The following is a 71,417-nucleotide window of genomic DNA, read 5'->3' as shown; positions in this document are numbered from 1 at the left end:
ATAACTGACTTTTCTTCGTTAATCTTGATTCTGCAATTTTGCTGAATTTGTTTATTAGCTTTAGTAGTTTTTATGTGGACTCTGGAATTTTCTATATATAGAATCATGTCATATATGTTTACAGAAAGATTTACTTCTTTTTCTCCCAATTTGAATGCCTTTTATTTCTTTTTCTTGCCTATTTACTCTCTATAAAACGTCCAATATAATGGTAAATATCAGTCGTGGTATTAGGCATCTTTATTTCATTTCTGATTTTAGGCAGAAAGATTTTAGTCTTTTCTCATTGAGTATGATGTTATTTGTACTTTTTTAAACAAAATCTTTATTGTTCAGATTATTACATATGTTCCTTTTTTTTCTCCATAGCTCCCCTCCACCCGGTTCCCACCCCACTCCAGGCCTTCCCCCCCCACCCCACTGACCTCCTCCATAGGTGTAAGCTCTTTGTACAATCTCTTCCCATACCCCCCTAAAACCCCTCCCCCCAAAAAATTGTCATCTTCTCCCTTTCCATGCTCCTGATTCTATTACATTCACCAGTCTGTTCTGTTCATCAGGTTTTTTTATTCATTTGCTTTTTAGGTTCACTTGTTGATAGATATGTATTTGTTGTCACTTTGTTGTTCATTATTTTTGATCTTTACCTTTTTCTTCTTCTTCCTCTTCTTAGAGAATACCCTTCAGCATTTCATGTAATACTTGTTTGGTGGTGATGAACTCCTTTAGCTTTTTCTTGTCTGTGAAGCTCTTTATCTGACCTTCAATTCTAAATGATAGCTTTGCTGGGTAGAGTAATCTTGGTTGTAGGTTCTTGCTATTCATCACTTTGTATATTTCTTGCCACCCCCTTCTGGCCTGCATAGTTTCTGTTGAAAAATCAGCTGACAGTCGTATGGGTACCCCCTTATAGGTAACTAACTGTTTTTCTCTTGCTGCTTTTAAGATTCACTCTTTGTCTTTTGCCCTTGGCATTTTAATTATGAGGTGTCTTGGTGTGGTCCTCTTTGGATTCCTCTTGTTTGAGGTTCTCTGTGCTTTCTGGACTTCTAAGTCTATTTCTTTCACCAGGTAGAGGAAGTTTTCTGTCATTATTTCTTCAAATAGGTTTTCAATATCTTGCTCTCTCTCTTTTTCTGGCACCCCTATAATTCGGATGTTGGTACGCTTGAAGTTGTCCCAGAGGCTCCTTACACTATCTTCATATTTGTGGATTCTTTTTTCTCTTTGTTTTTCTAGTTGGGTATTTTTTGCTTCTTCGTATTTAAAATATTTGACTTGATTCTTGGGATCCTCTAGTCTGCTGTTGGATCTCTGTATATTATTCTTTATTTCAGTCAGTGTATGCTTAATTACTAATTGGTCCTTTTTCATATCCTTGAGGGTCTCACTAAATTTCTCAGAGGTTTTTAGAAGATTCTTGAGTAAACTTATAACTGTGGTTTTGAACTCTATATCCAGTAGTTTGCTTTCATCCATTTCTTTCATTTGTGACTTGTTTCTTTGTCTCCGCATTTTGGCTGCTTTCCTGTGTTTGTTTCTATGTATTGGGTGGAGCTGCTACGTCTCCTTGAGTTGAGAGAGTGGCCTTGTATGGTAGGTGTCCTATAGGGGCCCAGTGGCTCAGCCTCCCTAGTCACCTGAGGTGGACACTTTTGGTGCATCCCTTTGTGGGCTGTTTGCACAGTCTTGTTGTAGTTAAACCTTGATTGTTGTTGGTATCACTGGGAGGAATTGACCTCCAGGCCAATTGGCTGTGATGACCAGCTGTGTCTACACTGGAAGATCTGTTGCACAGATCTTATTAGTTGATTTTCTTACGTTGAAACCACCCTTGCATTCCTGGAATAAATCTCACTTAGTCATGCTATAAAATCTTAATGTGCCGTTAAATTCAGTTTGTTAGTATTTTGTTGAGGATTTTTGTATCTGTATACATAAAGGATATCGGTCTGTAGTTTTTTCCCTTGTGGTATTTTTGTCTGTGGCTTATTTATTTATTTATTTATTTATTTATTTTGGTTAATCCTCACCTGAGGATATTTTTTTCCCATTGATTTTAAATAGAGTGGAAGGGAAGGGGGCAAGGGGAGAGAGAGAAACATTGCTAGGAGAGAGTCACATCAATTGGTTGTCTCCCAAGCATGCCTTGAATCTGGGCGGGGAACCTGAAACCTAGATGTGCTTCCTTGACTTAGAATCAAACCTGTGACCCTTCAGTGCACCAGCCAAAGCTCTAACCACTGAGCACACTGGCCAGGGCTGTGGCAAATTTATTTTTGACAAAGGTGCAAAAGCAATTCAGTAGAGAAAGGATAGTCTTTTCAATACATGATGTTGTAACAATTGGACATCCGTATGCCAAAAAATTAATGTCCACCTAAACTTCACACCTTATACAAAAATTAACCCCAATGGGTCATAGTCCTAAATGTAAAATCTAAAACTGTACAACTTCCAGGAAAACATAGGAGAAAATATTTGTGACGTGGAGTTAAGCAAAGTGTTCTTAGGACACCAAAGCATAATCCATAAAAGAAACATCTAATAAAATGACTCTGTTAAATTTTTTTATTTTTATTTTTTTAAATATATTTTTATTGATTTCAGAGAGGAAGGGAGAAGGAGAGTTAGAAACATCAATGATGAGAGAGAATCATTGATTGGCTGCCTCCTGCATGCCCCCCACTGGGGATCGAGCTGCAACCCAGACATGTGCCCTTGGCCGGAACCGAACCTGGGACCCTTCAGTCCGCAGGCTGATGCTCTATCCACTGAGCCAAGCCAGCTAGGGCATAAATTTTTTTTAAATTTCATATGAAAGACACTTAAAATAAGAAGACTGCTTTGGAAAAGAGTCTGATAGTTCCCCAAAAGATTAAGCATCTATATGACACACCAGTTCAATAATTAGGTATGTATATGAAAAAAAAAAGATATGTCCACACAAGAACCTGTTTGCAAATGTTCTTAGCAGCAGCATTCATAATATTATTCATAATAACCCAAAGGGGAAACAACCCAAATATCCATTAGAAATAAAACAAATGAAGTATAGCCCTAGCCGGTGTGGCTCAGTTGTTTGGAGCATCATCCCATGCACCAAAAGATTGTGGGTTTGATTCCTGGTTGGGGCACATACCTAGGTTGTGGGTTGGGTGCCTGGTCAGGGTGCGTATAGGAGGCAATCTCTCTCTGTCTCTCTCTCTCTGTCTCTCTGTCTCTCTGTCTGTCTCTCTCTCCCCTCTCTCTCTAAAAAAAAATAAATAAAAATTTTACAAAGGACCTACAACCAATATTACTCAATCCAGAGAAGCTTTCATTTAGAATTAAAGCAGAAATAAAGAGCTTTCTAGACAATAGAGCTAAAGGAGCTCATCACCACCAAACCAGTATTATAAGAAATGCTAAAGGGACTTCTTCAGGAAAAAGGGGAAAAATATAAAAATGTGAATAATAAAATGGCAGTAACTATATACCTATCAATAAGTACTTTAAATGTAAGTGGATTAAATGCCCAATCGGAAGACACAGGGTGGCTGAATAGAAAAGAAAAAAAGACCCATGCATATACTGCCTACAAGAGAACCACTTCAGATAAAATAAAAAAAATAGACAGACTGAAAGTAAACAGATGGAAGAGATATTTCCTGCAAATGGAAATGAAGAAGAAAAAAACCTGGGGTAGTAATATTTATATCAGGCAAAATAGACTTTAAAACAATGGCTATAACAAGAGATAAAGAAGGACCCAGCAATTCCATTTCTGGGTATTTATGTGAAGAAACCCCAAACACTAATTTGAAAAGACACATGCATCCCTATGTTCATTGTAGCATTATTTAAAATAGCCAAGATTGGAAGCAACCTAAGTGTCCATTGATAATTGACTGGATATAGAATATGTGGTCTATATGTACATTGGAATATTACTCTGCCAAAGAAATAATGAGCCTAACCGGTTTGGCTCAGTGGATAGAGCGTCGGCCTGCGGACTGAGGGGTCCCGGGTTCGATTCCGGTCAAGGGCATGTACCTTGGTTGCGGGCACATCCCCCGTGGGGGGTGTGCAGGAGGCAGCTGGTCAATGTTTCTCTCTCATCGATGTTTCTAGCTCTCTATCCCTCTCCCTTCCTCTCTGTAAAAAATCAATAAAATATATTTTAAAAAAAAGAAATAATGAAATATTGCCATCTTCAGCAAAATAGAAGGTATAATGCTAAGGGAAATAAGAGAAAGGCAAATGCCATATGACTTCACTTATATGTGGAATCTAAAAACAAAATGGGGGGAACAGGGGGCATATGTAATACTTTCAACAATAAAGAATTTTAAAAAAAGGATTCTGCACATTACCTTTAGGTCATCCAGTATACCACCAAAAGGAAGCCAAGTATATAAAATCAAAATATACACAACCTTTTTATAGCAGCAGGTCTGGTTCAAGTGCTGTGACTGGAAAGCAGCTGGTGCTTGCAATGGGTAAATAATTTACACAGGATTGAGAGGCAGTTAGAAAAACTAAAGATTTTTTAAGTGGTGTCAATTTCAGTATTTAAAGATATAAATTTTAAGTTAATAAAAATATGTTTGTGGTTGTAAAAACACACACAAAATAAAAACAATCAAAAGAGAAACAAATTCATAGATACAGAGAACATTTTGATGGTTGCCAGATGGGTTGGGGGCATGGGTAAAAAAGGGGAAGAGATTAAAATGTGCAAATTGGCAGTTAAAAAAACAGTTATGGGGATATACAGTATAGCATAGGGAATATATAGTCAAAAACATTGTAATAAGTTATATAAATGTCTAATCACTATGTTGGACACCTGAAACTAATGTAATATTGTATGTCAACTGTAATTTAAAAATAAATGTTTTGGGTTTTTTAGAGAGAGGAAGAGAAAAGGAGAGAAAGAGAGAAAAACATCAATTGATACGTGCCCCAACTGGGGATCAAACCCAAAACCTGAGTCTGTGCCCCAACTGGAATTGAACCTGTGACTCTTCAGTGCTCAGGAAGAACCACACCAGCCATGGTGGAAGTTGACAACTTTTTATATGAGATGACCAACTTGAAAAAAATCTTACGTGTGGAGAACATTTTTTAAAAATTTAAGGTCTTAGTGACCACAGTCATCTTCCTACTAGTCTTGTGGGCTTCATCCAAAGCTGGACAAGGTTCTCAGCCAAGGACAAAGAGGAGCCAAGTCTTTGGAACCTGAAATTCCCACCTAAGAATGTACAGCCCTCTTTCTATTTCTGCCCAGAATTTCACAATCCTGTCTCACTGTGGATTTTCATTTCGCTTTGAAGGAGAGAAGGCTATAACATCCTTAACTCCTGCCTGGCCAGTGTGGCTCAGTGGGTTAGCATCAACCTATGAACCAGGAGGTTATGGTTCGATTCCTGATCAGGGCACTGCCTGGGTTGCAGGCTCGATCCCCAGTGTGGGGCATGCAGGAGGCAGCCGGTCAATGATTCTTTCTTGTCATAGATGTTTCTCTCTCTCTCTCTCTCTCTCTCTCCCTCTCCCTCTCCCTTTCTCTCTGAAATCAATAAAAATAGATTTTTTAAAAACCGTCATAATTGTCCTGGCTGATTTGGCTTAGTGGAGAGAACATTGGCTGAAGGGTCCTGGGTTCAATTCTGATCAATGGCACATGCCCAGAATTTTAAAAAACATATTTTTTAAAAAACCACCATAATTTCTGCTGGGAAACTAGTGTATCCTTGCTCTGAACAAAGAACGCATGGCTAGTGGCCTGAGAACTTTCTGGGCCATATCAGGAAAGAAATTCTTCCCCTCTCCTGGAATTGGTAGTTGGGGGTTCTCCTTGACATGTGCTGATATTTCTGAGACATCCAGTGAGACTGGTTCTGGAAGATACATTGTCTACTTCATTCACTGATTTATATCTGCTTCCTATCTAGCACATTATAGGCAATAAAATATTTATTGAATGCCGAACCGGTTTGGCTCAGTGGATAGAGCGTCGGCCTTCGGACTCAAGGGTCCCAGGTTCGATTCCGGTCAAGGGCATGTACCTTGGTTGCGGGCACATCCCCACTGAGGAGCGTGCAGGAGGCAGCTGATCGATGTTTCTAACTCTCTATCCCTCTCCCTTCCTCTCTGTAAAAAATCAATAAAATATATTAAAAAGTATATTTATTGAATGAATGAATAAATGTATTCTGCAATTTCTTACCTGTCTACTACAGACCATTCAGAGTAGCTGGCAGGCAAGTCAGTTACTTGTTGGGAGCTCTAGTAGTTGGGAGCTCCAATACTCTGTTTCTTTTTCTGCTCAGCAGGCTAGAGGATAAAGCAATTTGGAGGGTGGGGACAACCTAAAGATGCAAGGTCAACAATTGCATCACTGTTTCCTAGGCCAAAGCAGACCCAGGAGTGGGAGGAGCCTACTAGTTGAGTATCTCCATTTCCTTAGAATTTTGCTTGACTTTCAGTGACTCCTCATTTATCAATTCCAATCTCTTTGAGCTGATATGCAAACCCTTCAGTAATCAATCCACCCAGGCCATCTCCCTCTTCCAGACCATAAATCTCCAATTAAGTCACGTTGTCCCAAAGAGGTCACAATGAAGTCCAACACTTTGCCTTTTTCCAGGATTTTGACAGATGTTCATTTGTACCTCTGTAGAGCAGACGTAAGTATGTGATTCTGGGAACTGGTCTGCATAGCTTGTCATAAGGGCCATGCTTAGTGTCATAAGAACACTGTATGCAAGGAAACCTGGAGTGGCCCCAGGTTTCCCCTCAAACTGGGGAAACTGAAGTATATTCCTTTTTTATCTTTCAAATAAATTTTATTTCTCAACATGTTACTTTTCTAATTCAACAAGTATATCACTGTATGAGTGGTGAATGCATAGGGTCCTTGCTATTTTTAATGTAAATTCCTCATGTTTTAGATTTTACTCTTTTTAACATTTGTAATTGCTATTTGTTCTAAATATGCTACACTAGAAAATGTATGTCATTAACATATCCAATGAAATCTATTAATTCTAATCTTAGATTTTTTTGTAAATTCTCACCCGAGGATATGTTTCTATCAATTTCTAGAGAAAGAAGGAGGGAGAAAGTGGGAGAGAGACAGAGACAGGGGGGAGAGAGGAGAAACATTGTTCAGTTTGCTCCTGTAATGTGTCCAGACCAGCAACTTCTCCCCAGTGTGGGTCCTCTGGTGGACAATGAGGCTGGAGCTATGGTTAAAGCTTTTCCCACATTCCCCACACTGGTATGGTCTCTCCTCTGTGTGAGTCCTCAGGATAGAACCTGCAATTTTTTGGTGTATGGAATTGAGACATCTGGCCAGGGCTAAAGTATATTCTTCTGGCCTACCTTGACTCTCCTTCCCCCAAATTTAGAAAAACAATTTTTTGAGGTAGAATGTACATTATTTTTGCTCATTTAATTCCTCAAAAAGGCAGGGACCATGTCACTTGCTTTTCACCATAGCTTAGCCAAGGTACTAATAGCTCATGTGCATGGGGGCCAAGGACAATGTACCAACTTTCTGTTACTTCATATACATGTATATTTCACAAAAGCTTAAATTTTTATGCCTTGTTCTAGATTGGTAAGTTTTAATTTGGTTCTACTGCTCTTTAAACCTAGCCTTCCTTTTACCTGCAGTCAGAGCCTCCCCCAGTTCCTGCATTTTCCTTATACCTGTGATCTCCATTTTTGGTGATAGCTCAAACCCGTCCCAACCCAATTCTATTCTTCCTTTCCCCATTTCCTGTCCCTTATTTTTTCTCTGTATGTCCTACTGCCCTGAGGCAAGTTCTACACTTAAATCCTTATCAGGACCCTGCAGGCTTCAACATGAGTGTGAGGTTTCTAATTGAGAAAACTACAACCAAAGGCCAAGGAAGTGGAGGGAGAAACTCCTTTATTTTAGTCAGTAATAATAATAATACTTATAAATTTGTAAAAAAACTTTTAAAAATATATATATTTTATTGATTTTTACAGAGAGAGAAACATCGATGAGAGAGAAACATCGATCAGCTGCCTCCTGCACACCTCCTACTGGGGATGTGCCCACAACCAAGGTACATGCCCTTGACCAGAATCGAACCCGGGACCTTTCGGTCCGCAGGCCGATGCGCTATCCACTGAGCCAAACCGGTTAGGGCTGTAAAAAACTTTTTAAGGGAGAAGAAACCAGGAACTGGGTTGGGGATGGTGGTAAAATGCGAAATCTTACAAAATTAGATATTATGATTGCTAAAAGATTAGGTTGCATATATTTAGTATTACTCAATGGCTTAATGTATCCTTCCTTTCTGTTTCTTTTTTGGTGATGGCTGTGTTGCAGAACAGTTATCTTCCCTGAAGGTCACAGTAGTATATAACAGTAGGTGCCTAGAAGTCAATTATTGGTTTAGAATAGATCCAGGTTGTTAAAATTCTAGATGTGCTCCCCAGGAGAGGGGAAGAATTTCTTCCCTGATATGGCCCAGAATGTTCTTAGGCCACTAGCCATGCGTTCTTTGTTCAGAGCTAGGATAGTTTCCCAGCAGGAATTATGGTGGGTTTTTTAAAAACATATTTTTATTGGTTTTAGAGAGGAAGGGAAAGGGAGAAAGAAACATCAATGATGAGAGAGAACCATTGATCAGCTGCCTCCTACACGCCCCCTACTGGGGATCGAGCCCACAATCCAGGCATGTGCCATTGATTAGAATTGAACCCGGGACCCTTCAGTCCTCAGGCCAACGCTCTATCCATTGAGCCAAACCAGCCAGGGCAATTATGGCGGTTTTTAAAAAAATCTATTTTTATTGATTTCAGAGAGAAAGGGAGAGGGAGAGAGAGACAGAAACATCTATGATGAGAGAATCATTGACCGGCTGTCTCCTGCATGCCCCACACTGGGGATCGAGCCTGCAACCCAGTGCCCTGACCAGGAATCGAACCATAACCTCTTGGTTCATAGGTTGATGTATGTTTAATGTATCTTTCCTTTCTGTTCCTTTTTTGGTGGTGGCTGTGTTGCAGAATAGTTATCTTCCCTGAAGGTCACAGTACTATATAACAGTAGGTGCCTAGAAGTCAATTATTGGTTTGAGCCACACTGGCCAGGCAGGAATTACGGATTTTAGAGCCTTCTCTCCTTCAAAGCAAAATGGAAATCCACAGTGAGACAGGATTGTGAAATTCTGGGCAGAAATAGAAAGAGGGCTGTGCATTTTTAGGCTGATTCCTATTCCTGGACATGGTTCTTGAGATTCAGTTGTCAAGTTTACTGTTAAGCCAGGGATTGGCAGGTAAAACTATCCACAGAATAAGGAAGCTCTCAGAAACAAATGTTGACCTAAGGAGTTGATGTCAGGTTTTCTACATATTTGTCACATCTCTTGCTTTCTGAAATGTATCTCTTCTATGTATATCCCAATGGCAGATGAGGGAAGAATTCTTAGTGAAGCTTTTCTCACACTGGAATCACTTATGTGGCTTTTCCCCAGTGTGGGTTTCCTGGTGGGCACTGAAGCAGGAGCTGTTCTTGAAGCTTTTCCCACACTGGGCATGCTGGTACAGGCCCTCCACAATGTGGACTTGGCAATGAGGGCTAAATGGGAATTTGTTGACTCTCTTCCCACAGACAGTGCACTGATAAGGCTTTTCCCCAGTGTGGGTTCTCTGGTGGACAATGAGGCTGGAGCTCTGGTTGAAGCTTTTCCCACATTCCCCACACTGGTATGGTCTCTCCCCTGTGTGAGTCCTCAGGTGGGCAGTTAGGATGGAGTGCTCACTGAAGCCTTTCCCACATTCACTGCACTTTTGAGGCTTCTTTCCTGTGTGGATTCTCTGAAGCCAACAAGATAAGAAACCTGGCTAAAGTGTTTGCCCATTTTGTGACATTTGAAGCCTTTTCCAGTTCAGGGGCTAGCTGGTGATGAGAGGAGGGGGAATTCTAAGAGGATTCTCTCCCACACACAAGATGTATCCAGGGCTTCTCCTAAGTCCAAAGTCTCTGGTGACATATAGTTTCCTGGGATGGAGCTGTCTCCTCATTCTCCCCTGGACACTGTCTATGTTGCTTTCCTGGCATTGGTTCACCCATCTTGCTTGTATTTAGCTCAGAGTGCCAAAACACTTTTCTACTAGAATTTCTCCATAAATCCTTGTTCATTTCTACTTCTTCTGAATCATCCCATTTTAGATTCTCTTTTATAGTCCCATTCTTCATCTCAGAACCTGAAAGAATAAAATTACATTGGACTCTGGAGAAGGAAAACAATGGAATGAGGAAAGAGTTACAAATAAACTACTATAAAGAGGGAATACCTAATTGGAATTCTTCATGTGACTCAGTCACAGTCAGTCTTCTGCTAATGAAAGGCCTAACTTTTATTTTCCAATTGTAATACTTTTTAGCTCCAAACTTGTGGTCACTGATAAATATACTGTACACCTCCCCCCCCATTTTTCTCCTATTCTGTATCTTTTGGGATATTCTGACATGATGACAAAACTGAAGCAAAGAGGTAAGCTGTCATTCTGTCTGTAGGTGTATTCTCAATTCTTTTTTTAAAAATATATTTTATTGATTTTTTACAGAGAGGAAGGGAGAGGGATAGAGAGTCAGAAACATCAATGAGAGAGAAACATTGATCAGCTGCCTCCTGCACACTCTCCACTGGGGATGTGCCCACAACCAAGGTACATGCCCCTGACCGGAATCCAACCCAGGACCCTTGAGTCCGCAGGCCGATGCTCTATCCACTGAGCCAAACCGGTTAGGGCTGTATTCTCAATACTTGAATGGCCTAGCTTCTGCGAGCAGAATCATAAAAGGTCACTCTGAGTTTGGGCAGCTGAAACAAGAATAAAGCAAGTTTCTTTGTGTGTGTGTGTTAAATATGTTTTTCTTGATTTTTAGAGAGAGAGGAAGGGAGAGGGATAGAGCGATAGAAACATGGATGAGATTGGCTGCTTCCTGCATGTTCCCTGACCAGGAATTGAACCAGTGACTTCTTGGTCCATGGGTTGATGTTCAACCACTGAGCCACACCAACCGGGTTAAAGCAAGTTTTTGAATATCTGGTAAGCACAGACTTAAGTTATGAAAAGAGGGAAGAGGAGAGAGTCTGAGCTGGAGACCTAACTGGCAATCTAAGGAAGGAAAGTAAGTGAAACTCCATGAAGAAAAAAAATGATATGGACTCTGTGAAAGAGACCAGCAAATGCAAAATTTGGGCTCTAAAGTGCAAGGAAATAATACTTAAACTCCATGAAAATCGAAACTCTCTGGCAAGTATATGGTCATTCATCAAGAAGATGACAAGGCCAAGAGCAGAAACAACCCTTTCTAAGTATACTTTCCAATCCTTTGACCATCAGAGTAAAGAGTCTTACCAAGTATGTTTGGGCACAGGACTGGCAGGTCAACTCCCCTAACTTCCTTCCCAGCAACCCTGTAGTCCTTTTCATCTCTGGCTATATTATTTTTAGTGGTACCTTGTCCAACCTCTGTGGACTCCCTGTTCTGCTGACTCAGCTCTCCAAACTTCATGTAATTTCCCTCTTGGCTAGAAACAGCATCATTAGCCACAGGAGGTTCAGAGAAGCTTGAAAGGGCATCCATTTCCTCATAAGAGATATAAGGCCAGGCAAACGATCTCTCCTCACTTTGTAGTAACCTGACTATTGGCTTTTGAATTTGGTGTGACACTGCTATGGGGTCCTCAGAAAACCCTGCTCCTGGAGTTGTTCCTGCACAGCCTGTAGATCTGGGTGTTCTGCTGATGGGTCTGGAGTTATGAAACAGAATTGCTGGGAGTGGCCAGGAGTATTTTGGTCTCATTTCCCCAGTGTATACCCGCACCAATGGTCAAAGAACACAGGGATCATATCAGAAAGGACTGGATACCTAAATGCAGAGTTTTAGCAACCCAACATACGAATTTCTCAACCAATGCTACAACTGGCTACCATCATTCCTGGAAGGTATCTCACTGTGGGCATTTTTCCTAAAACAAAAACTTTCAATATCACAGACAAGATATCCTCTCCAACTGAGAAAGATTGTAGTGTATTTACTAAAGCTGCTCTTTGTATTTCTTTTTAATTATCCTGAATCCCACTCACTTTCCCTGAAAGAGGATTCAATAAGGATAGTGCTTGCCTATCTCCACACTGGTAGGAATCCCTGAGGGGATGTGGCCACATAAGAGGATATGGTGAACAGGCAAGACTTGGAGGCAAGCAAAGATTCAGAGGAAAGAAGAGATGATCATAGGGGACTTCTGCCTAATCCCACTTCTGATGCCTGAGTACCACCTGATCTGCCCATCACTATCTGTTACATCTCCTGTCATCTTTGTAGAAGCAAGAAACTACATCAGTTATTATCCCAAGGTTAGAATAAGCAGTTATTCTAAGGAGAGCAGTCTGAGGAGAGCAGTTCAGGCTGGCTGGTGATGTGAGATCCCTCAGCACACACTCCTGCACCCAGCTGAGGCCCAGCATTCCTTTTAAGGGGTGCCCATCTGGGTCAGTTGATGAGGACTCATTTGGCTAGAGCTAGTCCAGCACATGCATTCTGATTATATCTGGTTGTGATTCTCTGAGGGGCACACAGCCTCTATCATCACCCCTTCTAGTCCACTCTGTTCTGAGCCACCATCTCATTTAAGAATTACACCATAGCTGCATCTTTGTGTTTTTTAACTTATTTTCAATTACAGTTGACAACCAATATTATATTCATTTCAGATATACAGCATAGTGGTTAGACATTTATATAACATATAAATTGATTCCCCCCCCCATAAGTATTGTACTCACCTGGCACCATACATGGTCACTATAATATTATTGACTATATTCCCTGTGTTGTACTTTATATCCCTGTTACTATTTTATAACAACCAATCTGTACTTCTTAACCCCTCATCTTTACTCACCACCTCCCAAACCTCCTCCCATTTGGCAACCATCCATTTGATCTCTGTGTTTATAAATGTGTTTGTTTTATTTGTTCATTTATTGTTTTTTAGATTCCACATATAAGTGAAATCATATGGTATTTGTATTTCTCTGTCTGACTTATTTCACTTAGCATAGGACCCTCTAGGTCCATCCAAGTCATTGAAAATGGTAAGATTTTCATTCTTTTTTTTAATGGCCGAGTAATATTCTACTGTATATACAGGAGTGGGCAAAAATAGCTTTACATAATATAAATAAATAATACAGTAATTAAGAAATAATAATACAAGAATAAACTGTGTTTTGTGTACTCACAACTGTAAACCTACTTTTACCTCATCCTGTACATTTTGGATATTATCCTCTTATCAGATGTATTATTGATGAATATCTTCACCCATTCAGTAAGTTGTCTTTTCATTTTATTTATGGTTTCCTTTACTGTGCAAAAACTTTTTAGTTTGATGTAGTCTCATTTGTTTATTTTTTTTGTTTGTTTCTCTTGCCCAAGGAGACATATCCAAAAAAATATTACTTAAGAGCAGCGGTCGCCAACATTTTGGACCTCATGGACCACCAGTGGTCCGCGGACCACCGGTTGGCGACCACTGACTTAGAGCAATGTTAGAAAGTTTACTCCTTATGTTTTCCTCTAGGAGTTTTATGGTTATCTGTCCAGTTTTCCGAGCACCATTTATTGAAGAGATGATCTTTACCCCTTTGTATATTCTTGCCTCCTTTGTCATAGATTAATTGGCCATATAAGTGTGGGTTTATTCCTGTTCTTTCTATTCTGTTCCATTGATCTATGTGTCTTTTTTTATGCCAGTACCATGCTGTTTTGATTATACTATAGTTTGTGGTATAGTTTGGTTTCAGGTAGCATGATACCTCCAACTTTGTCCTTTCTCAAGATTGCTCTGGATATTAAAGGTATTTTGTGGTTCCATATACATTTTAGGATTATTTGTCCTATTTCTGTGAAAATGTCATTGGTATTTTTATAGGGATTGCATTGAATCTATATATTGTTTTGGGTTTCCCTGGTCTTCTTCTTTTTTAAAAAAAATATAATTTTGTTGATTTCAGACAGGAAGGGAGAGGGAGAGAGAGAGAGAGAGAGAGAGAGAGAGAGAGAGAGAGAGAAAGAAACATCAATGATGAGAATCATTGACCGGCTGCCTTCTGCAGGCCCCCTACTGGGGATGTGCCCTCACTGGGGATCCAACCCAGGACCCCCCCAGTCCACAGTACCATGCTTTATCCACTGAGCCAAACTAGCTAGGGCTACTCTGGTCTTCTTGATTCCACTCTTGACCTCCTACCATCTTTTTTCAACCCAGCAGTCAGTATGGCCCCTCTCCTTTTTCATTCAATTCAACTAACATATTGAATGTCCATTATGCTAGTTTCTGAGAAATGCAAATATGAATATGACATGGAATCCACCAGACATGGAGGCCACTGTCTGGTAAAAGTTTCTGTAACATGAGATGTAAACAAATGTTTAAGTAGAGTTAAGTACCAAATAAATTGAAATATTCGAAGTTACTTTAAAACTATTACTCCCCTGCAAGGCTACCTCCTTATAACTCAGAAAGTCCAATTCCTTACAAAATTATTTATGTAGGGATGCAAGGCCCTTTCTTAGTGATTCTTAAATGATCTGTGAAAAAACATTATTAAAAAATACAACAAAAATTCAGTTGGGTAGTACAGCAATGTCAAACTGCTTTAAAATTTTCTCAATACTTACTCTCAATTTCAGTTCACGTCACTTCCAAAGGCACTGCCCTACATGATCTGGCTCATGGATCTCATTTATTACCCTTTTTCTCTCTCAGTCCGCAGTAGGTCACAGTGGCCTCCTTGCTCAGGCTCCCCTCCAGCCTCAGAGCCTTTGCACTGGCTATTCTCGCTGTCAGTTCCACTCCTTCCCCAGAGACCCACATGGCTCATTCCTTCTCCTCCTAGTCTTTGTTCAAATGTCATTTTTTTCAATGAGGAGTACCCTAACTACCCAAACTAAAAATGAAACCCACCCTCTGCTCCCACACTCTTGACCATTCTTACTCTGTTCCATTACCCTGCAGCTGCAATGGGACCTGATTCCTAGACTAATGACAGCCTTTTGAATTCACATGATGATACCTTCTAGGACATTACCCACCTTCCACAGAGAATGCAGTATTCATTCCCCAGGCCAATGTCACCTTCATTCTTTTTTTAAAAAATATATTTTATTGATTTTTTACAGAGAGGAAGGGAGAGGGATAGAGAATTAGAAACATCGATGAGAGAGAAAATTGATCAGCTGCCTCCTGCACACCCCCTACTGGGGATGTGCCCGCAACCAAGGTACATGCCCTTGACTGGAATCGAACCTGGGACCCTTCAGTCTGCAGGCCGACACTCTATCCACTGAGCCAAACCAGTTAGGGCTCACCTTCATTCTTTTATGTTCTGCTGACAAACTCTAGATATAACATCTACTCAGATAATTCATTACTTTGGTGATAGTAACATACCTGACTTTGGCCTTCCAATTTCACAACTTGAAACAAAATCCCCTAGACTACCCAGACAACATACGGGTTTAGGTACTACTTTCTCCTATATGTATAATCTGCACATGGCCAACTGAATGGCTTTATGTTGGGTTCCACTATACGTTTTATCCCAGTGTACCCCCAACAGTGAGGGAACAGGAATCATTCAATTTATAGCTAGAAGACAAGACCTAGCTTGGGGGAGCTGTTTGCTAATAAGTGATTAGTACCAGGATACGTACAGAGAGGTCCTCAAACAAGTGGCTCTGGAGCAGCTATAAGTGCCAGACCTCCCAGTTTCCAGGACTGGCTGCTTGCCGTCCAATTTTTAGCTGTGTCGGTCCTCCACTGTCCTCGCACCCCTCTTCATTCCACTTCCATGGGCGTTGACTTGTCCCTTTTGCCTCAACAGCTGTGTCTGCCAAGCTCCTAGAACAGTGATGGCGAACCTATGACACGCGTGTCAGAGGTGACATGCGAACTCATTTTTTTGGTTGATTTTTCTTTGTTAAATGGCATTTAAATATATAAAATAAAAATCAAAAATATAAGTCTTTGTTTTACTATGGTTGCAAATATCAAAAAATTTCTATATGTGACACAGCACCAGAGTTAAGGTAGGGTTTTTCAAAATGCTGACACGCCGAGCCAAAAGGTTCGCCATCACTGTCCTAGAAGAACTGGAGAAGCCTTATGAGGACAGCAGATCTTCCATCTTCTCTTGAAAGGCACAGGGCTCTTGACAGCCACTGTCCCAGAGGCTTCTGAATTATGTTTGGCACTACTCCTGAGTGCAGTGGAAACTTCATTCACAGAAGAACTAACTCCCTCTATAGCTGGCTGCTGTGTTTGTGTACCCGGGGTTTCTCATAAAACTGAGGCTCATTGACAACAGACAGGAAAGTCCTGGTTTCCTAAGATTCCCATGGTGAACCTGCCACTTTCCCAACTGCCCAATACAGCGCTTTTGTGTGACTCCTGATTTGTTCCCCCCTTTGCTAGTTAGTGTCTCATGGTATCTAAATGAAAGTATCTAAGTGAAAGAGGCCAGATACAACAGGTTACATATTTTAGGATTCTAATTCTATGAAATGTCCAGACTAGGCAAATCCATACAGAACAAGGAGCAACTGCTTAATGGATACAGGATTTCCTTTGGAGGGATTCCAATGCTTTGGAACAGTGTTATTGTACTTAATGCCACGGAATTGTTCACTTGGAAATGGCTAATTTTATGTTACATGAATTTCACCCAAATTAAGAAAAATTTTAAAGATTTTTCCGAAAACATTGAAACAAGTAAAAACATAAAACAGAGCTTCATAAAAAGCAAAAATACTAGAAATGTATTCTGAAAAAGATTAAGCTGGACGGGCTAGAGTCCAGTGATGGCGAACCTATGACACGCGTGTCAGAGGTGACACGTGAACTCATTTGATTTTTGTTAAATGGCGTTTAAATATATAAAATAAATATCAAAAATATACGTCTTTGTTTTACTATGGTTGCAAATATCAAAAAATTTCTATATGTGACACGGCACCAGAGTTAAGTTAGGGTTTTTCAGAATGCTGACACGCCGAGCTCAAAAGGTTCGCCATCACTGGACCGCTAGACCGTCTAAAATACCGGCTCTTCCACAAAATACCAACTTCTGCGCATGGGCCACGAAGTTTCAATCCCACTGTACGTGCACGCCCGCACGTGGTATTTTGTGGAAGAGCCACACTCAAGGGGCCAAAGAGACGCATGTGGCTCGCAAGCCGCAGTTTGCCGACCACGGGAGGGGCTTAATGTCTTCAAGTACATGAAGAACTGCTATGCAGAAGCTCAGGGTAAACATGTTCACATTAATACAACTGATTCTGAAGTAATAGAACAAACAAAGGATCTTCACTCTATTGATGCGCTATTAACTAATTTGAAATCTTGCTCCACCTGCTGGACTCTAATCCATTCTCATCTACACAGAATCCGGTAGATCTTTTTAAAATGTAAGATCATGTCCATCCCAGTTAACACTCCAAAGTGGCTTCCCACTGCGCACCGAATGAAATCCAAACTCCTCGTCCCAGCCTGAAAGGCCCTGCATAACGGGCCCCGCCTTCCTCTCTCTTTCTCCCATCCCACCCTTCCCCTGACCCTGAAGCTCTAGCCACAAACCCTCCGTTCTATTCCAAACATGCAAAGTCCTCTCCCAGCGGAGGCTGTCAGCGTGCGCTGTGCCCGGGGCTGCAGGCACAGCTCTTGGCACAACCAGCTCTAACGTCTCCTGAGATGTCCTGGCCCCACTACCGGTCTCCGAGGTCGTTGTCTATCAGGACCCGTTCCTGACCTCGCAGCACGACGCCCAACGGCTCACCGCGAGAGGGCGACACGCGCTGCCGGGCCGCGCGGAGGCGACTGTGGGCGCGGCGGTTCGGAGACTCGGGGGCATTAATTCGGGGCTGCCACGCTGACTGGGGGGTGAGCCCGATTCTTCAGCGGGTCCTGGTGTCGCGGGGCTGGCGACTCGGGGCAGCGGCACCGGGCCTGGCCGGAAGCGCTCGCTTTCGCTTCCGGTAGCAGCGCGGGGGGGGGGGGGGGGCCGAGGCCAGGAGTCACGGCCTCCTGTGGGCGGAGGGGTTTGTGGGCCTGCGCCCCGACCCTGAGCGGACCCCCCCAGCTCGGCCCTCGCGGCTCCCCGAGCGTCGCGCAACGGGTTTTGCGGTTGAGCCGTAGGAAGAGGGAGGGGCCTCTTAGAGACCGAGCTACCGGTATCCCAGGTAACCAGGAACCGCTTTCCCTTTGGAGTTGGCTGCGGAGTCCCGGAGACCTGCGGCCGCGGCAGGCGGTTGGAGGCGAGACGCCATTTCTCGTGGCCGAGCGGCCAGAGCCAGGCGCCGGCCTCAGGCCCCGGAGGTCCCGCTTGCTGCCCTTTGCGCAGCGACTCCGGGGCCCGCGGGGCGCTCACGGAGCCCGACTGCCCTCCGGAAAAGCCGCGATCCCGCCCTGCTGGGTGTTTGGGTTGGTTTGGTTGTTGTTGTTGGGGTGTGTGTGTGTGTGTGTGTGTGTGTGTGTGTGTGTGTTATGCGGCGTCCCCGGGCCTCCCGAGCCGGGTGCACAGCGAGCAGCCGGCCATTCATTTGTGAACCGTGCATCCTGCACAGAAGCTCGGGCGGGTTCTGCTGCATCACCCAGGGAGAGGGAGGCTTGTGAAGCTCTCCGTAGGCTCCGTAGAAGTCTGAAAGACCCTCGAAACGTAAAGCCAGCGGAAGGGTCAGCCTAATCATCACCAACTGCCCTTCTCCCCCTTTTTACGACTTGGTGTTTGGACATACATTTTGTAAAGAAAGGTCGGCTGTGATTTTTCCTAGTGGAAGTAAACAGACATTTTAAAATACAGGTATAAATCTTCTGCATAGTTCCCCTCATGTGTGTTTTTTTTTTCAATCCTCACCCAAGGATATTTTTCCCCCATTGATTTTTTAGGGAGAGACAGAAAGAGCAACATCGATGTGTGTGTGGGTGGGGATGAGCCTGCAACCAAGGTATGTTGGAATCAAACCCACGACCCTGCTCTAACTACTGAGCCAAACCAGCTAGGTAGGACCCACCCCCTTCATATGAGGAATGTTGAGCATCTCATTACTTAATTGGGGGATGCTTTCTGAGAAGAAAAGCTACTTTTTGCCCAGTTATTTTCCTTCTACTCTGGTCTCACTGTCTCAACTCTCCTGCCAGTGTTCATGAGAATCTCAGATGTTCCATGAAGTGGAGGCTTCCATTATCTCAAGAGGATATAGGGCAGTGATGGCGAACCTTTTGAGCTCGGCGTGTCAGCATTTTGAAAAACCCTAACTTAACTCTGGTGCCGTGTCACATATAGAAATTTTTTGATATTTGCAACCATAGTAAAACAAAGACATATTTTTGATTTTTATTTTATATATTTAAATGCCATTTAACAAAGAAAAATCAACCAAAAAAATGAGTTCGCGTGTCAGAACCTGTGTCATTGGTTCGCCATCACTGATATAGGGTCATAGAAGTTATACCCTTATACTAAAAGCAGACTAGGGTAATATTTAAAATGTAAGAAAAACTCAGTATGTTTAAATCTTTTGACATTGGGAAGATGAGATAGAAGCCATATCAATGAACTCTTCTGATAATCCCCAAACTCTTTGGAGCCAGTGGGTGCCAAATTTAACACCCACCAAACTTTATAAAAAATCCATTGATTTTAGAGGGAAACATTTAATTGTTTGTTGTTCCACTTATTTATGCATTATTTGATTGATGCTTGTTATGTGCCCTGACCAGGGATTGAACCCACAACCTTGGCTACCCGGCCAGGGCTCACCCAACAACCTTTTTTGAAATTTATTTAAAGTACTAGAGGCCCGATGCACGAAAGTTGTGCAAGGGCCTTGGCCCGGGCCCCCGCCTGCCGGTAGCTGGGGGCCTCTGCCGCCTCTGCCTCGCCCCCGCCTGCTGCGGCTTTGTCCAGAAGGAAGGACATCCGGAAGGACCTCTGGTCTAATTAGCATATTATGCTTTTATTATAGATATTTTTATTGATTTGAGAGAGAAAGGGAGAGAGAGATAGATGGAAACATCAGTGATGAGAGATTGGCTGCCTCCTGCACACCCGCTACTGGGGATTGAGCCCAGAACCCAGGCATGTGCCTTGACTGGGAATCGAACCAGGATTTCCTGGTCCATAGGTTGATGCTTAACCACTGAGCCATGCCAGCTGGGCATGAAAATTTTTTTATTTTTTAAAGCAGTCATCACTTCGCATTTGTCTTCAGTGAGCTGTGCTGTAAATAAAAGGAGAGAAAGGGTCTGGCAGTTGATTGATAAAGACAAGGCAGGATGTTTTTTCTTCATTTTCTCATAATAAGTAGCAAGTAGTAAAGTTCACGTGACCTTCTTATTACCTGTACTTTTTTTCTGCCCTCAGTGACTTAGGAAGAAGATCCTTTTTTGTTCCAGACCAGACTGGGCCTCTGTTCTCAAAATTAGTGCTCGTGGTGTGTCCAACACAGGAGCAAACTGTTCCAGAGCATAATGACGGTAAGTCTGAAGGTGGCTGAGCATTAGAATCAGGGCTCTGTGGGAGACTAAGGGACCTGTGACAGGGAGTGAGAAATATACAGCACAAATGGACAGTCTCAGCTGGAGGGCACTTCCAGAGCTTCCACTATCATGAAGCAGGTGGCTGTTGGCCAACTTCAGGAATTACACTGAGGCCAGAGGTCTACTCAGAAGAGCAGATCTTGGAACTGCTAGCAGTTCCTGCCCATCCTGCCCAGGGGTACCGAATCCCAGATAAAGAAGCACCATCTACAGAGCATTGAGGAAGCTGTGGCCTTGGTATACCTCTTGCATAGAGTGAATCTGCTCAAATGGGAAATGGGTGAGAAGAAAAATTCCTGATAAATAACAAAGAAATAGGATGAAGGTAGATATTTGGGGTATAGGGGCATGTAATTGAGAAATAAGATGAGTTAGGTCAGCGATCTATTGTTTCTTTGGACCATTTAAGGCAGGACCAGAGACCACAGACATAGCAATAGTTATTCCACAGATTTCAGAGACCCTGGCAGAGACTTCCATGGCCTTACAAAAAGAATTGGTGTTTTCCCCTCTTTAGAGCAGGGTGTATTGAGGGTAATAAACTTAGTTAGTCTGGCTTAACCTATGGGATGGATCTTAAGTTCTTAGAAACAAAGGGCAACAAGGAGTTGGAGAGTAACAGGGAGAACAAAAAATGGATTATACTTAGAGAACAAAAGAGAGAAGATAACAAAGAGGAAAAAGAAAAAAGGGAAATCAAGGTTTGGAAATCCCAACAGAGTGGCTGAGATAAGAAAGATGTTGTGGGATAGTGTCCTCTATGCCATAGTTAAGACCCTGCACTGCCCTCCCTTAGGGGTTGGTTCTTGGCTCATCTGGTAAGTGGGAATCCAGGGTATGCCCTTGGGCAGGTGGCAGCATATCAGCTGGCTTCGGGTCTACTGTCAGGAATACAGGACAGGCCGGACTGGCATGGCTCAGTGCTTGAGACTCAACCTAGAACCAGGAGGTCACAGTTTGATTCTCACTCAGGGCACATGGTGGATTGTGGGCTTGATTTCCAGTAGGGGTCGTGTAAGAGGCAGCCGATCAATGATTCTCATCATTGATGTTTCTATCCCTGTCTCCCTCTTCCTCTCTCTGAAATCAATTAAAAAAACAACAACACATATGTATATTAAGAAAAAATTTAAAGACCACAGGGCAGGACATATGTTTGGTGTCAAATCATTTGGAAGGATGTTGGAACCAAGCTCATTCCTCCCCCTTCTCCATTTTATCAACATTCTCTGATCATAGAGAAAATCTGGTTGATAGGACAGTTAAAATTTTTAATCTTTTGAGAAAAGTATAAGATAAATCACTGCAGTGGGGATCAAAATGAAGAGAGAGAGGCTGTCAAGACAGCATGAACACAGGTGGCCCTCACAACCCTGCTAGTGGTCTGAGCTAGGCTGTATGTAGAGGCTACTTTGTTGAAGGGCTGGCAGTAGCCACATCTTTTTCCTTTTATCCTAAATTTCCCTGACTTTGTGGAAAATGGGTGGGTGTTTTCACACTTCCCACAATCTGGACTATATGCTTTCTCCTCTTCCACAAGCCCCAAGCCTCAAGTAATTCTGGTAACATGGATGGGAATTATTTCTAGGTTGCAGTCCATGTGCTGGGAAAGGAGGCAGTGCTCTTGGGAGAAACAGCAGAGACCTCAGGCTTCAAACTGAGGCCAGCAGAGTCCCAGCCAGTGGGCAGGTCCCAGGATGAAGAATTTTGGAATGAATATCAGGATCAACAACAGCTGAGCAGGAATACTCATAAAGAAACTGAGCCTATGTGTGAGAGGGGTAAGGAGCTTCATGATAATTTCTTTCTGCTGGGAGCTGTCATAGTAATTTGTCCAGCCAGAACATTGTGAGCACTTTCTGGGTTCCCAGCTTTGTGGATGTGCAAATGTAGTCATGTTAGCAATTATGATTACTCCTACCCCCACCCCTCACAGATGGCCTTAGAATAGACCAGCTGTTGTGAAGGAGGGGATTGGCCTAAGGTACAGAAATATCCCAACCAGAGGACCCTGGTAATAACACCATGAACACTGTTCCTTAGCAAAGTGGAGGATTGGGCCACCCCATCCTCAAATCACAGAAGGAATTGGGATCACAAATGGGCTGTCAGTGGCAGTATGTGAACTATAATTGTGTACCATGAAAATAAGTAAATGATAAATAATACATCTACTGTACACTGGAGTCCCTCAGAATTTCATTTTCAAATCCATTACATTTTTCTTAATTCAGAACTATCTATATATATAAAAGGCCAATATGCTAAGTGTCCCTCTGATCATCCAACTGGTAGCTGTGACACACACTGACCACCATGGGGCAGATGCTCAACACAGGAGCTGCCATGGTGCGTACTGGCTATTTACAAAGAAGTGGCACCACAGATCTGGTGCTGACAAACCAACACTCAGTTTCCCCCAGGTGGGACACAGGCCTCGCCACCGCCCCAGAGCAACACCCCACCAAATCGCAGCCAACACTGCTGAGACCCCATGGCGCAAAATGCAGTCCACAGCCCAGCCCAGAAACGGGTGCTGTGGGTGCAGGGTAATGATGTCACATAGCAACGCCCAGCTTCCTCTCCCTAGTGACTAGCCTCCTTGGAGTTTCTTCAGCCCAGGAACATGACTTGCTTTAGAGCCAGGTGCAAACATTTTACACTTTAACCAAATGTCTGTGAAGCATTTTCCTGTGCCTCATGTCATTTGATCCTCACAGAAATCCTGTAGTAGGTAGATAGGAGACTTGGTGGAATCCTATTTTCTTTTCATTAGCTGGAAAACAGATTTAGAAACTTGACCCGACTAAAAAGAAGTAAGAAATGGTGGACCTTGAAAATGACTTCAGGTTTTCTCACTGTGCAGAATATAGTCAAACACTGCTGCAGTTAAATATTTTACCGTTCTCCTTATGTCATCTACAATAATAATCTGCTTCGTGTTGATATTTACTGCTGTGTTGCTGACAATTATCTGAAAGAGAAGTTGGGGTGCTTCACTGGGCTGGAAAAAGTTTAGCTACATCAGAAAGCAGGTCTAATTAAGCAAGTTTATTCTCTATATATAAAAGGCTAAGTTGACTCACGCATGCGTAATACATATAAACCTCTTTCTGGCGCCAATCGCACACATGTGTTTCAATCTGTCAATGTCGATCGTGAATTTGATTGACACTTCTATTATAGAGAAAGGGCAAATAGCGATATTAAAATATTTCTTCTAATTAATTTCCTTTCAATGTGCACAAATCCGTGCACCAGGCCTCTAGTTTGTCATAAGAGGAAAATAAGAAGGATTTTTGTTTTAGCTTCATGAAAACTAGGCAGCCTGTTCTGGGGTTGATAGATACTTGGTTCTTATTAACAATGATAAGCCCACTTATGGTCACCACAGTGAAAGAATCAAGATCTTTATTTTAGAAATGAGCTCAGGATGTGCATAGAAGTGAGAGAAATTTCTGATGGCTCTTTTCCATCCATAGCTATGCCTACTCACCAGATCCTAGAATTTCCTGAGCAGACAAATACCAAAGACTGGATAGTGGCACCTGAGTTCATCTTGCCTGAGTCCCAGGTGAGCCATGCTTTTGAGCTTTTCTCTGTTGCCCATGAGACCTACACTGCCCAGCAGGTGCTCAGAGGCATGTTAGCCCAGATGTTTTTCTGGGGAACTGGACACCTCATGGACTGTTTGCTGATCCCTTGCCTCCTTCCTTTCTGCCTTCTCACTTAAAAAACACACACAACAAAACATGTACTGGGCCCTGGTGGGATAGCTCAGTTGTTTAGAGTGTCATCCCAGTATGCCAAGGTTGCAGGTTCGATTCTCCGATTAGGGCACATACAAGAAGCAATCAATGAATGCATAAATAACTGGAACAGCAAATCAATGTGTCCCTCCTCTCACTTTCTTTTTTCTCTCTCCAATCAATCAATAAAAGAATTTAATAACAAAACAAAAAAATCATGTGCTGTTAATGCCTTCAGCCTATCATGCAGTTCATGGGCTAGATATTAGAACTACTTCTGGAGTGGCCAGTACTGAGCTGAAGCCCATTCTCTTCTTTAGAGCTTGTTGACGTTTGAAGAAGTGGCCGTGTATTTTTCCCCGGAAGAATGGGAGTTACTGGACTCCAGTCAGAAGGCCCTCTACAATGACGTAATGCAGGAAAACTATGAGACTGTCATCTCTCTAGGTAAAGGTTCTCCCCTTTGTGTAGAAGTTGAGTGATATGTCATGTTTTCAACTTACGGGGAATGCACACTCGTGTGAGAGAGTCTGTTCCAGGAGCTGGTTGGTTCTCCACTCGATGGTGTGGACAGGAAAAGGTGAGTGCAGGTCACTTTGGAGCTCCTTTCAAGTACACATTCCTTATCCTGCATAGAATTTTTGACCTCCTTTCTCTCTTCCCTCACAAACCTGCTCTTCTCATATCTTTCTCTACTCAGTAAAGGGCACCTTCATTCACCCAGTTGCTCAGAGCAAGAAAAATATAGTCGTTTACTCTGATTTTGCCATCATATCCCACTACTAATGCATCACTAGTCCTCTTGAGTCCACATTCACAGTATTGTGTGAGTCCAACCATGTCTCATCTTCTTGTGCTGTTAACATCGGGTCTAAGCCATCTCTGACCAGGTTTACCTCATTCACTTTCTAACTAGCTCTTCCTGCCATCAGCCTTGCCCTCCCATCATCTGTTTTCCATGCAGCAGCCAGAGTCTTTTAAAACCTGATCAGATGATGACATTTTCTTGTTTCAAAATCTTATGATGACTTCTCATCCATTTAGAATAAAATAAAGCCTCCTTACAAAGGCTTCCGGTTCTCTCTCAATCTGGCCTCTATAACCTCCTTGCCCTGGGCTCCTGCTGCTAGTGCCCTTGTTCAGTTCTCTTTAGCCACACTGTTCTTAATGCTGTTCTTTGAACTTGCCATGCTCATTTGTACTTTCGGCTTCCCTCTACCCAGCACACTTTTCTGCCACAGGGCAAAACTCTCACTTTTAGGTCAATTCAAATATCACTTTCTCAAAGAGGCCTTCCACAGAGCCATATCTCAAATAGCTTAATAGAAGCAGAATCTTTTTTTTAATGTGTGTGGTTTTTTTTTAAATAATGTTTTCATTGATTTTAGAGAGAGAGAGGAAGGGAGGGGGATAGAGAGTAACATCAGTGAGAGAGAAACATTGATCATTCCCCACCAGGGATCAATAGATAGGCAAAGATAGATTCCCACAACCTGATCTGGGAATCGAACCGGGGACCTCTTGGTTCATGGGTTGACGTTCAACCACTGAGCCACACTGGCGGGGCGGGAAGTAGAGTCTTAAATGCTCTCTTACCCTGCTTTTGTTTCTCTTAAAACATTTATCATTTCCTGCCGTTTCATTGATTATTCATGTTTGATTGTCTCACTCTCCCACTAGCAGATAAATTCTCTGAGATCAGGGAACTTTGGCTTATGCATCACTATATCTGTTATTCATAGAGAGTGTCTGGCACACCATGGCCATTTGATACACATGTTAAAAGACTGAATGATGACTACGTCTCATATTTGATAATACATAGTTACAAAAAGTCCACTAAGTGATTCTGGTTTGTTTCATCCAATGGGATGTGAACCAATGAGCTATGAGTGGTAGAAATACCAGTTTAGTATCTGGTGTTCGGCTGCTAAATAAAAAGTATAATTATGACAGCAATCACTTATGCATATGATTCCCACCCCACTGGCCTTTACTTTGACTCCGCTAGACCAGATGTTATTCAGGGTGAGTCCTAAAGAGTTGATAGAACTAGCCTGCATTCCCTGCAGCCTCTGGAGTTTATTCCAACTCAGTCAAGTGTGGGGTATTATTGGTGGCAGAAGAGGGGGAATATGCACAAGATTCCCATGAACTGTGTCCTTTTGATCAATCAAGCTAGCTAGGTTTATTTCTTAATCTCCACTTTGCATATCTATTCACAAATGCAGTGTAGTATCAACCTGATATCTGATATGAGAGTCTATTCATTTAACCATTTGGGGTAACAAACTGTAAAAGTATTCTTTGTTGTTCCTGAAATAGTCTATAATTAATGGACATAGTTAAATTAGCGGTCCTTGACCTCAGTTTTTCCATTTCATAGCCATATTTGTGTTCCCCAAACCTACAGTGACCTGTCTAGAGCAAGAGAAAGAGCCATGAGTTCAAGGATCCGTGGAATTCAAGGACAGTCCTGGAGTGCTGCCTATAGATAAATACACCATGAGAAGAAGGGAAATGTGCCCTCAAAAAAAGTCTTTGCAAAGACTTAACAATTTAAGATTCTACTTATCTATATTTTAAAATTGAGTAATCATTGAATTTTTGTCTCTATTCTTGAGGTTTCTTTCTGCTATTTAGTTGGTTGATTTTTATGTTTATTCCAACAGGGTTAAACCTCAAAAATGACATTGAAAATCATCAATCTATATGCCTTTCTGACTTAGAAATGCCAACACCAGGAGACATAGTTTCAAAAATGGACAGAGTGAAAGTTCCTCAGAAAACAACAGTCCAAGAAAATCATGGTGATATACACAGGGTGGGGAAATGGCACCAAGACTTTTCAGTGAAGGAAAGAGAGAAACTTTCAACCTGGAGACAAGAGCTGCTGAAACTTATAGATCGTCACAAGAAAGAACGTGCAGGAGAGAAGTCTTTTAAATGTCAGGAATGTGGGAAAAGCTTTAGAGTTAGCTCTGGCCTTATTAAGCACCAAAGAATTCATACTGAAGAGAAACCGTATAAATGCCCACAGTGTGATAAGAGATTTAGGTGGAGTTCAGATCTTAATAAGCACTTCACATCACACCAAGGGATAAAACCATATAAATGCTCATGGTGTGGGAAGAGCTTTGGTCAAACTTCAAATCTACACACACACCAAAGAACTCACACCGGAGAGAAGCCCTTCACATGCCATGAATGTGGGAAAAAATTCATTCAGAACTCCCACCTTATTAAACACCGGAGAAGCCACCTATAGCATATGCATGAGAAACTTCAGCAGGTGGTCAAGCCTTCTCAGGCACCAGAAACCACCAATGAAGGGAAGCTTGTTCAATGTCCTCAGGCTGAAGAATTTTATCAAGTGGAGCTTGACCATAAAGTTTATGAAAATGAAAATTTATGAAGCATGAAAAATTTTTCATCAGTGGAAAATTTGGGGATATAAACTTTCACAGAAAGGAATCAAGCTGGACTCTGCAGGGGACATAGTAGTAGTTGTATTAGTACTGTTTTTACTTACCCTTCGGGGAGTTTCTTAGCGAAAGGTGTTTGAAAAACCTTCTGAATGAGGGAAAAATCTGTTTGGGATTGTACCTGGCAATATAGCAAATTCAGCTTCAAATAGTACACGAAACTATGAATCAATCATCTGTGGTCACAGACGTAAATATTGTTGGTTTTCCCACCTACTCTTAAACATGTGATAGAAACATTTGTAGCAGGGTCTTTTGTAACAAAAGCAATAACATCCTTGTTTTATTGCATACTATTACTTCAGGGTAATAGGATAATCAATTTCAATAGTCTCATAGGGTAGAAATGAATTCTATTGTAAAGTTTTCCAAGAACCAAATTGTACTTTCTTCCTCTCATCATTGGACATCATGTGAATCCTTGAACTTTTTAGCTACTTTAGCTCTTGAATCCTATTAGCGCAATTTTTCTGTGATGGAATCATATTTACTTCATCACTAGGGTATCTGCCAAATAACTAATATCTTATGCCTCTCATTGATGGTATTTGAGAAAAGAAAACATTCCTAGTAGATCATATGGAAACAGTTGAAATTTTTAGCCATGGAGTATGTGTTAGATGTAACCTAAGGTGGGGTGATCCGGGCAGTTCTTGATGGCTCAGGACATCTACTGGGCTGGCCACTTCATTCTCCTCTTCACCCCTATGGGTTTCTCTCTAAGAGCGTAACTTATTTTCCAAACAGTCAAGGAAGAGAATGAACATGTTTTGTTACCCCAAGTTCAGACAAACCCAGTCTTGCTCTCCTTAAGTACCTTGAATGATTTTTCTCATTAAATTTTTTTTATCACTAACTTAAATAAATAAAGAAAGAAAGAAAGAAAGAAAGAAAGAATTTCCTGCAAAACAAAGTAAATCATTTCCTTCCCTCACAAGGTTAATAGGATAAAACAATCATAAAAATTAGCACTTTCCTGAGGTCTAAAATAAAATTAATTGGAGCTTAGGATCAAATTCTCAGGATTTTGTTTGTTTACTCATTAATTTGACTTTTGTTTTTAAGAACAAGGAGAGAGTTTATGTTTGGGTATAGGACTGTGTGCTGCAGACAGGATTCTGTGGCTCACTGGTCATGGTGGGAATTCAGTCAGCATAAGACCAGGTTTCCAAAAAAATGTTTGAGGACTCATGCTCAGTGGTGGGCAAATTGGGAAGATCTACACCCATGTTGGTTGTCTTACACTGCAATCTATTTAACAGGCACGGTCCACCAGTGTCTGTTTTCTCCAGCGCAGCAATTAGCAGTTGCTTTGGGAGAGTTTGATAGACTGCTGACCATCTCTCTAGACTGTGAGTTTTCTTTTTCTTTTTATTTAAAATATTTTTTTATTGATTTCAGAGAGGAAGGGAGAGGGAAAGAGAAACATTAATGAGAGAAAATCATCAAGTGGCTGCCTCCTGCACGCTCCCCTAGGGATGGAGCTCGCAACCCTGGCATGTGCCCTTGACTGGAATTGAACCTGGGACCCTTCATTCCACAGGCTGACACTCTAAGCCAGACTGGCTAAGGCTCTTTTAATTTGTTTTAGAGAGAAATATCGAGTTGTTGTTCTACTTAGTCATGCATTTATTGGTTTATTCTTGTGTATGCCCTTCCTGGGGATTGAACCCGCAATCTTGGCATATCAGGATAATGTTCTAACCAACTGAGCTACCGGCCATGGCTAGTCTGTAGGTTTTCTAATAATTCACCCTTGCCGAAACCAGTTTGGCTCAGTGGATAGAGCATCGGCCTGCGGACTCAAAGGTCCCAGGTTCGATTCCGGTCAAGGGCATGTACCTGGGTTGCGGGCACATCCCCAGTAGGAGATGTGCAGGAGGCGGCTGATCGATGTTTCTCTCTCATCGATGTTTCTAACTCTCTATCTCTGTTCCTTCCTCTCTGTAAAAAATCAATAAAATATATTTTTTAAAAAAATTCACCCTTTATCTTTGACTCAGATTTGTTCCTTTAAGTGCTTTTAGGTAGTATTAGGAAAAAGGTTCCAAATGTGTTATTTCACAAATGAGGAAGTTAGGGCTCAAATATTCAGGGACTTGATCTGTTCAAGACCCCATAGCTAGTGGGTCTGTTGGCTGTCACTTAGCTTCATCAGTCAGACCTGAAGGCAGGATTATCAGGACTTTGTATGTTATCTCCACGGAGCCAGCCTAAATGACATTGTATCTATTTCTATTTCTAGCTTATAAAACAGTCCTGTTTCTTGATTGGTTACTGAAACCCTCTCAAGTCTCTTTTCTCAATGAAACAGAGAAAACACCTCATGGTTGATGTGGGGATTTCAGGGGTTGACGAAAGAAGAGCACCTATCAGCCTGGCTCCATCAATGTGTGTGTTTTCCCTGCTCCCTAGTAATATGTTGGGTGACTGACTACATTAAGCTCTGACTCAGATGTCTTCCTCCTAAGAATGTGATGAAAGGTGTGTGTGTGTGTGTGTGTGTGTGTGTGTTGTTCCACTTACTCATGAATTCATTGGTTGATTCTTGTATGTGACGCTCTACTGAACTACCCAGCCAGGATGCATTGGTGGCTCTTGCAGCTCCTTTCAGGAGCTGAGCCCTGGTAGTAAGGGATATGCTGTCTTGGTTTGGTCTGTGACTTCAGTGCTTTTCTGTGTAAATCACCTGAACTATCTGGCACTCTCAGTGGGATTTTATTTTGTTCCCAAGATAAACTACACCAAGTATTTCTATATCAAGGCCGGCTCTGAATCTCTAGTCTGCATAGCTCTTACCCAACAGCCTCAGCCTTAGACCCCTGGGACTCTGTCTCTTCTCCCAAGATACATGTGGATTTCTTTCTAGCACTACTCATTCATTTAATTCGATGAGGGCCTGTTATGTGCCCAGGCATGGACTGTTGTAGACCAAGGATATAGCAGTGAACAAAAGAGAAAAAATGCATATCCTCATGTAATTTGTATTTTAGTGAATAGTAAAAAGGAAAATGGTTATGCTTTTCTGCTCCTTGCAGTTAGGCTCATCAGGTTGTTCATTGGGTTGTGAGCAGAAGCCTCATTTCTGGACTGAAGCATTTATTTGATGGTGCGGAACTCTGCAGTGCTCTCCTTTCTCGCCTCAATCATGGAAGCACATTCAGAGAGAGGAGCCATGAGATCAAACCAGTTTGGAATGCTGTCTCCCACATGGCAGGACAGCAGTCTGGAGAGTCCCCAGACCTATAATGGGCTTTGTGGGGATGAGAAATAAACCCTTGTGCTTAACCACTGAGACATTAGTGCTGTGTGTTTCTACTATATGACCTGGCCTGTTTCAAAAAGTTCAAGGTCTTAGTGACACAGTCATCTTCTTGATCTCCATGGGCTTGACCTTGTCACCTGTGGCAGTAATGGCAAAGCTAACCAAGTCTGATTCTTTTCACAATCAGACTCTGCTCTTTCCTGTCAATGCAACCAACGCCAGAGAGAAGCAAAGGCTTTGGATCCCGAATTTTCCAGGTGGTGGTGGTGGACTACTCTTTAGCAGTCACTTGACTAAACCTACCCTAAGAAGAGCTACTTATCTTTATCCTGTTTGTTTTGAATCCTCACTGGGGGATATTTTTAAAATTGATTTTAGAGAAAGAAGAAAAAAAAACCCATGGATGTGAGAAACATGGATCTGTTGCTTCCCGTACTTGCCCCTGCCGGGGATTGAACATAGGTATGTGCACTGGCCAGAAATCGAACCCTCAACCTTTTTTTTTTTATGGGTGGATATATGGGATGATGCTCCAGTCAACTAAGCCACATGGCCAGGGCTCCTTATCCTGTTCTTATAGTTAAACCCATGCTCCACTCTCATCTGCAGCCTAAGAAACACACCTTCAGGGTGCACTGCAGAAGTTTCTAGGTGGCTGAGGAGAAACATGACGAGGGCTGTGGAGAAGTACTGTTCTCCCCCTGCTTCTTTTCACAGTCAGACTCTGCTCCTTCCTGTCAATGCAGCCATCTGGTTACATTGCCCTCTGAACAGGGAGACAACAAGATACCCTAGAAAGTTCATGACACTGGAGCCAAAGGTACTTGAGCATTTTGTTATATTCTGCAATTATGGTAGTCAGTGGATTTCTCTGATACTGTTTCACCACCTGTAAAATAAATAGCTTGCAGATATGTTGCAAGGATCAAAGTAGATAAGTGTGCTTAGAATAAATTGCTCAGTGTTATGCTTAATCAAAGATGGGATATATAACCTCAGGAGGTATATCAGTCTATTTCATATTTCACCTCCTTCCATTTATATTCTGATGAACTACGCACCTTCATTGTGCAGCAAGAGTATTTAGAAATGATTGAGGGATGAAGGGGGACAGAATAAAGGCAGATCATGTAGAAACTGCCACTATTTTTTCCCTTACACTAAACACCCCAATTCATTAGCTCCCTCTTGAATATATCCAGAAAATTGCAATCTAGAATAACACATGAATATTAAGGAACGTGTCATATCAAAAGGGAAATGATTGAAGATTGAATATGTTGCAGTACATACCTAAATGCATTTTTTTTTTAAAGATGAGGTCAATATATTGAAATAAAAACTTGAAAAGGTAGTACATGGGCATAAATACAGATTAAGGTCCAGAAAGATCTATACAGTATTAATCATTTCCTCTGAGGAGTGTAATTTTGAGGTAAGAAAATGACGAGACTTTATTTTTAGGTGAGAATATTTTGCAGTATCTATGCAATATTAATAACAGGATAAAACATTGGGTTAAAAAAAGTTTTAGTCCCACTTTTAGCATTAGGCATTAAAAGAATGCTCAGTCTTTCTCTTATCTCTACCCAGAAGTCAAGCCAGGATGAGCAACTGGACTGCAAGGAGTCTAGAGCTAATAACAATGAAAGCAAGGATTCATCCATGAGCAATGGTTCAGGATACCAGAAGTCCCGGGCTGTTCTTAAACTGACTGGTAAAGAATCCTCTTACAGAAGAAGCATAGAAGAGGTAGCAAGAGCAAAGGAAAGTGGGGTAAGGAGGTTTCAGGGGCCTAGCTCTGCTTTAGCTATGACCACCCGTCCACCACCTTAGGCTGAGGAAAAAGGGTGACAATAGGCCAGTGATGTGGACCTATGACACACGTGTCAGAGGTGACACGTGAACTCATTTTTTTGGTTGATTTTTCTTCGTTAAATGGCATTTAAATATATAAAATATCAAAAATATAAGTCTTTGTTTTACTATGGTTGCAAATATCAAAAAATTTCTATATGTGACACGGCACCAGAGTTAAGTTAGGGTTTTTCAAAATGCTGACACGCCGAGCTCAAAAGGTTCACCATCACTGCAATAGGCTTTGCCCTACATTTCTCTGGATTATAGTGAGAATATCTGATCCAGTCTATGGGAAATGGTTAGGAATTCTTGAGAAAAAAGAAATAGTGTAGCCCTAGCCGGCTTGGCTCAGTAGATAGAGCGTCAGCCTGCGGACTGAAGGGTCCCAGGTTTGATTCTGGCCAAGGGCACATGCCTGGGTTGCGGGCTCGATCCCCAGTAGGGGGTGTGTGTGCAGGAGGCAGCCAATCAATGATTCTCATCATTGATGTTTCTCTCTCTCCTCCCTTCCTCTCCAAAATCAATAAAGAAATATATTTAAAAAAAGAAATAGTGTTGCCTTGCGGGGTATGGCTCAGTGGTTGAACAATGACCTATGAACCAGGAGGTCACGGTTTGATTCCGGGTCAGGGCACATGCCCAGGTTGTGGGCTGTATCCCCAGTAGGGGACATGAAGGAGACAGCCAATCTATGTTTCTCTCTCATCAGTGTTTCTATCCCTCTCCTTTCCTCTCTCGAAAATAAATAAAAATACATATTTTTTAAGTTAAAAAAAAAGGAAGTGTCAATTGAAAAATTTAACCAATTAGTTAAAATGCTTCAGTGATGGAGATACTAAGAAACCATATGAAGAGCCCTAGTAGTTAATTTTCAGGGGGAAAATCTGGCTTTTTAATGAACATATGAAGGGCTGAATCAAACCAAGAGGATATTGTTACACAGCTGAAGAACTCTATAGACTTGGGAGTGTTGCCTTTTGTACAACCTACTTCAAATTCATTCTCAAGTAGGTAGTGCACTGAGGCAATGTTAGGCAATGATACATAAACACTAAGGTAATAGAGATCATAACTATAGGAAGCACCATACAGGGGGTTGGAAGAATACAAGAAAAAGTCTGTGTTTATCAGAAATTGGAAGCTTAGAAGAGAGGCCCTGCAGAGCTGGCATTCAGATCTTGGGGGGTTGTTGGCTAGGTGGTACTGCCAGACTGGCACTGACATTTCTTTTTAATATATTTTTATTGGTTTTAGAAAGGAAGAGAGAGAGAAACATCAATAGTGAGAGAATTATCTATAGGCATGTACCCTGACTGGAAGTCAAACTGTGACCTCTTGGTTCATAGGTCATCGCTCAACCACTGATCCATACCGACCGGGCATGACACTGGTATTTCTGAGGTGTCCAATGAGGATAGTTCTAGAAGATAGTGTCTTTGTTCACTGCTTTGTATGTACCTCCTACTATAAATCCTGGTACCCTATAGACAATCAAATATTTCCTAAATGAATGTATTCTCCAATTCTTACCTGTCTACTCCAGACCATCCAGAATAGCTCACAGGCAAGTGTTACGTGTTCCTTTTTCTGCCCAGCATACTCTAGAATAAAGCACGTTGGAGGGTAGAGGCAAACTAAAACTGCAAGGAGGTCAACACTTGCATCAGTTTTCCCTAGCCACTGCAAACCCATGAGTGGGAGAACCCTGATAGTGAGGCCTCATTAAATATCCCCACTTCCTTAGCTTTTTCATTGACTTTCACTGGCTCTGCTGTCATCAAATCTAACTTCTTCAAGCTCATATCCAAAGCCTTTCATTAATATATCCATTCCATGCCAGGCTGTCCCAAACAGGTCACATTCAAGCCTAACTCATTGCCTTTGTCCAGGATTTTGGAAGATGTTAATTTTTGCCTCTGTGCAGAGTATGTAATTATGTGACTTTGGGAACTAACCTACATAGCTTGTTATAAGGGCCATGCTTAAGGACACTGTATGCAGGGAATCTTAGAGTAGCTCCAGCAAGGCTCAAACTGAGGAAATAATGAAGTATGTTCTTCTGTCCTGCCTTTGCATTCTCTTCTTCCCCAAAATTTAGAAAAATGAAAATTTTGGGGGGCCTGCTTTGCTCATATTGAAATCCTCAAAAAAAACCTCAGAAACCATTTTGCTCGCTTTTCAACATACCTTAGCCAAGGTACTAACATCTTGCCTGTAAGGGCCAAGAACTGTATAACATACCCATCTTTTACCATTTTATCTATGGAGATTTCACAGAAGCTGGAATATCTCCACCTTGTTCGGTATCAGTAAGCTGTACTAGTAATTTTGGTTCCTAGTGCTCCTCACATTCACTCTCCCTTTCACATGCAGGCACAGCCTCCTGCAGTTCCCATATTTTCCTTATGCCTAAGATCTCCCTTCACTGTGACCTCAAATCCTTCCCACCAAATTCTATTTCTTGCCCCTAATTCTCTTTCTGCATAGATCCTCTTCAGAACCCTGCAGGCTTCAACACAAGTGCAGAGTTTCTAATTGAGAAAATTATAACCATAGGCCAAGGAAGGGGAGGGAGAAATACCTTTATTTTCATCAGAGATAATAATGCTTATAAACTTGTATAAATGCTGCGAGAGAAGAAACCAAAAACTGGGTTGGGAGTGATGGTGATGAGAAATCTTACAAAATTAACCTAGATATCACACTTGCTTAAGATTAGGTTGCTTTGATTTCATATTACCCAATGGCTTAACCTAGCCTTTCTTTCCTTTGTTCATGGCTCTGTTGCAGAATATGACCTGAAGGCTGCAATAGTATATAGTAGTAGGTACCTAGTGGTCAATTATTGGTTTAGAACAGATCCAGGCTATTAAAATTCTAGATGTACTCCCCAGGAGGGGACAGTATTTCTTCCCTGATATGGCTCAGAAACAGTTATTTGGCCACTAGCTACATGTTCTTTGTTCAGAACAAGGATACCGTAGTTTCCCAGCAGGAATTATGGATTTTATAGCCTTCTCCCCTTCAAAGCAAAATGGAAATCCACAGTGAGACAAGACTGTGAAGTTCTGGGCAGAAATAGAAAGAGGGCTCTGCATTCTTAGGTTGATTCCTATTCCTGGACATGGTTCTTGAGATCCAGTTGTCAAGTTTACTGCTAAGCCAGGGATTGGCTAGTAGAACTATCCACAGAGGAAAGCTCTCAGAAACATGTTGACCTAAAGAGTTGATGTCAGGTTTTCTACAAACTTGGACATCACTTCCTTCCTTTTATGTATCTCTTATGTATATCCCGATGGCATATGAGTGAAGAGTTCTTAGTGAAGCTTCTCTCACACTGGATGCACTTATGTGGCTTTTCCGCAGTGTGGGTTTCCTGGTGAGCACTGAAGCAGGAGCTATTCTTTTTTTTAGTATATTTTATTGATTTTTTTACAGAGAGGAAAGGAGAGGGATAGAGAGTTAGAAACATCGATGAGAGAGAAACATCGATCAGCCGCCTCAGCAGGAGCTATTCTTAAAGCTTTCCCACACTGGGCACACTGGTACAGGCCCTCCACAAGGTGGACTTGCCAGTGAGCGCTAAATGGGAACTTGTTGACTCTCTTCCCACAGATAGTGCACTGATAAGGCTTCTCCCCAGTGTAGGTCCTCTGGTGGACAATGAGGCTGGAACTCTGGTTGAAGCTTTTCCCACATTCCCCACACTGGTATGGTCTTTCTCCTATGTGAGTCCTTAGGTGGGCAGTGGGGTTGGAGTGTTCATTGAAGCCGTTTCTGTATTCACAGTACTTGTGAGGCTTCTCTGCTCTGTGGATTCTGATGCCGAACAAGGTAAAAAAAAAAAAAACTCAGCTAAAGCTTTTCCCACATTCATGACATTTAGAAGCTTTTTCCAGTTCTCAGTCCAAAATATCTGGTGACTCATCCTCTCCTGGGATGGGGCTGTCTCCTCACTCTCCCCTGGACAATGTCTGTGTTGCTTTCTTGTCATTGGTTCACGCTCCTAGCCTGTTTTGAACTCAAAGTGCCAAAAAACTTTTCTACTAAACTTTCTCTGTACATCCTTGTTCTTTCTACCACTTCTGAATGATCCCATTTTAGATTCTCTTTTGTAACCCCATTCTTCATCTCAGAACCTGAAAGAATAAAATTACATTACACTCTGGAGAAGGAAAACGATGGAATGAGGAAAGAGTTACAATTAAACTACCATAAAGATGTAATACCTAATTGAATTCTTCATGTGACTAAGTCTTCTGCTAAATTTTATTTTCCAATTGTAACACTTTTTAGCTCCAAATTTGTGGTAACCTTACTTTTCTTGGGTGAGGATTAAAAATTAATAAAAATAAATAATAAAATAAAACAAAATAGCACTGCTCTAGCCCTGGGGTGGGGCAGAGTCAGGACAATAGTTATCAGGTCAGAGGCAAAGCAAGGTAAGGGAGGTATGGCCTCTTTGGGAAGGATTGGGGTAGATAAGCAGCCATGTGATGCCTGAGTAGACAGAATAAGAAAACAACCCACAACAAGCTCAATGGACCACATAAAATTCTTTATAACATCTCTGGGAAAGAATGAGTTTTAGAGTGAGTCAGTACAAAGTGAAATGGGAACTTCAAGAGACAAAAAACATCAACCACAGCTCACCTGATCTCCGTGGTACAGAGCCCAGCACCATCTCCTGGTTTTGAAGACCCCTCTTCTAGAGATGGTTCCTGGCAGCCTGTGGAGTAAGCCAGGCTAGGGGAGAAATATCCACTATTAGAGGGCAGCTTCCACTAAAAGAGGTTCCGAGTGGGATCTCTGGGCCAACAGCATCAGCACTACCTGGGAGCTTGTTACACATGCATATTCCCAGGACCCACCTCAGATCTACTGAGAAAGTCTGGAAATGACGCCTGGGAATCTATTTTAACATGTCCCCAGATGAGTATGATGCACAGTCAAGTCTGAGGAAGACTTTCATAGCCAATACCTCACTGTTTGTAGAGAAGTTAATTTTACTAGATGATTATTTGCAAAACAGCTTTTTTTTTTAAAGTTTTTTTTCATTCCAAAGAAATATGTGCACATTATAGAAAAATTTTAAGACAATAATGGTGGTGGTGGGGAGTGTCTCACAGCCCACTAGAGATAACTAAATACTCTTAAAAATACCACAACTCAAACCTCTTATTTTTTTCAGACCAAGATTATGTATTCTTTCCCAGATCCCACCTTCAAGAATTCTACAAAAGAAATGGTTCATTTTGATGACATTCAGAGGTCTGTGGAAGTGGGGAGGTTACAACACTTGGGATCTGAGCAGCCTGTGGGCATGGTGAGTGACGGGAGCAAAACTGGAACACAGTGAGTCCTACCCCCTTTACTCAGACCCCAAAGCTTCAGAAATCACAACAAGATAGCACAGATGTTCCCAAGGATTAAAAGGACATAAATGCTAAATGGCAAAGTTTAAAAAGATATTGATAGAATATTTACACTGCTCAAAAAATACAAAAGTTAATAAACCTTTTAGACAATTACCCATTTCATTAGCAGAAGCTTACCAATTTAAATAAATAGCATGAAGACACCATGCTCTCCTCCTAGGATTTGAGTCATATAAAGATGAGCTAGCTTTTAAAACTTATTTAGCAACCTGCAAGGGCAGCTTTCAATGAAGCGGAAAAGGTCGCAGTGGTCTTTAGGCTATCTAAAAATGTATGGAGCTAAAGTGCTTAGTGGAAAGAGACTTATAAATATAGAGCCTTGGTCTGTCCATGTAATGGAATATCCGTCAGCCGTAAAAAAGAATGAAGTGATACATGCTGCAAACATGCCAAGTGAAAGAGGCCAGACACAAAAAGTCACATATTATAGGATTCCATTTCTATGAAATGTCCAGAACAGGCAGATCCATCGACAGAGAATGAATAGAAACTGCTTAATGGATACAGTGTTTCCTTTAATAAAATGTTTTAAAACTAGACAGAAGTAGTGATTGTGTAATATATATATTTTTTAATCCTCACGCAAGGACATTCCTCCATTAATTTTCAGAGAGAGTGGAAGAGAGAAGGAAATACCTCCTACATGTGCCCCAACTAGAGCCTGGGCCGGGGAGGAGCTTGTAACCGAGGCATGGGGCCCTGACCGGAATCAAACCTAGGACCCTTTGGTCCGCAGTCCAACGCTCTATCCATCACGCCAAACCAGCCAGGGCTGTATAACATTTTTAATGTACTAAAATGCCACTGATTGTTCATTTGAAAATGGCTAATTTTATGTTATGTGAATTTCACCTAAATTAAGGAAATTTTTAATGAATTTTTTTTCTAAAATAATTGAGATAAAACAAAAACTAGAGCTTTGAAAGAAAGGCAAAAATAATAGGAGAAATGTATTCTGAAGGAGATTAAGCTGGATGGGGCAGGGTTTATTTAATGTCTTTAAGTACATGAAGAACTACTATGCAGAAGGTCACGGTAAACATGTTCACCTTAATACAACCAATTCCAACATAATAGAATTAAATAGTAATAAAAGAGAATTTGGCTAACATGCAAAGGGTCTCCACCCGGTTTATGTGCTATTACCATCAACTAGTTTGAAATCTTGTTTTTTAGGTATATTTCAAAGGCATTTAATCTGGAACCCTGGGGCAAACCCAAGCTCAAATCTGTTCTTCCCATAGGTGATTATTCCTGCCCCAGCTCAGGCGAGGGCACAGGCTTCCGCTTACCTTCTGTTTCTGTGGTCTTTGCTGTGAGCTCTGTTCCTCTGGATGAACCCCAGTTTCAGATGGGATTTCAGTGATTCTCTGGCTGCTCCCAAAGGGTTGTGGGTCCAATCCCCAGCCCTGGTCGGGGTGTGTGCAGGAGGTAAGCAATAATGTGTCTCTCTCACATTGTTATTTTTCTCTCTTTTTCTCTCCCTCTGTCCTTCCCTTCCATTCTCTCTAAAAACAATGGAAAAATATCCTTCAGTGAAGATTAAAAACAAAAAACGAAAGCCTGGCCGGTGTTGCTCAGTGATTGAGCTTTGACTCAGGAACCAAGAGGTCACTGGTTCGATTCCTGGTCAGGGCATATGCCCAGGTTTTGGGCTCAATCTCTAGTGGGGGACATGCAGGAGACAGCCAATCAATGATGTTTCTACCTCTCTTTATCCCTCCCTCTCTAAAAATCAATAAAAGCATTTAAAAATAACAACAAACAAACAAACAAAAAGAGTTTGGTTCTGAAATGGTGGGGGACAACAAGGGAACCACCATCACCAAGGGGAACTGGGACCAGGAAGATTATTAGTATATAGAGTTTCCTACTTCAGGTAGTTCACCTCTCCAAACTCTAACTTCATAAGTGTGCTATGCTTGCCCTTCTTCATTCCATTCTAATTATTAATGGTTCCAATCCCATGGATTTTAAATTAACTTCTTCAATTTCTTACCTAACACATTCCCACCATGCTGCTCTTCCCTCTCCAAATTATGCCCAAAACTACAAAGTTTCATTTATATCCCACCTTCTCACTGGGAAACATAACTACTTCCTATTCCAGCCTAGACTCAGCAGCCAGCCAGCTGCTTCCTGCTCAGACCACAGAGCCACGTAAGCCATGGCATTCCTCTGACCCACACTCCTCCATTACTCCATGCCTCTCCCAGACTTTTGATCCAGGTTTCAGTTGCCTTTTTCCACTAAGTCTCTCACAACCTAACCCTCATTTTACTTTTCCTTCTCCTGAGCCTTTTACACCTCCCTTCTCCCAAAGTATACAAGGTGGTTACACTAATTGGATCTCAGACCTAGTCTCTACCTCCACATGAGGATATTGTGTGAAACTTGTCACTTTGTCCCTAACTGACCCTGTTAATCCAGACAGGAAAGACTAACTCCAATACAACTTTGTTTAGCGTACTACCCATGGCTTTGTGTTCTCAATGTACCTTCTAGCAAGAGAGATTAGATTTTAATTCACCAACCTCTCTAATTTTCCTGACCTCCTTAGTAAAGGGCAGTTTTCCTTTCCCTGACCTTGTTTTGGAGAACTGTTCTGAGTATTTTTACCACTTTAATTAGGGTCTCTAAACATTCACTGAATATATGAATGTCTAAGATATTTCAACAAATGTGAAATTTTTCCCATAGACTAAGGGCAAAGGACCAACTAAAGTTAGTATTTTGGTGGGTGGCAGAGGGCTAGTGTACATTTCTCAACTAAGCACCTCTCTAGTAACTAAATACCTGTGCTCCTCAGCCCAACTTCTTATAATCAAAACCACAAGGTTCTGGTTTCCTTTTCTCACCTGTTGCCCAGGCACTCTCTGTACATCCTCAACCAGAGCTACAGCTTCCTCATTTTGTGGACGCTGTTTCTTCACCCAGGTCTGGAGCTCCTCCAGCAAGATCGTAAGAAACTGCTCCAAAATCAGCAGCTCTAGGGTTTTCTTTTGAGTGTATCTTAGGCCTCAGCCACTGACATCAGAGTTCCCAGAGTGTGCTAAAAGCTTCATGGGGGCAGCTACCTCCTGGTAGCAGAACTGCCTGAAACGCTGGTAGGAAGCTTCATAGTCAAGGCTGTTGTTGTGAAGGCTGATTTCTGTCTTTGTGTGGATTCCTTGCTTGGGGATGGGTGTGCTGGGGACTCTCTGTTGCAGTCATCATTTGCTTCATGAACTGGCTCACTGGTTGCCACTTCTACCCTGGGATCAGATTCCATTTCTTTTCATGTCACTGAGAAGTAGTTCTCCTTGATACTGTTATGCCCAGATTTCAAGATCCCCAAAGACCACCAGGGAGCCGAGTCTGATGCAAAAGCAAAGAGCCTTTATTCTAGCTTGAGCCCGGTCTCTCCGCCTCCACCGACGCAGCGGCAGGATGCAAAAGAGCCCCGAGTTCCAGAAGCACAGCAATTTTATAGGGCTTGGGGTCGGGTGGTGGGGTGATGCTCAGGCCACTGAGTTGGCTGATTCCGATTGGTTGGGTGAGGGCTAGGGTCCAGTGACACAAAGACAGGATGGGCTAGGGTCCGGTTACACAAAGACAGGATGCGGTCAGCATACTTTTGGCCTTAGGTTAGTTCCCCTTGCATTCCCATTGGCTGATTTAAGGGTGAGTTGGGTAACTGACACATTCTGTGGTTTTTCTTGGAGAAGGGGTCATGTCAGGGACATAGGTACACAAGATGGAGGACACAGGACAAAATGGAGTCAGTCCTGCTCTGCCCTTTCATTCCCCCCTTGTTTTGGAACTTACGGGCCCAATCATGGGACGGACTGCATTTCTACCTCGTCTTCTGCTTCTAGAGGCCTGTACTGGACGCGCAAAACCATCAACTGAACCGCCCCTATACGCTCTTTGACAAACTGGACTAGTCTGTTGATAATGCAAGGGCCGAAGGTCAACAGCATTAGTAGGATTACAAGGGGTCCGGCGAGGGCGGTAATAAGTGTAGTTAACCATGGGGGCCAGTTAAATAAAGACTTATACCAAGACTGAGATTGCTCCCTTTCTAGCTTCCGCTTCTGCAGTCCCTCTCTTATGAGGGCCATGGATTCCTTAATAACTCCTGAATGGTCAACATAAAAACGACACTCCTCCCCTAGGGCTGCACATAGGCCTCCTTGCTGCATGAATAATAAGTCTAATCCTCTTCTGTTCTGGAGTACTACCTCAGATAAGGAAGTGAGGGATTCTTGCAGATGGGTAATGGATTTTTCAATTCTTTCTATGTCTAGATCAATGGCTGTTCTTAGGGTTTCATAGTTCTTGTCTTGTATGACAAGCGAGGATATCCCAGTTCCTGCCCCTGCTAGTCCCAGCCCTAAGAGCGCGGCCAGGGTTAGGACTGTGACAGGTTCTCTCCTACTCCGGGGGTTAGCAGAACCTAACCTGCTAAATATTTCCTCTTCCGAATGATATACTAGCTTGGGGATTAACTGGACGAGTATGCAAAAACCTTCTTTTGAGGAGTTGAGGATTTGGGAGTGGACGCAGGGAGCGAGGCCGCTGGAACAGGCCCACCATGCATTTTCGGGGGGGAGCAGGTAAGCTGTCCCACTAGGGACTGACAGACAAAGATGTGATTGTTCAGGGGGCACTCGGCCTATGCAAGTACCTTGCCCTATTACTGCCTGGAGGGTTAGTCTTGCGGTGGCCTGCTGCCACCTGCAGGAGCTGGAATTGGAGGCCGTCGTATAATTGCCTCTAATAGCAATACCTTCATAATATGGTGGCCGGACATTGAGACAGAGCCAACAGGACTCGGTCAGGTCGGGTCAGGAAGCATTTAAAACATGATATGCTCCTATGACCATGCTCCACAGGGGGTCTGTGTCAGATGTTGAGGTACAGAACGGGGTAGAGGATGCGGAGGATGCCCAGGTAGGGACAAGGGATGCGGAGGACTATGAGGCCGGGGCCCAGGTGCTCTTGGGCGGGGACGCCTGGGTAGGGACAGGTCGGGGGGCCAGCACTTGGTTAGGCCCTACTCCTGCTGGAGTCTGTTGGTGAGAGGGTGCTGCCTGTACTCGAAGGGTAAATAATCCTCCATGGTCCATAGCCCCGAGTCTAGTCTTATCATAGAGGCGAATCCCCCAGGTTTTACCAGTGTCCCATCCTGTTGCTTTCTTTCCCTGTTCTGTGAAGGATATCCGCACAGGGTTGCATGGGGTGTGGAGACCCTTGCTATATTTCTGACAGGCCGGTGCCGCCGGCCGAGCCATGGTTATCAGGTCATCGGTTTTTGGGGGAGTCCACCAGATGTGTCCAGTCGAGACACACGACCAGGAGGCGCAGAAGTAGTCCTCTGCTCCTCCACATGGGTCCCGGGTGCGCCCCCGCGGAGTCCGTGAGTGCCCGGGACAGACATAGAAATGGTGGCCCTGGGTGAAGCTAGGGTCCCATGAAACATGGATGAGGTCTAGCAAATCTATGTAAAGGTCCGGGTACCAAGTGTTCTTAGGGTGAATCTGGGAAGTCTGATTAAGTACTGTCCCCGAGCTGGTGTCTATGATCTGCCAGGTTAGATTGTAGGGGGCATGGGGACTCCCGGCAGTATGGGCAACAGCGAACAGGGTCAATAGAGTTACCAACATCAGGCGGGTTGTATGCGCCGTAGCTTGAGCTTGAGCGGGTTGCGCTGATTGTGATCGAGGCTCCATTGTGTGACGAGGTCCTCCTGGACTGCAGAGGGATCAGCTGGGAGGACGTGGGTGTGGTGGACCCAGGTTGCGACGCCGTCTACCTTGAGAGCGGTGGGTGTAGTCAGCACTACGACGTAGGGGCCCTTCCAACGCAGCTCAAGGGTCTCCCGGCGGTGCCTCTTGACAAAAACCCAGTCTCCCGGTCTGTACTGATGAGGCGTCGGGGTCAGGCCAGCCTCATAGATGGCACAGAGGCACGGCCAAATGTCCTCATGCGTCCTCTGGAGCCCTCTTAAGAGAAAAGATATGTCTAGGTTTTCAAATTCAGCAAGAAGCTCGGCCTTGAGGTTAGGAATGATAGGGGGTGGCCTGCCAAACATGATCTCATAGGGGTAAAGCCCAGGGTGTAAGGAGAGTTCCGTACCAGGTAAAGGGCGTACGGTAGGAGAGACACCCAGTCCCCGCCAGTCTCTATGGTTAATTTGGTAAGGGTCTCTTTTAGAGTTCTATTCATTCTTTCTACCTGCCCTGAACTTTGGGGCCTATAAGCACAATGCAATTTCCAATCTGCCCCTATAGCCTTGGCTACTGCCTGTGTTACCTGTGAAATAAAAGCTGGTCCGTTGTCTGACCCTATCATAGCAGGAAATCCATACCTGGGAAGGATGTCTTCTAGCAGTTTCTTGGCTACCGTCTGAGCTGTTTCGTGCTTGGTTGGGTATGCCTCTACCCATCCAGAAAAGGTGTCTATAAATACTAAAAGATTTTTATAACCATACTTTCCTGGCTTAATTTCGGTGAAGTCCATCTCCCATTGTGCTCCCGGCCTGGTTCCTCGGAGTCTGGTCCCTCTTTCACTCGCCCTGGCCCTTGCATTCGTAAGTTGGCAGGTCTTGCAGGCAGATACAACCTGATCTATTTTGGTGTCCTGTTGGTGAATCTTGATTCCAGCATGTCGGATTAAATCCTTTAATTTCCGGGCCCCCAGGTGGGTGGACCAGTGCATGCGTTCTAATACTGGGACTCCGAGCCGGTCTGGCAGTATGAGCTCTTTGTCCGGTGTATACCACCATCCCTTTATCTCCTGGGCCAGGGGGAGTTTCCTGATCCGCTGCAACTCCTCCTGGGAGTATTTGGGCTGGGCTGGTAAAACTGGGTCCCCTGGGTCCGGTAGTTGTAGGGCCATGGTGGGGATCGAGGTAAGGGCCACTGCTTTGGCTGCCTGATCAGCCTTTCGGTTACCTCTCGCTACCGAGTCATCATTCTTCTGGTGCCCTTGGCAGTGGATAATGGCTAACTTGGCAGGAAGCCATAAGGCCGTAAGCAGGTCGAGTATCTTCTGCTTATTTTTTATAGTCCGTCCCTCTGCCGTCAGTAATCCCCTCTCCTGATAGATTGCCCCGTGAACATGAGCTGTGGCAAATGCATAACGGCTGTGTAGATGTTGAGCCGTTTTCCAGCCCCCAGCGTTAGCGCTTTAGTGAGGGCGATGAGCTCTGCTCGCTGGGCTGACGTCCCGGAGGGTAGAGCCTCTGCCCATACAGTGTCCATTTCAGTGACCACCGCTGCCCCCGTGTACCTGTGCCCGTCCCGTATGAAGCTGCTCCCATCCATGAACCAAGTGGCCTTGGCATCTGGGAGGGGCCGGTCGGTCAAGTCCTTTCGGAATCCATGTACTTGCTTTAGGATTCCCGCACAGTCATGTAGTAGGGCATCTAGGTCAGGGTCGGGCAGCAAAGTAGCAGGGTTAAGGGTCGCACTAGGCTGGAACCGCAATCTAGGAGGGTTGAGTAGGAGGCTCTGATAGTGGGTCATCCATGCATTGCTCATCCATCTATCAGGAGGCTGTTTCAGGACTCCCTCAATGGCATGCGGGGTTGTGATCCAGATTTCCTGCCCCAGGGTCAGTTTGTCGGCGTCCTTGACTAAGAGCACAGTTGCCGCATAATTCTTAGGCACGGTGGCCAGCCGGAAGCTACTGGATCTAGCTTCTTAGACAGGTATGCTACTGGGCGGCTCCAGGGGCCCAAGGCTTGAGTTAAAACCCCCTTCGCTATTCCTTTGTGTTCGTCTACAAAGAGGTGAAAGGGCTTTGTAATGTTTGGCAGGCCCAGGGCTGGAGCAGCTAGGAGGGCTTTCTTCAACTGGTTAAAGGCAGCCTCTTCTTTCTCAGTCCATTCAAACGCCCTCCCCTCTTTGGTAGCTTCATATAGGGGCCTGGCGATCTCAGCAAAACCCGGTATCCAGAGGCAGCAATAGCCGACCGATCCTAGGAATTCCCTTATTTCCCTTCGGAAGGTGGGAGTAGGGATTTTCAGGACAGTTTCTTTTCTGGCATCTGATAACCGCCGCTGTCCACCCTCTAGGATGTATCCCAGGTAACTTACTCTCTCTCTGCATATCTGAGCCTTCTTCGCAGATGCCCGGTACCCTAAGGCCCCCAAGGTAGCCAGCAGATCCTGGGTCCCCCACTCACAGTCCTCGGCCGTGTCAGCAGCAATCAGGATGTCATCTACGTACTGGAGGAGGGTGAGGCCAGGGTGCTCCCTCCTGTACTCACCCAGGTCCTCGTGTAGCGCCTCGTCAAAGGTGGTGGGCGAATTTTTGAACCCCTGAGGCAACCATGTCCAGGTTAATTGTCCGCTGAAGCCCTCCTCTGGGTCGTGCCATTCGAAGGCAAATAAGGGTTGGCTTCGGGGCGCCAGCGGCAGACTGAAAAAGGCATCCTTTAAATCTAATACGGTATACCAGACTCTAGAGGGTGGCAAGGAGCTCAATAGAGTATATGGGTTGGGAACAGTTGGGTGTATATCCATGACTCTTTTATTTACTTCCCGGAGGTCCTGTACTGGTCGGTAGTCATTCGTGTGGGGCTTTCTGACTGGCAGGAGGGGGGTGTTCCAGGCAGATTGGCAGGGAACTAGTACCCCTAGGCTTCGCAGTCTCCGGATGTGAGGCTGGATTCCCTTCCGGGCCTCCTGAGACATAGGGTACTGCTTGATTCTTACTGGGCCTTCTCCTGGTTTTAGCTCTACTAGGATTGGGGTCCTGTGAGCGGCTAGTCCTACCCCCCGCCCCCGTCTCTGCCCAAGCTGTGGGGAATTCTTGTAGCCATCTGTCTATGTTGCTCTCTATTGGGGACGCCTTCTGGTGGAGGCGGTACTTATCCTCCAGTCTCAGAGTCAGGACCTGGATGGGGTGGCCTTTGCCATCGGTGACCTGAGGCCCCCCTTGACTGAAATTATCTGAGCTCCAATCTTGGTCAGTAAGTCCCGTCCTAATAGTGGTTAGGGGCATTCCGGTATCACCATGAAGGAGTGGGATACCTGGCCCATCCCTAAATCTACCGTTCTTCGGGCAGTCCATGAATACTGGCTCATACCAGTTGCCCCTTGTACCCAGGACTTCTTGTTTGCTAGCTTCCCCTGAGGTGTACGGAGGACCGAATGTTGCGCTCCGGTGTCGACAAGGAAGTCAACAAGGGTCCCCTCCACTCTAAGAGTTACCCTGGGTTCGGGGAGGGGGTCCGAACCCCGACTTCCCTAATCACTCAGTTCATCCAGCTCTAAGACTTTCACTCGATCAGTCTTGCTTCCCTTCCCGCCGGCCTTCTTTGGACATTCTCGGGCCCAATGCCCTATCTCCTTGCAGTAAGCACACTGATCCTTCTGCAGCCTCCACCTCCCTTCCCTGGCGGTTTCCTTACCTCTTTTCCGGTCACTCACAAGCTGTCAGAGGCGGCGGTCCCGTTCCTAGGGAGAGTCCGCGGTGGTAGCCAGCAGAATCCTGGCCAGGTCTCGGGTTTGCTTACTGCTGGCAGCTGCCACGGCATGAGCCTGTTTATCTTTAGGGGGCTCCCGGTTGTTGTACACCTTTTCGGCTACTACCAGCAAGTCCTGCAGACTTTTCTCCCCTAGTCTATCTATCTTCTGCAGTTTTCTCCTAATGTCTGCAGCAGATTGTTTTACAAAGGCCATGATAACAGCCGCCTTGTTCTCGAGAGTCTCTGGGTCCATGGGGGTATAGGTACAGAACGCCTCCGTGACCCGATCTAGGAAGGCCGCTGGAGATTCATCCTTCTCCTGCTGTACATTTCCTACCTTAGCCAAATTAGCCGGCTTCCTAGCAGCCATCCGAAGACCCCCCATTAGAGTCTGGCGGTAGACCCGGAGCCTCTCCTTACCTTCTGCCATGTTGAAATCCCATTCAGGCCTAGTTAGAGAAAAAGAGGTATCTATCTGAGCCTGGCTGGTGGTAGGATTCCCGTCCGTGCCCGGAACTAGTTTTCGGGCCTCATTGAGGATCCTCTCCCTCTCCTCGGTGGTGAATAGGACCTGCAAAAGCTGCTGACAGTCGTCCCAGGTAGGCTGATGGGTGAAAAGAACAGAATCTAGTAAATCAATGAGCCTTGCCGGCTTCTCAGAGAACTTAGGATTCTGAGCTTTCCAATTATAAAGGTCGCTAGTGGCGAAAGGCCAGTAGTGATGGGGCTGATTGCCCCCCTCATCTGGGGGGCCGATGGCCCGCAGGGGTAGAGTCTTAATAGTGGAGTCGGCGATGGAGGCAGACTGCTCTCTCTGAGCCCTTTGTCTGGTATAGGGCTGGCTTCCCACTGGAACTCCTCCGCCCTCCGCTCTCGGAGCAGCGTCTGCTTCCCCAGATGAGAGGGGGGGCTGGGTCCCTCCGGCACTCTAGGGGACTGATACGGGGGAGGAGGAGAAATTAGTTCTTTTTCAGTTCCCCCCTGCAAGACAGGGTAGAGGGGAGCTGATGGCTGGGTGACCTTCTTCTCCTCCTTCTCCATCCCCTGCAAAGCAAGAATAGGTCTCGGCTCCGGAGGGCGTGGGGCCAGGAAGGGCTTAAGCCAAGAGGGTGGGTCCTCCACAAGGTCCTGCCAAGTAATAATGTAAGGGAGTTGATCAGGATGACCCTTCTTGGGCCAGGAGACGACGTCCCTGACCCGGTGGATGGTAGGGAGGTTGAAAGTTCCCTGTGGCGGCCATCCGACATTGAAAGTTGGCCACTCGTTGGAACAAAAAGCCTGCCACCGACCCTTCCAGACCTCCACACTGAGGTCGTTGGCTCTTCCCCTGATCTCTTTGAAATGATCAATCATAATACTTAAAGGAGTAGTCTGAGTCTGTCCCATAATGTCCATAATGGAAGCAAAACCAAAAGCTAGATGACGGCCTCACGCCGACCGGCGGGAGCGACCCGCCTCGTCTCAGATTTGTGAGGGGAATCCCCGTCCCTCCAGAAAGGAGGATCGGAACGTCTTCCGAGTCCTCCGGCCTGTGGTCCTCCAGTGCGTCCACTTAGACCGCGTCGGGCACCACCAGAATACCAGAGATGAGCTCACACAGGACAGAACACACAAACACAGAGACACCTACCATGGTCAGTAGGCTCTCCGGGTCGGGGTCCCTCGTGGGTCTTGGGGATCCGGATGAGCCCCCAAATTTTATGCCCAGATTTCAAGATCCCCAAAGACCACCAGGGAGCCGAGTCTGATGCAAAAGCAAAGAGCCTTTATTCAAGCTCGAGCCCAGTCTCTCCGCCTCCACCGACGCAGCGGCAGGATGCAAAAGAGCCCCGAGTTCCAGAAGCACAGCAATTTTATAGGGCTTGGGGTCGGGTGGTGGGATGATGCTCAGGCCACTGAGTTGGCTGATTCCGATTGGTTGGGTGAGGGCTAGGGTCCAGTGACACAAAGACAGGATGGGCTAGGGTCCGGTTACACAAAGACAGGATGCGGTCAGCATACTTTTGGCCTTAGGTTAGTTCCCCTTGCATTCCCATTGGCTGATTTAAGGGTGAGCTGGGTAACTGACACATTCTGTGGTTTTTCTTGGAGAAGGGGTCATGTCAGGGACATAGGTACACAAGATGGAGGACACAGGACAAAATGGAGTCAGTCCTGCTCTGCCCTTTCAGATACCAATGAAAGGAATCAGAGATGTGAGAGTGACATAGATGTGCAGAATCATAGTTTAAAAGGGCCTCCCTGGCCAGATAGCTCACTTGGTTAGAGCATCGTCCCAATACACCAAGACTGCAAGTTCCATCCCCTGTCAGGGGACATATAAGAATCAACCAATAAATGTATAAATAAGTGGAATAACAAATCGATGTTTCTCTCTCCCTCTCTCTAAAAATCAATAAAACAAGTGTGTTGTTTTTTTTAAAAAAAAGGAAATGGCTCAACTTTGAAGGGAGAATGCAAAAATACAGCATTAAACTGTCCTGTATTCTTTCCCTCTGCTTCTTGTGATTTATTTCTATCCTTTATCTTTACTCCCTTCACAATCTAAGTCAAGGACCCAAAGCATTAGAGATATGAAAAAAACATAGTTTTCTCCCAGCCAGATTTCTCTCTTTTAATGAATTCTTCCAACTCCTCACAGTGTAGTCCAGCTGTCCACTCTGTCTGGGTCTTGTCCCTGCCCTTCCCCACCCTCAAGAAGCCTGGACCCACCTTTCCAATTGTCACTTTCTCTTAAGGAGAGAGTACTATGTGAGTGCCTCTGGATTAACCTCTTTATCACTGTGATACCCTCCTCCCTATCACCACCACCACCACCACACACACAATGTGTATGATAGATGACTGTTCTGGTTTGCTGTATGTTGCTCCCCCCTTCCCCACCCAGCATTCCTTCCCCACTTCTGATAGCCAAAGTAATCTTTTCTGTCATAGAAGGGAGTTTAGGCAACCACCATTTTGGTTTGCGTGACTTGACAACTGCCATTTCGAAACTGCAAAGGTCAACCCCTCCCTTTTTCCTTTAAATTAGCCAATTGTGCAAGAATGTGAGCCTAAACTCTGACCAATCAAAAGTGAGGGAAAGATGGCATGCTTCAGAGATAAAACCCCCGAGTGGACTGCCCGCTCAGTGTGCATGATTACCAAATCCTGTGTTGGTTGCCCACCCTTCTGCAGAAGTAAAGATATTTGCCTTGTCTGGCTCCCAAGTATCCTTTGTGTTCTACTAGGACCCCTGGTTTTGGGGCTCGCCTTCTTTCTAACACGAATTACCAACTGAGGTCCAGCTGAGGAGACATATCAAGGAGGGACAGAAAACGCCTGCAGACCAGTAGGAAAGGTGAGGTTGTGAGAGGGGATGACCCAGCTTCCAGGGGTGGCAGGCCAGCAGGGGCTGAGAGAGAGGAGGCATGTCCTGGTTATAGGAGGGTCTGTTCCCTCAGAAGATAGAGGCCAGGAACCCAGGCTCGTCTCCACAGCTTGCAGCATCAGAGTGTAGACCCGTAGCCTCTGTAACATTCAGCCATGAAAGGCGGCAGGGCTGCTGGCCACAGCAGAGCCTGGAGCCAGCAGACCAGAGCCAGTCAGAGAGAAATCCACAATTTCATTCTTTTTTTTAACCCAGAGCATAGGAGTTCTCATCTGCAGCTAGTCACCCGAGGCTTTGGTGCAGGGAGGGAGGTGCAGACTTGAGGTGCCTAAGGAAAGATTGAGGTGGGAAGCATTACGGGGAGACTTGGAAAAACAACAGCCAAGAGCATTTGGTTGTAGGCACCCAAACTGAAACAGCCATTTTCTTCTGAGAGGAGTTAGCTGCTCCTCCTAGCTGCAGGGCAGGAAAAGAACCCCTGCCCTAGGTTATACACCCTGCCCCATCCTCAGGAGCCCTGCATGCCACACCCTGCATTTTGAGCTTTTCAGAGGAAATAAAAGCAGAGGCCAAGCTTACAAGTTTGAACAGTTTCAAGGACCCCTCAGTGACTGGATTGGGCGAGGGCCATCTGCCCTACTATCCTGGGAAACAGACTGGTACTTTCCCTGAGTAGGAGAAGTGGTAAAAACTCCAGGTTTCCAGCCAACCCTGTTGGTCTTCATAGAAGGATCTCTGTCCAGCCAATGGCAGAGTAATATTATGGGCCACTCACGGAGGAGTAGCTCTGGGACAGGGAAACACCCACCATATCCCTTCCTTGCTGTACCTCCTCCTCAGCAGCACCTCCCCCACCTAAAGCCCTTTCAGAAACAGACCTTTGAGTAACTAAGATTAAAGGCATGCAAAGGCAAGCAGAGGCGGAGCAGGCAAAGAATAAGAATGGCAATAAATAAGTGCCTGTCAATAATAACCTTAAATGTAAATGGCTTAAATGCTCCAATCAAAAGACATTGGGTAGCTGAAAGGATAAGAAAACATGACCCATATATATGCTGTCTACAAGAGACCCACCTCAGCACAAAGGACTCACACAAACTGAAAGTGAAGGGATGGAAAAAAAATTTCAGGCAAATGGAAATGAAAAAAAAAAAAAAAAAAGCTGGGGTAGCAATACTCATATCTGACAAAATAGAATTCAAAGTGAAGGCCATAATAAGAGATAATGAAGGCCACTGCATAATATTAAAAGAATCGATACAACAAGAGGATATAACTCTGGTAAACATATATGCACCCAATACAGGAGCATCCAAATATATTTAAAAAAAAAAACTTTTGGAGGATTTTAAGGGAGGGATTGATAGCAATACAATCATAGTAAGGGACTCTAACACCCCACTGACATCACTGAATAGATCTTCTAGACAAAAAATCAACAAGGAAACAGTGATCCTAAACAACACACTTGATCAGATGGCATTAATTGACATTTTCAGAATAATCACCCCAAAGCTACAGAATATACATTCTTCTCAAGTGCACATGGACATTTTCAAAGACACACCGCATGTTAGGATACAAACTAAGTCTCTACAAGTTCAAGAAGACATATCAAGCATGTTCTCAGATCACAATGAACCTAGAAATCAACTACAATAAAAACACTCAAAAATATTCAAACACATGGAGGCTAAATAGCATGCTATTAATAAATGGGTTACCAAAGAGATCAAAGAATTAAAAACATCCTGAAAGCAGTCCTGAGGGAAATTCATACCACTAGGCCTACCTCAAAAAACAAGAAAAAAGTTTAATAAGTTATCTAACTCTACAATTTAAAGAATTAGAGAACAAGAAAACTCCAGAGTAAGTAGAAGGAAGGAAATAATAAAGATCAGAGCAGAAATAAATGACATAGAGACAATAAATAAATAAATAAATAAATAAATAAAAAAAACCAAGAGCTGGTTCTTTGAAAAGATAAACAAGATTGATGAAACTCTATCCAGACTCATCAAGAAACAAAGAGGGCAAAAACCGGTTTGGCTCAGTGGATAGAGCGTCGGCCTGCGGACTGAGGGGTCCCAGGTTCGATTCCGGTCAAGGGCATGTACCTGGGTTGCGGGCGCATCCCCAGTGGGAGGTGTGCAGGAGGCAGCTGGTCGATGTCTCTCTCATCGATGTTTCTGACTCTCTATCTCTCTCCCTTCCTCTCTGTGAAAAATCAATAAAATATATTAAAAAAAAAAAAAAAGAAACAAAGAGGACACAAATAAACAAAATCAGAAACAAAAGAAGTGAAGTAATAAATGATCCCAGAGAAATACAAAGGATCATAAAAAAAAAAAACCTATGAACGACTACATCCCAACAAACTGGACAATCTGGACAAAATGGATATATTCCTAGAAAAATACAATTTTCCAAAACTCAACCAAGAAGAATAAAAAAAACCCCACCTGAGTAGACCCATAACTACTGATGAAATTGAAGCAGTAATTTAAAAACTTCCAGCAACAAAAGCCCTGGTCTGAAAGGCTTCACAGGGAAGTTTTACCAAACAGTCAAAGAAGAACTAACACCTAACCTCCTCAAAGTATTCCAAAAAATTCAAGAGGAAGGAATACTTCCAAGCTCTTTTTATGAGGCCAGCATTACCCTATTTCCAAAACCAGATAAAGAAACTATATCCCTTATGAACATAGATGCTAAAATCCTCAACAAAATATTGGCGAATCGGATCCAGCAATACATTAAAAAGATCATACACCATGACCAAGTGGGATTTATTCCAGGGATGAAAGGCTGGTACAATATTTGCAAGCCAATAAATGTGATACATCACATAAACAGATTGCAAGACAAAAATCACATGATCAGCCACTGTTGTTCAACATAGTACTGGAAGTCCTAACCATAGCAATCAGATAAGAAGAAAGAAATAAAAGGCATCCAAATTGGAAAGGAGGAAGTAAAACTGTCATTAAATGCAGATAACCCTAAAGACTCCATCAAAAAACTACTAGATTTGCCCTAGCTGGTTTGGCTCAGTAGATAGAGAATCAGCCTGTGGACTGAAGGGTCTTGGGTTCGATTCCCAGTCAGGGCACATGCCCAGGTTGTGGGCTCAATCCCTAGTGGGGGGCATGCAAGAGGCACCTGATCAGTGATTCTCTCATCATTGATGTTTCTATCTCCCTCTCCCTCTCCCTTCCTCTTTGAGATCAATAAAAATATATTTAAAAAAACTCCTAGATTTGGATGTGAGGGCAATCTGGCTAAAATATCTGTCACCCCATTAATCCCCAGGGTTGATTTGGCTGATCTGGCTGACTAGGCAGGTGTCCCCCTTCTCCCTCACCAATACATGTGTGTAGCTCCCGAAGCTGCATGCTCAGTCGAAAAAGACTTGCTAGGTGAGAAGAGGATGACCTTCGCCCTAGAGGACAGGACCTGTCTTTGGTCAAGAGTATACGAGAAGCTACACTCCCCTGCTAGAACCTCCAAACAATCTCTCAAAAAACTACTAGATTTAATAAATAAATTCAGCAACATAGCAGAATACAAAATTAACACCCAGAAATCTATGGCATTTTTTTTACACCAATAATGAACTCTCAGAAAGAGAAACTAAAAAAAAAAAAAAAAAAAAAAAAAAAAAACCATTTACCATTGCAACAAAAAAAATTAAGAAACTTAGGTATATACTTAACCAAGGAGGTAAAAGACCTGTACTAGGAAAACTACAGGACGTTGAAAAAAGAGATAGAGGAAGACACAAACAAGTGGAAGAATATACTGTGTTCATGGATTGGTAGAATCAATATCATTAAAATGCCCATACTACCCAAAGCAATCTATAGATTCAATTCAATCCCTATTTAAATACCAACAGCATATTTCACAGATCTAGAACAAAAACTCCAAAAGTTTATATGGAACTAAAAAGGAGCCTAATAGCCGCAGCAATCTTGAGAAAGAAGAACAAAGATGGAGGAATCACAATACCAGATATCAAGTTATACTACAAAGCCACTGTAATCAAAACAGCCTGGTACTGGCACAAGAACAGGCATATAGATCAATGGAACAGAACGGAGAACCCAGAAATCAACCCAAGCCATTATGTTCAATTAATATTTGACAAAGGAAGCAAGAGCATACAATGGAGTCAAGATAGTCTCTTCAATAAATGGTGTTGGGAAAATTGGACAGATACATGCAAAAAAAATGAAACTAGACCACCAACTTACACCATACACCAAAATAAACTCAAAATGGATAAAGGACTTAAATGTACGACGGGAAACCATAAAAATACTAGAAGAATCCAAAGGCAACAAAATCTCAGACATATGCCGAAGCAATTTCTTCACTGATACAGCTCCTAGGGCATTGGAAACTAAAGAGAAAATAAACAAATGGGACTACTTCAAAATAAAAAGCTTCTGCACAGCAAAAGAAACCATCAACAAAACAAGAAAGCCCACTGCATGAGAGAACATATTTGCCATTGTTATCACTGATAAGGGTTTAATCTCCAACATTTATAGGGAACTCATACACCTTAACAAAAGATAAACAATCCAATCAAAAAATGGGCAAAGGACCTAAATAGACACCTTTCAAAAGATGACATTCAGAAAGCCAAGAGACATATGAAAACATGCTCAAAGTCACTAATCATCCGAGAGATGCAAATCAAAACAACAATGAGGTACCATCTCACACCTGTCAGAATGGCTATCATCAACAAATCCACAAACGACAAGTGCTGGAGAGGATGTGGAGAAAAAGGAACACTCATGCACTGCTGGTGGGAATGCAGACTGGTGCAGCCACTATGGAAGACAGTATGGAGTTTCCTCAAAAAACTAAAAATGGAACTCCCATTTGACCCCGTGATCCCACTTCTAGGAATATATCCCAAGAAAACAGAAACACCAATCAGAAAGGATATATGCACCCCTATGTTTTTAGCAGCACAATTCACCATAGCTAAGATCTGGAAACAGCCTAAGTGCCCATCAGTAGATGAGTGGATTAGAAAACTGTGGTACATCTACACGATGGAATACTATGCTGCTGTAAAAAAGAAGGAATTCTTACCATTTGCAACAGCATGGATGGAACTGGAGAGCATTATGCTAAGTGAAATAAGCCAGTCAATGAAAGAAAAATACCACATGATCTCACTCATTTATGGATAATAAAGACCATTATAAACTTATGAACAAAAATAGATACAGAGGCAGAGCTGCCTCGAACAGACTGTCAAACTACAGTGGGAAGGCCGGGAGGGTTGGGGGGCAGGACGGGGGGCGGGGTAAGAGATCAACCGAAGGACTTGTATGCGTGCATATAAGCATAACCAATGGACATAAGACACTGGCGGGTAGGGGAAGCCAGGGGATTGTCAAGGGCGGGGAAAAAAGGGAGACATATATAATACTCTTTGTAATACTTTAAGCAATAAATAATTTAAAAAAAATGGGTAAAGGACCTAAATAGAGACTTCTCCAAAGTGGACATACAGAAAGCCAAGAGACATATGAAAAAATGCTCAAAGTCACTAATCATCTGAGAGATGCAAATTTAAAGACAATGAGATATCACCTCACACCTGTCAGAATGGCTATCATCAACAAAATACAAGTGTTGGTGAGGATGTGGAGAAAAGAGAACCCTAGCACACTGCTAGTGTGCATGCATACTAGTGCAGCCATTATGGAAAACAGTATTGTGTTTCCTCAAAAAATTAAAAATGGAACTCTCATTTGACCCCGTGATCCCACTTCTAGGAATATATCCTAAGAAATCAGAAACACCAATCAGAAAGGATATATGCACCCCTATGTTCATAGCAGCACAATTTACAATAGCTAAGATTTGGAAACAGCCCAAGTGCCCATCAGCAGATGTGTGAATAAAAAAGTTGTAGTACATTTACACAATGGAATACTACTGTAAAAAGGAAAGAACTCTTACCATTTCCAACAGCATGGAGGGACCTGGAGAGAATTATGCTAAGCGAAATAAGCCAGTCAGAGAAAGGTAAGTATCACATGATCTCACTCATATGGAATCTAATGAACAAAATAAGGTGATGAACAAAACAGACATAGAAGCACGGAACAAACTGGAATCTCAGAGGGAATGGGGGGCGGGGGGAAATAGAAAGAGATCAACCAAAGAACTTATATGCATACATGTATAACCCATGGACACAGACAATAGGGTAGTGAAGGCCTTGGGCGGGTTAGAAGAGGTCAATGGGGGTGGGGAAGGGGGGTATGTAGTACTTTCAACAATAAAGACTTAAAAAACGTGTGTGTGGGGGAGGGATTCAGGTTGCCTTTCTGCCAAAGAACTTGAACTGCCTTCATTTATATTCTCTTTCCATTTTAATATGGCAGGAGGGGCTAGAGATAGAGGAATCAAAAGCATTCCTGTTAACAGTCCTTTTTAACAAAAAAAAGGAGTATCATATCTCCTCAGCAGCAAGGCCGGGACTAGAACCTGTAGCCATCTCCCCCCCGGCCCCCCCCCCTCCTTGTCTAACACATTTTCGTACATCCGCACTTTATCTGGAAGAATAACTTAACAAATGCTATTCTAGTTTCATGCAGAAAGCGGAGCCGGCACTCCTCTCGACTGCTGACATCATTCATATTAATTTTAAAATCCTGGTCTCTCAAAAACGTGTTTCCCTCTGGCGATGATCCACTCGGCAGAAAGTAGGATGAGAATGGGAACCGGGCCGATTCCCTTTCACTTGTCAAGGATGCACTAAGTACTCCTGGAGCATTTGATGCTAAAGAGGGTCTGTACTGTGGCTCAAGTGGTGCAGGAAACATCCGCAGGTTCGCGCTGCAGTGAGACGGAGATCATGGTCACGGGCAGAGGTCGGAACCCGGCCTGGCCCGCTCAGGTGGACCGAGGGCACCGGGACGTAGGAAGGTGACCGCGGAGCATGCGAGAGGTGCCCGGGCCTGGCTCGACCGCCCTGAAACGACTTGGGAGGCAAAAGGCACCCAGGCCGACATGGTGCCCAGTTGCGGGCGCTTCCCCCGGCCCCCTGCCCCTGCCCAGAAGCAAGCAGAGCACTCACCTGACGCACGCACTCTCACCTCTTCAAAGCCGCCAGGCCAGAAGTCAGGTCTCAAGCGCGGGCGTTTAACTGCCCTGGGCGAACGCTCGTGGGCCTCGTGGGCCGTGCCACCGGACTACAACTCCCAGGGTGCACTACGATGGCTGGACGCCGTTTCTGGTCAGCGTCGACAGATATCCCAGCCAATAGACAGGAGAGCCTGCCCTCGAAGATCCAATCCCTCTGCGAAGAAGGCGGCTCTCCCGTGGCGTAGTTCCTCCGCAGTAAGTGGGCGTGTCTGCGGCGAGAGGTTCTGCCCCGCCCCCAGCCCTGGCTCCCGGATGTTGGTTTCCTGATACTCCGTGAGGTGAGTCCGCTGCCGGTGGGCGCGGGGTACAGCCAGTCGGCGACGCTGCCTTCCCAGGGGCCATCCCGGGCTTGTACGCGGCCGCGAAGTTGAGCCGCGCCCGGTGTGCGGGAGCTTCGTCAAGCCCGGGGCCAGCTGGGGCGCGGAGCCCGAGCCGGGCTTTTTCGGAGGCCGGAGCGGCTGGGCCTTCGGAGCCTCTGGAACGAGCCACCCCCGGGTCTCCGACGCCTCTGCTCGCAAGTAGGAGGCCTTCGCTGACTCCCGCCCCCGGCGCACGCGGCCTCCTGGGATCACCCCGTGGCGCCGGGTGAGCTGCTGGAAGTCTCCTAACCAGAATTCGGGACAGCCGGTGCCGGTGTCTGACAGCTTGAACTTTTCCCGGATCATGCTGCGCGTTTCTTCTGAGACTTCGTGCGCTCATCGGTGAAATAAAAGCAGTATTTCCCCCACAGTTTTCTCTGAGGATTTTATGACTTTTCTCCTTCACAAGATAGTTCTAGAAACTATCGGAAAGACAGACGCCCTCCACTCCCAGGGACTGTGTTGCCTTCAGGAGTCTGGAGTCAAGGCCAGTGAATGAGAAGGGCCTGTCTGCATCCTGTCCTCGACACCTTCAGGAGAACTTCGTTTCTAGCGTTTAGAACGACTTCTCCAGGGCTATGATCCCTCAGGCTTGAGCTGTTTGCGAGGAGAAGAAAAAAAAAGCTGTCTCCTGAGCCCCAAAATGGCAGCTAAGATGGAGATAACGCTGAGCTCTCAGTCCCACATTCAGGCTTCTTCCAAGCAAGAGAGGCACATCATAGCAAAGCTAGAAGAGAAGCGGGGGGCGGCTCTGCAAAAGGACTGCCCCAACCCTGAGGCCTCCCGCCAGAGCTTTAGACGGTTTTGTTATCAAGAGGTGTCTGGACCCCAAGAGGCACTCTCCCGGCTCCGGCAGCTCTGCCGGCAGTGGCTGCAGCCCGAGCTGCACACCAAAGAGCAGATTCTGGAGCTGCTGGTGCTGGAGCAGTTCCTGAACATCCTGCCCCCCGAGATCCAGGCTCGGGTCAGGCATCGATGTCCAATGAGCAGCAAGGAGATGGTGACTCTGGTGGAAGATTTTCACAGAGCAGCCAAGAGACCAAAGCAGTGGGTAAGGAGGGTCTTCTTTGATGGTCCCTAGGATTTTTCTTTTTTCTTCCCCATCTGGAAGAAAAGTCTTTGGTTTCTGGGCCCTCCCTACTCAGAGCCCAGAAATGGACCAGATGGCTTCAAACATGTTTTCTGGCCTCTATTTTGGGAACATTTCCCCTACCCCCAGATGTACCAGGTTTTCAGAAAACCCACCCATGGGCGCTTCCATGACAAAGTGGAGGATCAAGCAAGGTTATTGAGTCTTTGCTGACAGATCTCCCCTCCGTTCCTTTTGAAGGTTTCCTACCATCAGGATTCTTAGCAGATAGCGTAATCCTGTTGGGTAGGAATTTGATTTATGAGGAACTTCATTGAACCTTGTTCCAGTCAAGTGTCTTGCATATTGCCTTTGGATCAGGAAGTCACAGCTCAGTTGGCTAGTATCCCTTTCAACCCTCACCCTCAAAGTCAGACCAAAGCTGGATCCTCAGCAGGAAGCAAACAATCATGTGCTCTGGGGAATGGAAGCAGTTAGGGAACAGGAGTGGGGCAGTCCTCTTAGAGCCTTTATTAGGTAAAGATGGTTTTTAATGGCCCTTACTACACTGCTTCCCAATTCTACAGAGCCTGTCTACAGAGCCTGTTTTCAGGAGTAGTAGGGAGGCAGGTGGGCACAGGGTGGGAATCATGACTGACCCTGTTGTCTGCACCTGCTCTTTAATGACTTTGATTCCAGGCCTTGAGCAAGGCCCAAGCTTTAGGATTCTCCACTCAAGAAGTATTGGCTGATTTGAAGCAGCCTCATTGTGGTCATTCCCCATGTCCTTCCCTGTGTTTTCTTTGAGAGTTTCAGCGATCTCTATCAAAGTTGACCTCCAGTCCATTATCAGGAATTCCCAGGGCCAGGGGTCCTTACAGAGCAGTGAGAGGTCAAGCTGCCTGAGTCAGTCCTCTGGCTGCACTCTAATGCATGGGGCTTGTTCCTAGGTGGCTGTTTGTATGCAGGGGCAGAAAGTGCTCTTGGAAAGAACTGGACCTCAGCTTGGAGAACAGGAACTGCCAGACTTTCAACTGCAAACTCCTAGGAGATATCCTAGGGAGAACTGTTTGGAGGAGCCTTTCCAGGCAGGACTTCAGGACCAGTTTAGCCCCCATCAGTGGGAAAAATTCCCACTCCTTCTGGAGCCAGCCACCAAATTGGCTGGGACAGGTAAATGCTCTGTGCCTCCTCTCTCCCTCTCATCATTCTTCATCTCCATCAAAGCATTCATGGTTCTGAAAAGCCATAGACGAGATGATGATGTTTTTTTAAAATGTTGTATGTAATAGTAGATCTTTATGCCTGAAAAAATTTCACTGATTAGAATGGTAGTGATATGCCCAGCCGGTGTTGCTCAGTGGTTGAGCATCAACCTATGAACCAGGAGGTCACAGTTCGATTTTCAGTCAGGGCACATGCCCGGGTTACGGGCTTGATCCCCAGTGTGGGGCATGCAGGAGGCAGCTGATCAGTGATTCTTTCTCATCTTTGATGTTTCTATCTCTCCCTCTCCCTTCCTCTCTGAAATCAACAAAAATATATATTTAAAAAAAAAAGAATGGCAGTGATACTACACATAAGAACTATGTTTTTATTTTCTGTTAATGACTATTTGACAATGCAGTACACAACAGGACTGTTCTAGTGCTTTTCTGTCCCTTTTAGAGCTTCCTATATAATGCAGACAGATCCAAGTATGACCACTGATGAACTTCCATGCAAGCTGAGTTTCATCACTTAAAATGGTCCTATACTAATATTTAGAAGGGGCCTACACAATGTTCTTTTCATTAGAGAAAAAGCCCACTCCATATTATTTTCTGCCTCCTTCTCCTATGACATTTTCTGTGCTTTAAACTTTTGTGTCCACTTCCTTACCTGTCTCTGGTACAATGCCAGTATAACTCTCAGCCCTACTCCGCACAGCCCTGTGACTGCTAAAACTGAATGACAGTGACCTTTGGCCAGTCTTGGTGAAGTAAATATAGGATACAGCCAGCAAGTTAGAGAGTTACAAGAAAACTGGAGCCTTGATCCCTTCAGATTTGCTACAGTCAGTGAAACACTTTGATTTGATTATTCTCAGAATTCAAGAATGGAGAAGAACTGGGGTATCCAATAGAAAATCAGTGTGACCCTGGCTGAGGTCCTGCCCCATAATCTATGGCCTTTGTGGACCTGAATAAAGTGGACCACACACACTCCCTTCCCCTGGCTCAGCAAAGGCAACTGGCTGTGTGTACAGTATCTTCCTGCATTTGTAGATTCTCATGCTTCTCATCCCTAAGATCCAACAGTGTCTTTCTTCAGAGCTGCACTGTGCAATATAGTTGCCATGAGCCACATGCAACTGTGTAGATGTTATTTATTGATATATAATTCACATACTATAAAATTCACCCTTTTAAAGTGTGAATTTTAGTATAATTACAGTGGTTTTTAGTATAATTACACAGTTGTGCAATCATCACCACTAATTTCTGAATATTTTCATAACTTCAAAAAAGAAACCCATACCTGTTAGCAGTCACTCTCCACCCCTCCCTCTCTAATCCCTGACAACCACTGTCCACTTTCTGTCTCTTGATTTGCCTATTCTGGACATTTCATTGTCCAGCATCATGTAAAATGTGCTCTTTTATGATTGGCTTTTTTCACTTAACATATTTTCAAGGTTAATCCATATTGTAGCATGTATCAGTACTTTATTCCTTTTAAGGCTAAATGATATTATATTAATGGACATTTTGTTTATCAGTTGGTGGACATTTGGGTTTTCACTTTGGGGTATTATGAATAATGCTACTGTGAATATTTGTGTACAAGTGGACATGTTTTCATTGCTCTTGGGTATGGAGTGGAATTACTGGGTGATATGGTAACTATGTTTAACTTTTGGAGGAAACACCAGACTGTTTTCTAAAGAGGCTGTGCAATTTTACATTCCCACCAACAGTCTATGGGGATTCCACTTTCTTTACATCCTTGCTAACATTTGTTACTGTTGTCTTTTTTATTACAGCCATCCTATTAGGTGGGAAGTGGTATCTCGTAGATGTTTTGAGTTATTGCCCTAGTAACTAATGATGTTGAGCATCTGTCCATGTGTTTATTGGCCACTTATATATTCTTTGGAGACATGTCTGTTCAGATCCTTTGCTCATTTTTAAATTGAGTTAGTCTTTTTATTGTTGAAAGAGTTCTTTACATATTCTGGATACTAGATCCTTATATAGAGTTTGCAAGTGTTTTTCCTATTCTGTGGGTTGTCTTTTTACTTTCTTACTTTTTGTTGTTAATCCTCACCTGAGGATCATTTTCTCCATTGATTTTTAGAGAGAATGGAAGGGGAGAAAAGAGAGAGAGAGAGAGAGAGAGAGAGAGAGAGAGAAAGAGAGAGAGAGAGAGAGAGAGAGAGAGAAAGAAACATTGATGTGTGAGAAACACATTTGGTCGGTTGCCTCCCACTCAAGCCCTGACCAGGGCTGGGGATGGAACCTACAACACAGGTTCGTGCCCTTGACTGGGAGTTGAACCTGTGATTCTTCAGTGCTTGGGCTGACGCTCTAAGCACTAAGCATACTGGCCAGGGATCTTTTTACTTTCTTAATAGTATTCTTTGAAGCACAAATGTTTTTTATTTTAATTAAGTCCAGATTATCTGTTTTTTTCTATATCTGCTTGTGTTTTTGGTCACATATGTAAATTACCATTGCCTAATTCAAAGTCATAAGGATTTATATCTATATTTTATTTAAAGAGAGATTGGTTTAGTTCCTACATTTAGGTCTTTGATCCATTTTTAGTTAATTTTTGTATATAGGTGGGGATCTAACTTCCTTCTTTTGCATCTGGAAATCCAGTTGTCCCAGCACCATTTATTGAAAAGACTATTCTTTCCCTATTGAATTGTCTTGTCAACCTTGTTGAAGAGCAATTGATTATAATTGCATGGGCTGCTTACTTAAATTAATTAAAAGTGTAAAATCCAGTTTCTCAGTCACAGTAGTTACATTTCAAGTACTCAGTAGCTGCATTTGGCTAGTGGCTGCTATATTGAATAGCACTCGCACACACGTACACACACACATGTTGCCTACATGTCAGGAATTCTATGGGATAACACAGCTCTGGATCCTCTGACTATCCCACAGGCTATTCCAGCTAATTTCCATCCTGATTCTTAATCCTGTTGGTTAGAAGTTGGGTAGTTTCTGTAAATAGGATGCATATCTAACCCATATTCCAGGTTCCAAACACAAATGCTGTCAATTTTATAAGGAAAGGAAATTATACATTCATTGGTTTTACCATTATTTGAAGAGAAAGTGGTGGTCATTCAATGTCCACGAAGAGAGAGTGAATTTGCAAAGTTGACATTCCAACTCTCTTTCTTCTTTTTATTCCTTAGTTGATACTCAGGCCTTTGAGTTTGCTTTTCCCTATTTCTCCTTTCCTAAGCCTTTCCTAAAGTTAGGAAGGAGGGAGGAGGTTGGAAAACTTGGTTGGTAAGTGCCCCAGATGAGTGTAATACAAGTTGCCAGTAGAGGACCACAGATTGAGAAACCTTACAGTATATTTCATAACTCTTTTGCTGAGGTTCTTTCTTTGAAGCCCAAAATATAAAACAGATTCTTTCTATTATAGAGGCCCCCAGAATGAAAAGTGAGAACAAGGAGAATCCACAACAGGAAGGTGCTCAAGGAGCAAAGCCATGTGCAGTGTCACCCAGCAGACCCAAAGGGAATCGTTTGCAGAGTCCTGATCCAAGAGGGGCAAATATGAGTGAATCCCGGTTGTCACGAAGGCAGGTCAGCCCCCCAAATGCTCAAAAGCCATTCACTCACTTCCAGAGACATTACAGGGAACTGGAATATATCAGCAGCCCCCTAAAAAACCATCCACTGAGAGAGCTGAAGAAAAGCAAAGGAAGTAAAAGAAGCCTGAACAGTCGTTTGCAACGTCTTAGTCACCAGACGACCCACTCAGTGAAGAAACCTTACAAATGCGATGACTGTGGGAAAAGCTTCACATGGAATTCAGAACTGAAAAGACACAAGCGAGTCCACACAGGGGAGAGACCCTATACCTGCGGAGAGTGTGGCAACTGCTTTGGGCGGCAATCAACTCTGAAACTGCACCAGCGGATCCACACTGGAGAGAAGCCGTACCAGTGTGGCCAGTGTGGGAAAAGCTTTCGCCAGAGCTCAAACCTTCACCAGCATCACAGACTTCACCATGGGGACTGAAAGCAGAGCTTTGGTCTTTCTGTTCAGAAGGAAGGTATTCATGTTTCTCCTTCCCCTTACTTGCATATAAATTATAAAGACTGTCTGTGGGACTTACAAGGAACGCAAGAGGTCCCTGAAGAATGACAGTGTACATTTCACTGGTGAGGGATCCCAGAAGAAGCTGTTGGGAACATGACCATGCACAGTGATAGGTGAAGAAATGGCAGATCTGAGCATTTGGTTGAAAGGGAACTGGGGTCTCTGCTGGAGAGTAGGGCATAACTACTGAAGGAGCATCAGGATGATCCTGCAGGTGTCCCTGTCCCATGTTATATCTTCTGCACTGCTTTATTTATCCTCAAGGGTATATTCTATATATAGATATACATTTGCTGTTATACCAAGCAATCTTTATCATGCACACACTTCTTTAATAAAGATGGGTGATACACAAGAATTTCAAGGCAAAAGTTCATTGGAATATAAATACCCTCGTATTCTTTTTGTAATTCCTGGCTGCTTATAACAAAGGACACATGAAGGGAGAATATGAACATACTTGTGAGAGGAGAGGGTTTCTTTTTTTTTTTTTTTTTAATATATTTTATTGATTTTTTACAGAGAGGAAGGAACAGAGATAGAGAGTTAGAAACATCGATCAGCTGCCTCCTGCACATCTACTGGGGATGTGCCCGCAACCCAGGTACATGCCCTTGACCGGAATCGAACCTGGGACCTTTCAGTCCGCAAGACGACGCTCTATCCACTGAGCCAAACTGGTTTCGGCGAGGGTTTCTAAGTAATTAGTACTTTTTTTTTTTTTTTAATAATTTTATTGATTTTTTACAGAGAGGAAGGGAGAGGGACAGAGAGTCAGAAACATCGATGAGAGCGAAGCATCGACCAGCTGCCTCCTTCACACCCCCTACTGGGGATGTGCCTGCAACCAAGGTACATGCCCTTGACCGGAATCAAACCTGGGACCCCTCAGTCCCCAGGCCGACGCTCTATCCAGTGAGCCAAACCAGCCAGGGCAGTAATTAGTACTTTTACCACACACACACACGTATTGAGGGATCTTTTTATATCAAAGCACCCTTGATTTAGGAAAAGAAAATCTACACAGCTGCTGCAATCCTGTCCAAGGGATAGGGAAAAGCTACAACCAGGAGCAAGTAGTGGATGTAGACTGCTAAGCAGATGTCACAGGGAATCCTTACGACTCTCCTTTCTCACTTGCCAGTAGCTTTAGGAATAACCGAATAATTGGGCTAATGAAAATGTTCTAAAAGTGAATTATTTCAGTATGTTTACTAAGAATTATTGAAATGGGTTAATTATATATGTAATTAAGCCAAAATAAAGTTTCTGAAAATGACAAAATATATAAGACGTTAAAGTCCTGGAACTACGCCTGAGAGATTATCTAATCCCATTCCTTTATTCTCTCATGGAAATTAAAATGCAATTATTATACAATTTTTAGTTACCCTGGGCAAGCCAGCTGATCCCCCAGTTGAGAGAAAACTTTTGGTACATGGGTGCACTATCTCAAGCAGAAAACTGGTACGTAGCATTCTTCCTAAAGCATCAGTATCCTAAAGTCACTGCCAGTCACCTCAGGACTACGGCTTGTGCTGTCATTACCTCCCTCCCCATTACATTCTTCCTACAGCAGAGGGTCAAGTGCACACACCTGCATTCCTGCCTTCCAGATATTTGCACATAGTTTCCTTTGCCTTTAGAGCCTGCAACACTCACACCTCTTCCATCCTTTCTCACTTCACAAGAGTCGCCTGCTCTGCAAATCCTTCTCTGACAAGTTCTAGGCATACTTAGACTTAATGGCATGTCACTCCCTGCACCACTCTGCACACCAGTGGTGCTCAAGCTGGGAGTACATTTTGCCCCCAAGAGGAGATTTGGCAATGTCTGGAAACATTGTTGGGGAAGGAAGGATAGCTCCTGGCCCCTAGTGGGTAGAGACCAGGAGTACGGCTAAATATCCGACAGTGCACAGGATGGCCCCCACAACAGAATTATCTGACCCAAAATGTCAATAGTGCTAGGGTTGGGGAACTGTATCATACAGGATAAAAGATCTTTAAGGACAAGAACCTGTTTTACCACCATTTTAGCTATTGGACTTAGCCCATATGCCACCAGGAGAAATAGAGAAATAGGTGTCAGTAATTGAAGAGCCAGGGACTCCTCGGGGCCCATTTCTATCTGAATCAGATCCTGGTGACAATCTGTTGAATGCAGTGGATGAAACTTTTTATCAGAGGTGGACTTAATGGAAGCCTAGTGGCCTTTGTCATAATGTTTGGTGGCCCTTTAGACTAATCCACAGTCCTCTTCCCAACAAATACATTAGATATTAGAAGAGTTCATCTTCATTATTAGGCCTAGACCAGCAGTCACCAACTGGTGGCCCGTGGATCACTGGTGGTCAGTGAGGTCCGAAAAGTTGGTGACTGCTGGTTTAAGGAAACCTTTGGAGCAATGGTCGCCAACTGGTGGTCCGTGGACCATTGGTGGTCTGTGAGGTCCAAAAGGTTGGTGACCGCTGGCCTAGACCATACCTCACTCCTGTCTGCTGCCTCTCACTGGCCAGGGCCTCTTTGGTTCCTCATTCTGTTCCTACCTTCCCCACCTCCTTTTTCCACGCCAATTTCACTGTTGTTTCTTAACTTTCCTAATCTTACTTATATCTGTATTAATTTCTTATGGGTGCTGTAACAGATGACCACAAACTTAGTGGCTTAAGACAGCATAAACATCTCAGTTCCAGAGGTCAGAAGTCCAAAATCAGTTTTGTTGAGCTGAAATCAAGGTGTAAGTAGCCCTGGTTTCTTCTGGGGGCTCTGAGAGGTGAATCTTGTTTCCTTGTGTTTTTCAGCTTCTAGTGGCTGCTGGTATTCCTTGGCTTGTGGTCCCTTCCTCCACCTTTTTTGTTTTGTTTATTTGTTTGTTTGTTTTTAACATTTAAAAAAATATATTTTTAATTGATTCCAGAGAGGAAGGGAGAGGGAGAGAGAGAGAAAGAAACATCAATGATGAGAGAGAATCATCGATCGGCCGCTTCCTGCACACCCCCCACTGGGGACCCAACCCGCAACCCAGGCATGTGCCCTTGACCGGAATCAAACCTGGGACCCTTCAGTCCGCAGGGCCAAACCCACCAGGGCCTTTCCTCCATCTTCAAAGTGCATCCCTCCAGTCTCTGTCATCACATCACCTTCTCTGACTCTGACCCTCTAGCCTCCCTCTTATAAGGAATATTATGATTATATTGGGCTCACTTAGATAATCCAAGATAACCTCCCCATCAAGATCGTTAATATAATCACATCTGCAAAATCCCTTTCGCATATCTAAGATCTGAAACATGAAGGAAGATAGATGTCCACTTTCCTTATTTATAAGAGTTGAGACAGGAACTCTTCCTTAAATAAGAGCTTTGTTTCTTTGGTACTTTGAACCTGTCTGCATGTGTTTTCTCTCTTCTAATTACAAAATCGGTAATTGTTGAATCTTAATGTCTTTGGGTACCTGTTCAACAGTGAGCCTTGAATAAAGGTGATAAAATCACCACTCTATCACTCATTCCCAAAAGGTGATGCTACCTTACCTGACCCAGCCCAGTTTTCCTTTGGCAGATGAGTGCCTGTGAGGGTCTGAGGGTCTGGAAGAAGGTTCCTGGGCATCCAGCCACATTTGCAGGTCTGATTTTAAAGAGGTGAAGGGGAAGAAAGAGAGAGCAACATCAATTGGTTGCCTCCTGTATGTGCCCCGACCGGGGATTAAGCCCACAACCTGGGTATGTACCCTGATTGGCTTCAACCTGCCACATTTTGGTGTATGGGACGGTGCTCCAACCAAGCCACACCAGCCAGGACTGTACTCAGTTCTTCAGATGTAGGTTCCTCCTGCCCCCTTCACCTATGCATGGTTCCACTAAAGCAGTGTTTCTCAACCTTCTGGCCCTTTAAATACAGTTCCTCATGTTGTGACCCAACCATAAAATTATTTTCGTTGCTACTTCATAACTGTAATGTTGCTACTGTTATGAATCGTAATGTAAATATCTGATATGCAGGATGGTCTTAGGCGACTCCTGTGAAAGGTTCGTTCGACCGCCAAAGGGGTCGTGACCCACAGGTTGAGAACCGCTGCTCTAGAAGATGGGAGAGATCAGGATGGCAGAGGGACGGCATCACCTTCAGGAGCAGCTTTCAGGAGGGCAGAACATCTAAAGATGGTAACAAATTAGGGCTCACCACTGGGAGGTATGAGAACAGGGGCATGGAACATGGGCATGTCTGTTGCGAGTGATGGGTGGACATCTGTACTAAGGATTCAGCCTGTTCAGGAGAGGACAGGAGCAGTATGCTTGCATCATCAGGAGGGAAAATCTGAGTGGATGGATTCTGAGAGTGACACACTTAGGAAATGATAGAGCTCAGGAAGTGATACTGCAGAGAAGTAGAGTTCATGCAGAGTGTGTCCAAAGACAATGCCCTGAGGGAGGTTTTTACCTTTTTGAAAACTGTAAGAAAGGAGTGTCCAGAGACAGTTCAGCATAGCCAAGTGTTTTTAGTCTGCTTGGGCTTCTATAACAAAATACCACAGATTTGGAGGCTTATAAACAACAGACATTTATTTCTTATAGTTCTGGAGCTTGAAATCTAAGATCAAGGAGCCAGCATAGACAGGTCATGTTCTGATGAGAGTCCTCTTCCTGATTGATAGCAGGCTGAGTTCTCTGTGTCATGTGAGCATGATGGAAGGGGTGAGGGAGCTCTCTGGGGTCTGTTTTATAAGGGTCCCATTCATGAGGACTCCACCCCCCACCCCCAAGAACTAAGTACTTCTAAAAGACTCCTGACTCCTAATACCATCATCTTTGGAGGTTAGGATTTCAACATGAATTGTGGCAGGGCTGGGGGGCACACAAACATTCATACCATGCACCAAGTATAAATGAACTTTGGCTTTGGACAGACCTAGATCTAATCCTGGCTCTAGTTCCCCTTTCAAATCTGTTTCTTCAACTCAATAAGGTTTAAATTAGAGAATCCGAGTTATGTCTCTCAGCATGATGAGTACCCAGCTAAGGCAAAGGCTCCATGGAACATAAATGCCTCATTCCTTAAGAGGCCTGGTCCCCCCTCGGGGTGGCTCTCAGGGGTCTGGTCCAGATACTACTGGAAGTGTGGACCAGTGGGCAAGGCTGCCTCAGGCAAGGCCAACCTACAGCAAAACTGGGAAGGTGATCAAGTCTGCCTCTAACTACCCTACACTCTTCTTTACAAACCTTTTCAAAATCGCAGACTAGCTCTAGCCGGTTTGGCTCAGTAGATAGAGTTTCGGCCTGTGGACTAAAGGGTCCCAGGTCCAATTCCAGTTACGGGCACGTACCTCGGTTGCAGCCTCCTCCCTGGCCCAGGCCCTGGTCAGGGCTCATGTAGGAGGCAAACAATGTGTTTCTCTCACATCAGTGTTTCTCTCTGTCTTTCTCTCTCTTCTACTCTCTCTAAAATCAATGGAAGAATATCCTTGGGTGAAGATTTTTTTAAAAAATCACAGTCTATTGCTGAAAGAAAAACCAAGATTGTCCACAGTCCAGCTGTTGCATAGATCCTTCTACCATACCTTAATAGACCGTCATCCAAGTTGTTAGAAATTTTCATAGATGGGGAACTTGTCACTTTACAAGGTACAACATTTCCTTTGGGGGCTGTCATTGTTTTAAGTTCTAAGATGCTGGACTTTTAGTCATGTAGGCCTTTGCCTCTGGATCCCTGGTTGCTTCTGTCAATACATTGGAGAGGCAATGGGCAGGGGCAGAGAACTGGGAATGAGGGGGATCATGTTACAGCTTCTAGAATGCCCCACACAAAGGCTTTGTAAAAATCTGTCAGTCTTTTTTATTTTTAAACTTTTAAGGTTGGCACTATTGCAGATGTCCCCTATTTTCCCCCTCTTTGGCCACTTCCACCCAACCCCACCTCCACCTCCCTTGGCCTTCACCACACTGTTTTCTGTGTCCATTGGGGTATGCGTATAGTATATGTTCACTAGCTAACCCCCTCACCTTCTTTATCCAGTCACCTCCTCCCCTCCCTCTGGCACCCAGCAGTCTGTTCCATGTAACCATGCTTCTGGTTCCATTTTCTTGGTCAGTTTATTTTGTTCATTAGTGAGATTATATGGTACTTGTCTTTCTCTGACTGACTTATTTTGCTTAACGTAGTATTCCATTGTGTAAATGTACCACAGCTTTTTTATCCTCTCATATG

General features: G+C 43.9%; 4 protein-coding genes and 1 pseudogene across 13 annotated transcripts in view; 3 read left to right on the top strand and 2 right to left on the bottom strand.

Moving 5' to 3' along the window:
- ZNF75A (zinc finger protein 75a) overlaps positions 1 to 20,531 on the top strand; it is a 39,655-nt gene extending 19,124 nt beyond the window's left edge. For 2 of the 9 annotated variants that reach the window (XM_023755285.1, XM_023755280.1), the window contains one exon: positions 20,467 to 20,531. In XM_023755285.1, coding sequence (XP_023611053.1) covers positions 20,467 to 20,469 — 3 coding nt within the window. In that variant the 3' untranslated portion in view covers positions 20,470 to 20,531. Of the gene's footprint in view, positions 1 to 4,894; positions 5,415 to 5,936; positions 5,990 to 10,198; positions 10,228 to 20,466 lie in introns of those variants that run through there. The other 7 variants (XM_023755284.1, XM_023755279.1, XM_023755282.1 and 4 more) reach the window with 6 other exon arrangements.
- On the top strand, positions 20,467 to 28,113 carry LOC102428791 (zinc finger protein 75A-like). Its single transcript, XM_023755295.1, is given in 6 exon segments — positions 20,467 to 20,579; positions 22,231 to 22,423; positions 24,125 to 24,216; positions 24,712 to 24,838; positions 27,064 to 27,655; positions 27,657 to 28,113. Coding segments are annotated over 6 exon segments (1,167 nt in total). The 5' UTR covers positions 20,467 to 20,573; the 3' UTR covers positions 27,814 to 28,113.
- Positions 28,114 to 35,563: 7,450 nt separating this feature from the next.
- On the bottom strand, positions 35,564 to 41,658 carry LOC106697468 (annotated as a pseudogene).
- Positions 41,659 to 41,797: 139 nt separating this feature from the next.
- Positions 41,798 to 48,328, bottom strand: LOC106697467. Its single transcript, XM_023755315.1, is given in 7 exon segments — positions 41,798 to 44,544; positions 44,547 to 45,569; positions 45,572 to 46,084; positions 46,087 to 47,209; positions 47,211 to 47,377; positions 47,380 to 47,677; positions 47,927 to 48,328. Coding segments are annotated over 7 exon segments (3,984 nt in total). The 3' UTR covers positions 41,798 to 44,086.
- Positions 48,329 to 59,047: 10,719 nt separating this feature from the next.
- Positions 59,048 to 65,569, top strand: ZNF174 (zinc finger protein 174). Of its 2 annotated transcripts, none has more exons than XM_006090450.3 (3): positions 59,048 to 59,860; positions 60,829 to 61,051; positions 64,529 to 65,569. In XM_006090450.3, exons 1-3 carry the CDS (start codon positions 59,453 to 59,455, stop codon positions 65,128 to 65,130), a joined length of 1,233 nt encoding a protein of 410 aa, XP_006090512.1. In that variant the 5' UTR covers positions 59,048 to 59,452; the 3' UTR covers positions 65,131 to 65,569. The 2 variants fall into 2 exon arrangements, with proteins under 2 accessions (XP_006090512.1, XP_006090513.1); XM_006090451.3 differs by lacking the exon at positions 64,529 to 65,569 and adding an exon at positions 61,549 to 63,154.
- The last annotated feature ends 5,848 nt before the right edge of the window (positions 65,570 to 71,417 follow it).

Source organism: Myotis lucifugus, unplaced genomic scaffold, assembly GCF_000147115.1.
Source record: "Myotis lucifugus unplaced genomic scaffold, Myoluc2.0 scaffold_72, whole genome shotgun sequence".
Classification (NCBI taxonomy): Eukaryota; Metazoa; Chordata; class Mammalia; order Chiroptera; family Vespertilionidae; genus Myotis; species Myotis lucifugus.
The sequence above is the reverse complement of the archived record's forward strand: the minus strand, read 5'-3'. Positions and strand labels throughout refer to the sequence as shown.

Coding starts and splice junctions, on each gene's coding strand:
- ZNF174 (XM_006090450.3), top strand. CDS start 59,453: ATGGCAGCTAAGATGGAGATAACGCTGAGCTCTCAGTCCCACATTCAG. Junction 59,861..60,828: donor CCAAGAGACCAAAGCAGTGG/GTAAGGAGGGTC, acceptor GCTTGTTCCTAG/GTGGCTGTTTGTATGCAGGG. Junction 61,052..64,528: donor CACCAAATTGGCTGGGACAG/GTAAATGCTCTG, acceptor TTTCTATTATAG/AGGCCCCCAGAATGAAAAGT.